Source organism: Phyllostomus hastatus, unplaced genomic scaffold (assembly GCF_019186645.2).
Source record: "Phyllostomus hastatus isolate PE091 unplaced genomic scaffold, TTU_PhHast_1.1 phas_scaffold_60, whole genome shotgun sequence".
Taxonomy (NCBI): Eukaryota; Metazoa; Chordata; class Mammalia; order Chiroptera; family Phyllostomidae; genus Phyllostomus; species Phyllostomus hastatus.
In genome coordinates this window covers 363080-435168 of record NW_025334038.1, presented here as the reverse complement: position 1 = coordinate 435168, position 72089 = coordinate 363080, and the positions used below count along the sequence as shown (strand labels likewise).

Sequence of the window (72089 nt, the reverse complement as noted above, 5' to 3'; positions counted from 1 at the left end):
TTTTTTCTTTCACTGCTTGTTGCTTCTTGTCTATTTTCCTTTCTTTTTGTATACAATGTTGGAAGAAATCCAACTATGATGTTGAATACTGCTAGTTCTAGGTAGTTTAAGATAAATGAGGAGGATCATGGGTGGATACTCTCCACCCATCCTGAAGCCACCCAGGCAAAGCTGCAGACCTGAGTTGGTGACAGAGTGAAGGGAGCTAACTGGGGAGGAGGGTATGGAAATTAGATTGCCCCCCACACCCTTTTTGATGCCCATCCCTGCCACACTCATTTTCCTCCCCTCAGTTTATCTTTCTCTTTTCTCCAGCCCTGTTCCTCCCTCTCTGGCTTGCTTTCTCTCTCTGTCTTGTTCTCTCACTTTCTCTTTCCTCCTCCTCTCCATCTCCCTCTCATTATTTTTTCATCTCACACTTTGTCTCTCTGGGTTGCTTTCAATCTCTTCTCTCCCTCTCTCTACTTCTCTTGAAGTCTACTCTGCCTCCCATGGTACAACCCTTCAACAGCGCGCACGCGCGTGCACACGCACACACACACACACACACACACATATGCATGCACCAACTTTATCTTTTATGTTTAGATACACGAATACTTATTGTTTTACAACTTTATACAGTAACATGCTGCAGTACTGGCTTATATCCTCAGAACAATAGGCTACACCACATAACTTGCATATATAACAGACTATACAATCTAGGTTTGTGTAAGTACACCCTGTGATGTTAACACAATGATAAAATCACCTAATGACACATTTCCCAGAACATGTCCTCATCAATTAATGGCATATGACTACAATACATTAAGAACTAAAGAAGTATGCTGTGGCTGGCATGGCTCAGTGGATTGATCACAGTCCTGAGAACAAGGGGGTTGCCAATTCGATTCCCAGTCAGGGCATATGCCTGGGTTGTGAGCCAGGTCCCCAGCTGAGGGCATGTGTGAGGTGACCACACATTGATGTTTCTCTCCCTCTCTTTCTCTCTCCTTTCCCCTTTCTCTAAAAATAAATAAATAAAATATTTAAAAAACAGAACTAAAGAAGTATAACTATGTGTACTAGCAGGTAAAACATCACTCCTTCTTACTTCATTGACCAATTTATTAGTGTTCCTGCTGAGGCTGAGTTACTGTTATGTTTCCCTTATCAGTTTGATCTTCAAAAAGAATAAGATGGAGATATGACCAGATTTTATTAAAAAAAGAAGCAGATAGACAAAAACCAAGTGGAAAAGGATAAATGACTGAAGATGAAAATGAGACACAAATTGTAAAATAATTTTATAATAAATATACACCAATATTTGAACATCCACAAAAATAAATAAATTTCTGAAAAAAAAGCAAAATTCTAATGATGAAAAAATAAATAGAAAATTATAATAGACCCATAAACACTAAATATATTGAAGTCACAATTAAACACTTCTAAAAAAGCACAGGCCCAGACAAATTTACAGGTGAATTACACCAAATTTTCAAGTGATACATAATCTAATTATATACTGTTTGTTTCAGAAGATGGAAAGTGAGCAAAAGTTGCCAAGTTTATTTTATGAGACTAGTGTGACTGTGAATCCAAAAACTGGTTAAGGATATTATTTTTAATGAGTCATGTAGGCCAATGTCACATGTGAACATATATTTAAATATCCTATATAAAAATTAGCTGCCCAAATCCAACAGTGAATTTAAAAAATAATTACTCAATGGAAAAACTCTAGAAACATTCCCTTTCGTTTAAGGAGAATGAGAATTGTCTACTACTATGGCTACCCTTTAAAATTACAGCAGAGATGCTGGAAAATGCTATTAGAAAAGGAAAAGAAATAAGCATTGGAAGTAAAGGATGGGGAATACAAAGATACCCTGTTGTTTTATGAAACATGGTCAAAACTGAAAAATCAACAATGATCAAAAAAGCAGTATGATTACTGATGAATTAATGCAACTGGGTGGAAGTACCTTATTTTGTCAGTCAGTTCCGTACAAATGGGCATTAGAAAAGGGCTTTTGATATTACAAATCATGCCATAATAAATAACCCTGTTCACATGTTGTTATGTATTTGTGGAGGTAAGTCTTCAGGGTAAATTCCTAGAAGTGGTATTGCTAAACAAAGGGTAAATGTATAAGTTATTTTGTTAGCCAAGTCACTCCGAATGGTTGTACCATTTTATATGCCCATTAACAATATGAAAGGGTGCCTGTTTCTTCACAGTCTCATTACCAAAGTGTGTTGTCAAACACTCAGGTGTGTATCAATCTGATAGATAAGAAGTGGTATCAGTATCTTCTTGTAGTTTTCAGTTCCATTTCCCTAATGAGTGAGGTTGAAGATCTTTTTGTATTTATAGACCAGTTTGTGTTTTTAAAAAAGATTTTATTTATTTATTTTAGAGAGGGGAAGGAAAGGAGAACCAGGAGAGAAACATCAGTGTGTGGTTGCCACTCATGTGCCACCTGCTGGAGACCTGGCCAGCAACACCCAGGTATGTGCCCTAGACTGGCAATCAAAGAGGTGACCCTTTAGTTCACAGGCCAGGGCTCAATCCACTGAGCCACACCAGCCAGGGCTAGCAGTTTGTCTTTTTGTGTGTGTGCTCTATTTATTTACCTGTTTTTCTATTGAACTTTTGCTTCTCTCTGTTTTTAAAAACTAGCTTCGTCTCTTACATTTAGGGGAAAAAAGAAACAACCCAAATATCCACAGACTTGGGAATGAGTTAATTAAATTTTTCTATACAATGGAACATTCTATAAAGTATAGCTATAAAGTTCAAGGTTGGCTATTAGTGCATTTCTGAAAAGATCTCATACCTATACTATTAAATTTAAAAAATGGTACAGTCCCTAAATGGCAGGGTAATAAGTGGAAAGTACACTAAACTCCTCCCAGGACCAAACTGTAATTACAACAAAATCATAGAAAAACCTTCCTGAACAACCAGCTGAACACTAGCTGGAGAGAAGCCTTAGAACCATGGATAGACAAAAAGAACCACATCACCATAAGACTGGTAGGGAGTGCAGAGGAGGTGCAAGAGGGCTGGCTGAGCTCCCACAAGTAGCTGCTGATGTTCCAGAGGGATATTGAGGTGGCCAGTGGTTTCCCCTGAAAAGTGTGGGGTCTAAACCCCAAGCTGGGCTCCCTAGCCTATAGCACCAGAGCCAGAAGGGAACCTAGTTAACATCCAGCTGTGAAAAGCAGCAGGGTTTCTGTCCACCAGGGAGAGATGGCTGGAGATGCAGAGAGTCTCATAAAGGGCCAATGCACAAAATTTTATTTGCAGCCGCTTACCATGCACTCTGGCAGAGAGAGGACAAAGTGGACTAGGGATGCTTTAGGAGAGTGCGGTTGGTGGCTCTGAGGGGAGATAACTGAAGCAACAGCCACCAGGGTCCCTGTGCTGAGTCATCCCCCACACTGCAGAAGCCATCTTTCTCAAGCAGAGCTCTCCCTTTCAAGTGTCAATAGCCTGAGGGGAAGCAACAACCTCACCCACAGGAATTACTCAACGACACAATGGAGATAAATCCAGGCTGCTGATTATAGTCTGACGCTGTGTCATTGATTAGTTTAACAACTAAGGCAAATTTCAGCTGACCATCCCCAGGACCTGGTGTTGTTAAAAACTTACCTCACTACACAGTTTGGTTCTCTCTGCACACAAACAGGCCCGGAAGAGGGAGCCACATGCTATGGATTGCAGATAGATCCAAACAGGTTAACAAAGGCCAGTCATAAGCAACATCTGACAAAAGTGTACACCAGAGTCTCTGAAGATCTACCTAATACATAGAAGCAAATACAAAGAAGCTGCCAAAATGGGAAGTGAAAAGAAACAGACCCCTTATGAAAGAACAAGAGAATTCTCTAGAGGAAGAGCAAGAAGAAAGGGAGAAAACAACTTATCAGACAGTTTAGAGTAATGATTATAAGGATACTCAACAGCATGAAAGAAACAAAGGAACCACAAAAAAGGATGAGTCAGAAATAAAGAATGCAGTGTCTGAAATAAATAATACACTGGACAGAATAAACAGTCGGTTAGATGAAGTAGAGAATTAAATCAGTGACTTGGAAGACAAGGTAGAAAAAGTACCCAGATGAAGCAGCAAAAAGAAAAGAGAATTTTAAAAAATGAGCAGAGCTTGAGAAACATTTTGAATAACATGATGTGGAACAACATATGCATAATGGGAATACCAGAGGGGAAGGAGAGTGAGCAAAGTATTCAGAAACTATTTGAAGAAATAATGACTGAAAACTTCCTTAATCTGGTGATGGAAAAAGATACACAAGTCCAGGAAGCTCAGGGTCCCAAACAAGTTGGACCCAAAGAGGTCTACACTGAGACACATTACAGTTAAAATATCAAGGCTTAAAGGCAAGGAGAGAATCCTAAAAGCCATAAGAGAAAAGCAGGTAGTTACATAAAAGGGAACATCAATGAGACTGTCATCTGATTACTCAACAGAACATTTCAGGTCAGAAGGGAGTGGTGTGAAATATTCAAGGTGATGAAAAGCAAGGACCTACAACCAAAGTTACTTTACCCAGTGAGGATATTATTTAAAATGGAAAGAGAAATAAGGAGATTCCCAGACAAAAAAAAAAAAAGCTAAAGGGGTTTCTTAACACCAAACCAGTAATGCATCAAATATTAAAGGGTTTGCTTTAAGAAGAAGAAGAAAAAAAGAAAGAAAAAAAATAGAGGAAAACAGTCTAACAATAAAATGACACTATGTATGTATCTACTGTATCTATCAATAATCACCTTAAATGTAAATGGCTTTAATGCTCCAACCAAAAGACATAGGATAGCTGAATGGATAAGAAAATAAAACCCATATATATGCTGCATCTAAGAGACCCATCTCAGATCAAAAGAGACACACAGACTACAAGTAAAAGGTTGGAAAAAGATATTTCATGTAAATAGAAAAGAAAATGGGAAGGAACAAGTCAAGGAACCTGTATAAAGAACCCATGGAAAAAGACAATGGGAGAAAGGACTGAATATGGAAACTGGGGCATGGGTAGGTCAGGAGAGAGTAATGGGAGAAAAATGGGGACAACTATAATTGAACAACAATGAAAAAAAGCTGAGGTAGCAGATAATCAACAAGGAGACAGTGGCCTTAAATGACACACTAGATCAAACATTTAAATGAGATCTTCAGAGAATTTCCCCCCCAAAGCAGCAGAATATACACACTCTTCAAGTGCAAATGGAACATTTTCTAGGATACATCACATATTAGGACACAAAACAAGTCTCAATAAATTTAAAAAGATTGAAACTATATCAAGCATCTTCTCTGACCACAATACTATGAAACTAGAAATCAATCACAAGAACATTGAAAAACACACAAAGACATGGAAGCTAAATAACATGTTATTAAACAATAACTGGGTCAACAATGAGATTAAGGAAACAATAAAAAGATACTTTGAAACAAATGAAAATGGGGACACAACACTGCAAAATTGGTGGGGCATGGGGTAAGCAGTCCTAAGAGGGAAATTCATAGCATTATGGGCCTATCTCAAAAAAACAAAAACAAATACAAGAAAAAGCTCAAAATAAGAATCTAACTTGACACTTAAAGGAACTTGAAAAAGAACAACAAACAAAGCCCAAAGGGAGTAGAAGGAAGGAAATAATAAAGATCAGAGCAGAAATAAATAAAATAAGAGCCTAAAAAAAAAGATGCAAAACATCAATTGAATCCAAGAGCTGGTTCTTTGAAAAGATAAATAAGACTGACAAAATTTTAACCAAACTAATCAAGAAAATAAAGAAGGACAAAAATAAATAAAATCAGATATGAAAGAGGAGAAATAACAACTGACACTAAATAAATAAAGAGGGTTGTAAGAAAATATTACGAACAACGATATGCCAATACGCCAAATAACAATGGATAAATTTCTTTTTTTTAATTTTATTTTAATCATTGTTCAAGTACAGTTTTCTGCCTTTTACTCCCATTCCAGCCCACCCACCCATCCCTCCCCACTTCCCTCCTGCTACCACCACCCCCCAGCTTTTGTCAATGTGTCCTTTAAATTTGTTCCTGCAAACCCTTCCCATTCTCCCCTGAAATTTCCTATTCTCTCCCCTCTGGTCACTGTCATCCTGTCCTCTATTTCAGTGTCTTTGACTATATTTTGCTTCTTTGTTTGGTTGTTTAGGTTCCCATTAAAGGTGAGATCATATGATATTTGTCTTTCACTGCCGGACTTATTTCGCTTAGCATAATGCTTTCCAGTTCCATCCATGCTGTTGCAAAGGGTAGGAGCTCCTTCTTTCTTTCTTTCTGCTACATAGAATTTCATTGAGTAAATGTACCATAGTTTTTTGATCCATTCATTTACTGATGGGCATCTAGGTTGCTTCCAACACTTGGCTATTGTAAATTGTGCTGCTGTGAACATTGGGGTACATAGATTCTTTTGGATTGGTGTTTCAGGGTTCTTAGGATATAGTCCCAGCAGTGGAATTGCTGGGTCAAAAGGCAGATCCATTTTTAGTTTTCTGAGGAAGTTCCATACTGTTTTCCATAGTGGTTGTATCAGCCTGCAGTCCCACCAAGAGTGTATTAGTGTTGCTTTTTCTCCACAACCTCATAAACACTTGTTGTTTGTTGCTTTGTTTATGATGGCCATTCCGACTGGTGTGAAGTGGTATCTCACTGTGGTTTTAATTTGCATCTCTCTGATAGCTAGTGATATTGAACATTGTTTCATGTGTCTTTGGATCCTCTGTATGTCCTTGGAGAAGTGCCTGTTCAAGTCCTTTGTCCATTTTTAATTGTGTTGCTTGTCTTCTTAGAGTGGAGTCATATAAGTCTTCATATATTTTGGAGATTAAACCCTTGTCTGAGGTATTATTGGAAAATATGTTTTCCCATACAGTTGGTTCTCTTTTAATTTTGATACTGTTTTCTTTAGCTGTGCAGAACCTTTTAATTTTGATGAGGTCCCATTTGTTTATTCTTTCCTTTATGTCCCTTGCTCTAGGGGACAAATCAGTAAAAAAGTTTCTGCATGAAATATCTGAGATTTTCCTACCTACGTTCTCCTTTAGGACTTTAATGGTGTCATGGTTTATATTTAAGTCTTTTATCCACCTTTAATTTATTTTTGTGTAAGGTGTAAGTCGGTGCTTGAGTTCCATTTTTTTTTTTTTGCATGTAGCTGTCCAGTTCTCTCAACACCATTTGTTGAAGAGGCTATTTTTACTCCTTTTTATGTTGCTGCCTCCTTTGTCAAATATTAATTGACCATAGAGACTTGGGTTTATTTCTGGGTTCTTTATTCTGTTCCATTGGTCCATGTGCCTGTTTTTATGCCAGTACCAGGCTGTTTTGAGTACAGTGGCCTTGTAGTACAGTTTAGTGTCAGGTATTGTGATCCCTCCTACTTTACTCTTCTTTCCCAAAATTGCAGCAGCTATTCAAAGTTGTTTATGGTTCCATGCAAATTTTTGAAGTGTTTGTTCTATGTCTGTGAAATAAGCCATTGGTGCTTTAATAGGTATTGCATTGAATGTGTAAATTGCTTAGGGTAGTATGGATATTTTGATGATATTAAATCTTCCAGTCCATGAACACGGTATATGTTTCCATTTGTTTGTGTCTTCTTTGATTTCCTTCCTCAGTGTTATGTAGTTTTCTGAATACAGGTCTTTTACCTCTTTGGTTAGGTTTAGTCCTAGATATTTTATTTTTCTTTTTGCTATTTCAAATGGGATTTTTTTCTTCATTTCCGCTTCTGCTCTTTTATTGGTGGTGTACAGAAATGCCTTTGATTTCTGGATATTGACTTTGTATCCCGCTGTTTTGCCAAATTCATTTATTAGGTCAATCAGCTTTTTGCCTGAGTCTATAGGGTTTTCTATGTACATTATCATATCATCTGCAAACAGTGACAGTTTGTTTCCTCCTTTACTATTTGGATGCTTTTTATTTTTTTTTTCTTGTCTGATTGCTGTGGCTAAAACTTCCAATACTATATTGAATAGAAGTGGGGAAAGTGGACAGCCTTGTCTTGTTCCTGATCGTAGTGGAAAATATTTTAGTTTTTGCCCATTGAGAATGATGTTGGCTGTAGGTCTCTCATATGGACTTTATTATGATGAGGAATGCTCCCTCTATTCCCACTTTGATGAGTGTTTTCATCATAAATGGGTGCTGAACCTTATTAAATGCTTTTTTCTACATCTAATGATATGATCACATGATTTTTGCCTTTGCTTTCATTTATGTGATGTATTACATTATTGATTTGCAAATATTGTACCATCCTTGCATCCCTGGAATGAATTCCACTTGGTCATGGTGTATGATCTTTTTAATTTATTGTTGGATGCAGTTTGCCCGTATTTTGTTGAGGATTTTAGTGTCTATGTTCATCAGTGATATTGGCCTGAAGTTTTCTTTCTTTGTTGTGTCTTTTTTCTGGTTTTGGAATTAGGATGATGTTAGCCTCATAAAAAGAGTTTGGGAGCCTTCCATCATTTGGGATGCTTTGGAATAGTCTTTGAAGAATAGGGGTTAGCTCTTCCTTAAATGCTTTGTAGAATTCTCCTGTGAAACCATGTGGTCCAGGGCTTTTGTGTGTTGGGAGTTTTTTGATTACTGCTTCAATTTCTTTTGCTGTTATTGGTCTGTTCAGGCTTTCTGCTTCTTTTTTATTGAGTTTTGATACATTGTATTTTTCTAGCAATTTGTCCATTTCACCTAGGGTTTCAAATTTCTTGGCATACACTTCTTCGTAGTGATTTCTTACAATCCTTTGTATTTCTGTGGTGTCAGTGGTAATCTCCCCTTTTTCCATTTGATTGTGTTTATTTGGGTCTTCTCTCTTTGATGACTCTACTTAAAGGATTGTCGATTTTGTTTATCTTTTCAAAGAACCAGCTCCTGGATTCACTGATCCTTAGAATTGTGCTTTTAGTCTCTATGTCATTTAATTCTGCTCTGATCTTGGTTATTTCCTTTCTTCTATTTGCTCTGGGCTGTCTTTGTTGTTGTTCCTCAAGTTCTTATAGGTGTAGGGTTAGGTTGTTTGTTTGAAATATTTGTATCTTTTTTAGGTAGGCCTGTATCGCTGCTTCCCTCTCAGGACTTCCTTCACTGTGTCCCATAAGTTTTGGGTTGTTGTGAGTTCATTTTCATTTGTTTCCAGAAACCTTTTGATTTCTTCCCTAATTTCATTCTCAACCCATGTGTTGTTTAATAGGATGTTATTCAATCACCATGATTTTGAGTGTTTTGGGTTTTTTTCCATGGGGTTGGTTTCTAGTTTCAGTCTTTTGTGGTTGGAGATGATGCTTGTTGTGATTTCAATTTTCTTGAATTTGTTGAGGCTTGCTTTGTGTCCTGTCATGTGGTCTATCTTTGAAAATGTTCTGTGTACATTTGAAAAGAATGTGTTTTTAGCTTCTTTGGGATGAAGGGGTCTGTATATATCAGTTAAGCTCATTTCATCTAGGGCATTGTTCAGTGCCACAATATCTTTGTTGATCTTTTGTTTGGAAGATCTGTCCATTTTTGACAGTGGGGTAATAAAATCTCCTACTATAATTGTGTTGCTGTCAATATCTTTCTTGAAGCCCTCTAAGATTTTCTTTATGTATTTGGGTGCTCCTATGTTGGGTGCATATATATTTACAATGTTTATGTCTTCTTGGTGGATTCTTCCCTTGAGTATTATGAAGTGACCTTCTGGGTCTCTCTTTATAGCCCTTTTTTGGAAGTCTATTTTGTCTGATATGAGTATTGCTATCCTGGCTTTTTTCCCCTGTCCATTTGCTTGGAAAATTTGTTTCCAGCCCTTCACTTTCAGGCTCTGTAGGTCTTTTGTTCTGAGGTGGGACTCTTTAAGGCAGCATATGTGTGGTTCATGCTTTCTTATCCACTCAGGTATTTTATGTCTTTTGATTGGAGCATTTAACCCATTTACGTTTAAGGTTATTATTGATAGGTACTTATTCATTGCCATTTTCGTACCTGTGTTCCTCTCCTTCTCTCTCTCTCTCTTTTCCTTCCTTTCCTTAAAGCGGTCCCTTTAACATCACTTGCAGAGCTGGTTTACTAGAGGTGTATTCTTTTAGGCTTGGGTCTGGGAAGCTCCTTATTAACCTTCTATTTTGATTGAGAGCCTTGCTGGGCAAAGTAGCCTTGGTTGCAGACCTCTGGTTCTTATTACTTGGAATATTTCTTGCCAGTCTCTTCTGGCTTGGAGTGTTTCCATTGAGAAGTCAGCTGTTAGCCTTATTGGGGCTCCCTTGTATGTTACTTCCTGTTTCTCCCTTGGTGCTTTTAAGATTCTCTCTTTGTCTTGGAATTTTGCCGTTTTAATTATGATGTGTTTCGAACTGGGCCTCTTTGGATTCCTCTTGATTGGGACTCTCTGTGTTTCTGAATTTGTGTGACTTTTTCTCTCATCAAATTAGGGAACTTTTCCATCACTACTTTTTCAAACACGTCTTCTATCCCTTGTTCTTCTTCTTCTCCTTCTGGTATCCCTATTATACGAATATTATTACGTTTCATATTGTCTTGTATTTCTCTGAATCCCTCTTCATTCTTTTTGAGTCTCTTTTCCTTTTCTTGCTCTTTCTGGGTGTTTCCTTCTACTTTGCCCTCCAATTCGCTGATCCGATCTTCTGCTTCATTGATCTTGCTTTTCATTCCTTCTACTGTGTTCTTCAGTTCAGAAATTGTATTCTTCATTTCCTCTTGGCCCTTGTTGATAGTTTCCATTTCCTTTTTCATGTTGATACAGTTTGCAGTGAGTTCATTCAAGCTTCCCTGTAGTTTCTGGTAGCTCATTGTGAGCTCATTGAGCTTCCTGATAATCATTGCTTTGAACTCAATATCTGATAGTTGAGTTGCCTCTATTTCATTTAGCATTCTTTCTGAGGCTTCCTCCTTTCCTTTCATGTGGGGATTGTTTCTTTGTCTTCCCATTGTTTGTGAGACTCTTCTTGTTAGCCTCAGCTTCTTAAATTGATCTGTTCTGGATCCCTGGGTTTATGGTGTGAACTTCTGTGGTAGAATACCTGTGAGATTCAGTGGTGCAGTCTCCTTGATCTCCTGAGCTCACTTTTCTTGGGCTGTCATTTAAGTTGGCTCTGTGTTTGTTTTTGAGTTTTTATTGTTTTTGGGTCCTCGTTTGGTAGGTCCTTCCCACCAGTTGGTTAAATGAGGGTCTTTCTGTCCACCACCTCTTGTATTTTGTTGTGCTGGTGAGGGCAGTTTTTGTTGAAGCTGGTTCTTCTGTGCGTATAAGGTTTTGAGGACTCTCTCTTGCTTTGTACAGTTGTTTGTACTGGGTAGTGTCTCCACTGTTCAGTTGTATTTCCGAATAGGTCCTGGATTGAGTCTTGTGTAGTTTCCACACGCTCCTTCACATTCTTCTGTTTTTATCTGTTAGTGGTTCCTTTATTGTTGGGTTTCCTCATCCAGTGTGTATCCTGGTGTTTACCGCTTCCACCTACTCTTTTTTTGTGATCAGTTGGAGGGGGAAGGCAAAATGGTTTAAGACAGCAAGAGTGTATTCTATGATATTTACAGTAACAGCCAGTAGAGAAGAGATAGGAGATCCTTTGGCTATGTATAGTGTTAACCGTGATCTTCCACCCAACTAGCTGATTTTTAGAAAGGATGGAAAGATAATACTCATGTTGTGGAAGGAAGGATTGTTAGTTGGATCTAGAAAGCAGTGAGGTTGTGGGAGGTCAGATTCTGAAGTAAGGTGAGAGTAAAGGATAGTAAATGGGTGTAGTGTGTGAGAGAATAGAGTTAACCACTACAGTAGTAGATTTCAGGAAACCATGAATTGGGCTAAGATCTGGGAGGGGTGTTGTGAAGTGTTTACAATTGTATGGAACAGGTATTATTTACAATAATATTAGAGCAACAATTGTATGACAGAATCTATGTGATCTAGATAACAAGAATAGGGAGTATTGGACTTTAAGTAGTGTGCTAATAGAACACAAGTGAAGTGAAGGACAGTAAATTAGCAATACACTATGAAAGAGATATCATAGCTCAGTGGATTGAACACAGGCTGCGAACCAAAGTGTCGCAGTTTCAATTCCCAGTCAGGGTACATGCCTGGGTTGCAGGCCATGATCCCCAGCAACCACACATTGATGTTTCTCTCTCTCTCTCTTTCTATCTCCCTCCCTTCTCTCTCTAAAAATAAATAAATAAAATCTTAAAAAAAAAGAAAGAAAAAGATATCAGGGGAATCCTGTCAAATGATATAATATAACCAGCCTAGCAAAGCAGACTATACAGAAAGAAGAGAAATACAAAAATACTATTAAAATAAAAGATGGAAAAATAATGGAAAAATAATAATAATACAAATATGCAATAACTTGCAGGTTGTCTGTAATAGCAGAGTGAAATTTGCCTCACCGTCGTAACTGTTGTGATGCCCCTTCTTTGGGTCCACCTCTGGTCCTTTCACAGTTCCAGGGTTTTTGTTTGTTTGTTTGTTTTTTAGTCTCACTTGTAGATATTTAAAAAAAACAAAAAGCAAAATGAAGGAAGGAAAAAGAAATAAAATTGGAGGAAAGAAAGGAAGAAGGAATAAAACAAGAAAGAAGGAAAGAGAGGAAAAAGGAATTGAAAGAGAAAAAATACTGAAAATTAAAAAATTAAAAATTATTAAAAAAATAAAAATAGAATAAAATTTAAAAGCCTTTTGGTTTCAAAGTGGCCAAACCGGTTTTTCTGGTCTTGCTGGCTGCAGCAGGCTGAGGGGCGATTGGTATGGCTTTTCTTCCTTCCAGATCTGCACTCTGTCAGCCATGTGTCCTGTCTGCAGAGCTATCCTGGCACCTCTCCCCTGCCTGTGCCTTGGGTGTGGGATCCAGGCCTTTCCCCAGGGTTACCACTGTGGGTTGGGGTGTGGGGGTGCACACACATGCTCAGCCAGTCTGCCTCACCCTTCCCTTTGCTATGGGGGTGTGCAGGGTCTTCCGCACAAGCACAATCTTCCACGCAACCTCGGGATCACTGCCCTGCTGTGTGGCAGGGAGGCCGGAGTGATTACTGTAGGAGAATTCCCCAAACAGTGTCTGTCTTTTCACTTTTTCTTTTTGAGAAATTCCTCTTACTCAAGCCTGCCACTCCATACAATGGCCTGGCCTCTCCCACAGCCCAATTCTCCAGCCAGACCGGTGACTGTGGGGTTCAGGGCCCATCATGCAACTCTCAACTCTGCTGGTGTCCATAGAATCCGAGGGTGCTCACTGCCCCTGTATGTTTGCTAGCAACTAGGTTTCTCCCAATGCTGCTCTGACCTTGTTTGGATAGAGAGGGAGAAGTTTCCCCAGCTCTCTCCCAAGGACTCTGTGGCAAACCCAGCAGCAGGCGCAGAGACTAGGGCTGCAGACACCCTGGACCCTGTGCTGGTCCCTGGGACCTTATTGTCCTGAAGCACTCTCCTTATCGTCTGGTTTTTGGGTTCCGCTAAAATTTTTGGTCTCTTATTTTCATATGTTGAGGTACTGTGGGTTGTTTGCTCTTTTACTCCATAGATCAGCTAGGATTTTCTCCTGTGTGTAGGGGCAAGTGGAATCTGTTCCCTCCTACCCTGATGCCATTGTCCTCCCACGTATGATCTTTTTAATGTATTGTTGGATGCAGTTTGCCAATATTTAGTTGAGGATTTTAGCATCAATGTTCATCAGTGATACTGGCCTGTAGTTTTCTTTCTTTGTTATGTCTTTACCTGGTTTTGGGATTAAGATGATGCTGGCTTCATAAAAAGCATTTGGGAGTCTTCCATCTTCTTGGATTTTTTGGAATAGTCTGTGAAAGATAGTGGTTAGCTCTGTCTTAAATGCTTTGTAAAATTCTCCTGTGAGACTGTCTGGTCCAGGGCTTTTCTGTGTCAGGAGTTTTTTTTTTTATTACTGCTTCAATTTCATCAGCTGTTATTGGTCTATTCAGGCCTTTTGCTTCTTCTTAATTCAGTTTTGGAAGATTATATTTTTCTAGAAATTTGTCCATTTCACCTAGGTTTTCAAATTTCTTGGCATAGAGTTCTTTGTAGTAATTTCTTACAATCGTTTGTAGTTCAGTGGTATCAATTGTAATCTCTCCTCTTTCATTTCTGATTATGTTTATTTGGACCCTTTCTATTTTTTCTTGATGAGCCTGCTTAAAGGCTTGTTGATTTTGTTTATCTTTTCAAAGAACCAGCTCCTGGATTTATTGATCCTTACAATTGTGTTTTTAGTGTCTGTGTCATTTAATTCTGCTCTGATCTTGGTTATTTCCTTCCTTCTACTTGCTCTAGGCTAACTTGCTGTTGTCTCTCCAGTTCTTCTGGTGTAGGGTTAGGTTGTTTATTTAAAATGTTTCTATCTTTTTTAGGTAGGGCTGTATCACTATGAACTTCCCTCTTGAGACTGTCTTTCCTGTTTCCCATAAGTTTTGGGTTGTTGTCAGTTTATTTTCATTTGTTTCCAGAAACTTTTTTATTTCTTCCCTAATCTCATTCTTGACCCATGCATTGTTCAATAGCATGCTATTTAATCTCCCTGAGTTTTAGTGTTTTGGGTTTATTTCCTTGAGGTTGATTTCTGGTTTCAGTTCCTTGTGGTCAGAGGAAATGCTTGATATTATTTCAATTTTCTTAAATTTGTTGAGGCTTGTTTTGTGTCCTATCACATGGTCTAGCTTTGAAAATGTTCCATGTGCATTTGAAAAGAATGTGTATTATTCTTCTTTGGGATGAAAGGCTCTGTATACATCACTGAAGTCCATTTGTATTAGGGCATTGTTCAATGCCACAATATCTTTCTTGATGTTTTATTTGGAAGATCTGTCCATTTTTGACAGTGGGATGTTAAAAACTCCTATTATAATTGTGTTGCTGTCAATATCTTTCTTGAAGTCTTCCAACATTTTCCTTATGTTTTTACCTGTTCCTATGTTGGATACATATATATTTCCAATGCTTATGTTTTCTTAATGGATTCTTCTTTTGTGTATTATGAAGTGTACTTCAGGGTCACTTTTAAGACCCTATTTTGAAGTCTATTTTGTCTGATATGAGTATTGCTACCCAGGCTTTTTTTTTTCCTGTCCATTTACTTGGGCTATTTTTTCCAGCCCTTCACTTTCATGCTCTGTAGCTGTTTTGTTCTGAGGTGGGTCTGTTGTAGGCAGCATATGTGTGGATCATGATTTCTTATCGATTCCACTATTCTATGTCTTTTGATTGGAGTATTTAATCCATTGATGTTTAAGGTTATTATTGAAATGTACTTATTCAATGCCATTTTTTTGTACCTGTGATCCTCTCGCTCTCTCTTTCTACCTTTTCTTAAAGCAGACAATTTACAGGGCATCTCTTAAAGCACTGGTTTGGAAGAGGTGTATTCTTTGAGCCTTCTTTTTTTCTGGGAAACTCCTCATTTCACATTCTATTTAAATTGAGAGTCTTGAGTGGCCAAGATGGAGGCATAGTTAGACACACTGTACTTCTTTCCACAACCAAAAGGACAACAGTAAACTTAAAAATGAAAAACAACCAGAACTGGCAGAAAATTGAGCAGTATGGAAGTCCAACAACCAAGGAGTTAAAGAAGAAACATTCACCCAGATCAGTAGTAGGGATGGAGACAGGCAGCTGGGTGGAGTGGACTCAAGGCAAGTTGGCAGCTGGAGAACTAGGATAGGTAAGGCAGTGGCTGGCAGACAGGGCGGTCCCATATTTGTGTGCAGATAAACTTGTAGGAGTAACTGGGGAGCAAGACAGACCACACAGCCTAAGGTTCCAGCTCAAGGAAATGAAACCTCAAAGCCTCTGACTGAAAAAACCTGTGGGGATTGAAGTAGCAGCAGGAAAAACTCCCAGCCTCACAGGAGAGTTCACTGGAGAGACCCACAGTGTTCTAGAATGTACACAAACTCACTCACCTGGGAATTAGCACCAGAAGAGCCCAATTTGCTTGTGTGTAGTTGGGGAAGTGACTGAAAACCAGCAGAGAGTGGAGCAAGTGGCACTGTTCCCTCTTGGACACCCTCACACACACTTACAGTGTCACAACACAGCAGTGTGGGTTGCCTTGCACTGGTGAAGACTTAAGGCTCCACCCCGTATAGGTAACAGGCACACTGAGACAAAAAAAAATGGCCCAAATAAAAGAACAGATCAAATCTTCAGAAAAAAATACAACTAAGTAACAAAGAGATAGCCAACCTACCAGATGCAGCATTCAAAACACTGGTTATCAGGATGCTCCAGGAACTTACTTGGTACTTGAACAGCATAAAAAAGACCCAGGCAGCAATGAGGGTTGCATTATGTGAAATAAAGAAAAATCTACAGGGAAACAACAGTAATGGGAAGGAAAGCAGGACTCAAGGGTTTGGAGCAGAAGGAAGAAAGGAACATTCAATCAGAACAGAATGAAAAAAGAAGAATTAAAAAAAAATGAGTAGAGGTTTAGGAATTTCTAGGACATCTTTAAACATTCCAACATCTGAATCACAGGGGTGCCAGAAGCAGAAGAGGGTGACCAAGAAATTGAAAACTTATTTGAAAAAATAATGAAGGAGAACTTTCCCAATTTGGCAAAGGACTTTTGCCAATAGACTTTTGGGGAGTCCTGGAAGCTCAGAGAGTCCCAAAGAAGTTGGACCCAAGGAGGAACACACCAAGGCACATCAGAATTACATTACATAAGATGAAAAAGAAGGAAAGAATCTTAAAAGCAGCAAGAGAAAAGGAGGCAGTTACCTACAAAGTGGTTCCCATTATCAGCTGATTTCTCAAAAGAAAACTTGTACACAAGAAGGGGCTGGAAAGAAGTATTTGAAGTCATGAAACACAATGACCTACACCAAGATTACTCTATCCAGCAAAGCTTTCATTTAGAATAGAAGGGCAGATAAGGTGCTTCCCAGATAAAGTCAAGTTAAAGGAGTTCATCATCACCAAGCCCTTATTTTATGAAATGTTAAAGGGGCTTATCTAAGAAAAAGAAGATAAAAAAATATGAACAAGTGAAATGATAACAAACTCACAGCCATTAACAACCGAAGCTAAAAACAAACACTAAGCAAACAACTAGAACAGGAACAGAATCACAGAAATGGAGATCAAATGGAGGGTTATCAGTGGGAGACTGGAAGGGAAAGAGAGTGGGAAAAGGTACAGAGAATAAGTAGCATAGAAAGTACATAGAAAATAGACAGGCGGATGTTAAGAATAGTATAGGAAATGTAGAAGCCAAAGAACTTATATGTACAACCCATGGACATGAACTATAAGGGGGGAATGTATTTGGGAGGGGGTATGCAGGACAGAGTGGAATAAAGGAAGGGGGGAAATGGGACAACTGTAATAGCATAATCAATAAAATATATATTTAAAAAAAGAAATATATTGAGAACCTTGCTAGATAGAATCGTCTTGGTTCAGGCCTGTGTTTTTCATTACTTGGAATATTTCTTGCCAATCTCTTCTGGCTTGGAGCATTTCCATTGATATGTCTGCTGTTAGTCTTATCTGGGCTCCCTTATGTTACTTCCTTTTTCTCCATTGCTGTCTTCAGGATTCTCTCTTTGTCTTGGAATTTTGCTATTTTAATTATGACGTGTCTTTAAGTGGGCCTCTTTGGGTCCCTCTTCATTGGGACTCTCTGTGTTTCCTGGATTTGTGTGATGTTTTCTCTCATCAGATTAGGGAAGTTTTCCATCATTACTTTTTCAAACAAGTTTTTTATCCCTTGCTCTTCTTCTTCTCTTTCTGGTATCCCTATTATATGGCTATTTATGTTTAATGTTGTCCTGTAGTTCCCTTAACACCTCTTCATTCTTTCTGAGTGCCTTTTCCTTTTCTTGCTCTTTCTGAGTGTTTTTTTTTCCTTGTCCTCCAACTCACTGATTCGATCCTCTGCTTCATCTAGCCTTCTTTTGATACCAATGCCTTCTACTGTGTTCTTCAATTCAGAAATGATATTCTTTATTTTCTTTGGGCCCTTGTTGAGAGTTTCTATTTCCTTTTTCATGTTCATATAGTTTGCAGTGAGTTCATCATAGTTTCCCAGTAGTTTTTGGTAATTCTCAGTGAGCTTATTGAGCTTCCCTATAACCACGGTTTTGAACTCAATATGTGATAATTGACTTGCCTCTATTTCATTTAGCATTCTTTCTGAGGCTTCCTCCTTTCCTTTCACTTGGGGTTGGTTTCTTTGTCTTTCCATTCTTTGTGAGACTCTTCTTGTTAGCCTCAGCTTCTTAAATTGATCTGTTTTGACTCCCTGGGTTTGTGATGTGAACTTCTATGGTAGAATCTAGTGGTACAGTTTCCTTGGTCTCCAGAACTTGCTGCTCTCAGGTTGTAATTTATGTTGGCCATCAGGGTGTATTTGGGTTTTGATTGTTGTTGGGTCTTTCTTTGGTGGGTCCTTCCCTCCAGCTGGTTAACTAAGGGACGCTCTGCCCACCATGTCTTCTATGCTGTTGTGCAGGTGCAGACAGATTGTGTTGAAGCTGGTTCTTCTGTCTATCCAAGGTTATGAGGCTTCTCACTCACTATTGTTCAGTTGTTTTTTCCTGGATAATTCCTTCACTGTTACGTTGTAACTCCAGATTGGTCCTGGGTGGAGGTTAGTGTAGCTTTCACTCAGTCCTCTGTCATCTTCCTTTATTACCTGTTGCAGTTCCTTTGTTGGTAGTTTCTCTCCTCCAGCTGCTATATTGGTGTTCACAGCCCCCACCTACTCTTTTATTTGATCAGTTGGAGGGAGAAGGCAAAATAGATTAAGACTCCAGGAGTGTATTCCATGGGATTTACAGTACCAACCCATAGAGAAAAGATATGAGATCCTTTGGATAAATATAGCAGTAACCATGATATTCTACCAAACTAGCCACTTTTTAGAAAGAATGTAGAAAAGGTAAGACTCTTGTTAGGGCAGGAAGGATTGTGAGTTTAATTCAGAAAACAGAGTACTCGTGGGAGGTTGGACTATGAGATATAATGAGAATAAAGATAGAAAATAAGTAATGTGTCAGATAATACAGTTAACCACAACAGTAATAAAGTTCTGGGAGACAGTGAAATGTGCTAAGATCTGGGAATGATGATAACTGTGTAGTATTTACAATTGTATAGAACAATTATTTATAATAATACTGGGACAACAGTGATATGATAGAAACTATATGATCTGAATAACAAGAATAAGAAGTACATGACCTAGAGTAGTGTGCTATTGGAACACAGGTGAAGTGAAGAAGGATAATTAAAAATACACTATAAAAGAGAGAACAAGGAAAACCGGTCAAACAATGCAATTAAACAAACAAATAAAATGAAGAAAATTAAACAGAAAGAAGAGAAATTTTAAAAATACTGGTGAAATAAAAGAAGGAAAAATAATGAAAAAATAATACAAATTAACAATAACATGCAAATTCTCTGGAATAGCAAAGTGAAATTTGTCTCATTTTTTCACTTGTTGGGATTAGCCTTGCGATCCCCCTTTGGGTCTGAGTCTGGTCCTTCACAGCTCCAGGTCTTATTGTCTCACTTGGTGAAAAAAAAAGAAAAGAAAAGAAAAGTTTCTTGCTGATTTTAAACCAGCCAAGCAAGTTCTGCTGGTCTTCCTGGCTGTAGCAGGCTGAGGGGGTTTGGGATTCGCTTTTCTTTTTTCCTGTGGTTTTTCAGGGATGGGGGCCAGGTCTGGACTGCAATATTCACAGTTGTCCAGCCTCCAGCCCAGTTCCTCCATTTTCTGCTGGGCCTCACTGTCCGTCTGCACCAGGATGGTGCCTTCAATCCACCAATTGTGCCGTCTTTGAGGTGCACTAATTAGGGGCAACTCATGTATCACCTTCTCGTTCTTTGCTGTCCTGGGTGCTAAGCACGCTCAAAGTCTCTTCAGGGTAGTTCAGCTCCTCCACTGAGTTAAGTCTTTCTGGGGACTCCTCAGTCCCTGAGCCCTGCTGATCTCCTCTGCAGTGGACACCTCCTCCTTCCTCTTTGTGAGCCAGCCCTGTCAGCTGGGCCATGCAGTGGCGGTGGGCATGGGCTACTTCCATGGCAGGGTTGGGGGTGAGTGTGTAGCTGAGTCTGTGGCAACAGTGGGGGCATGGACTCCACCACTGCAGAAGTGAGGATGGGGGTGCTACCGGAGAGGCAGGGCCGGACACTGTGGGAAGGTTCCATAAACAGCCAGCAAGAGCCTTATTTTGAACAAAATCCTCCTGTTCAAGCCTGCTGCTCCTAACAAGTGTCCAGCCTCTCATACAGCCCAACTTTCCAACCAGACCATGACTATCCAGGTCAGGGTCCATCACAGCCCAACTCTTCTCCCTTCTCCAGGTGTCACCTGGCTCTCCAATTTCTCTGGTAAAGACCCAGCCAACATCCACAGTCTCAGCAGGTGAACACCGCCTCTGTGTGTCTCCCACTTCATCTTTATTCTCCCTAGAGACCTCAAGCATCCTGGTCCATCCTGGTGCCACTCTATCCTCTCTGTTTGGCAGGGGAGGGAGCTATTGATTTGTCTCTCTTCCAAGGATTCTGTGGCAGGTGCTGGCAGGCACTGGGCCGGGGGCTATAGCAGCCCTGGTCCCTGCACTTGTCCCCACACTGCTCCCAGGGACTTTACCATCCCACAGCAATCTCCCCACTGTCTGTATTTCAATGTCCTCTACAATTTTGGCCTCCAACCTTCACATATGCTGGAATACCATTGGCTGTTAACTCTATTCCTCAGAGGATTGGCTAGGTGTCCCATCTGTGTGCAGAGGGAAATAAGCTCCTCTCCCACTTACCATGCTGCCATCTTCTCTTTTACTGATATTCTTGCTTATACATCAACATATTTTTTCTTTGGAAAATATAAATCAAAATGCAAAAATAATGTAATACTTACTTTTTTATATTTATGGGATTAACTAAAAATTAAATTTATAGTTTCAAGTATAATTGCCATTGAATATTGAATATTATATACCTATGTTTAAACACATAATATGGTATGACAATACTAATAAGAAAAACACTTAGCTATAATAGAAAAAAAGACACTGATAGCTAGGGAAAAACTGTGACTTGGACTACATGGTCTGCTCTGTACAGGAGTAAATAAAGAATTATTCTTGGCCTACTGCATACACTGAGAAGATAAGAACTTTACTTTGCTTCATTGAGATATAAACTTTCAACTCTCAAGTGTCTATTGTTTTGCTTTTATGCCACATTTTACAATGCTTCTAGGTTATTCTAAGAGGAACAAGGATTCTTCACTTCAAGAATAACCAATAAACTTAATAATTATTATTTTAACTTCTCTTTATTTTAAACATTTTATTGTTACTCTGATTAGTGACACAGCCATAGAACAACAAATTATTCCTCGCTTTTGTGAACAATCTATTCTGATGACTCTTTTTGACAGTGCCTTTTCTCAAAGCCAGAAAGCAAATTCATGAATCATGAAAGAGTTAAGATGTCTTTTGTTTAATCTTCACCCTGGGATATGTTTATTAATTTTAGAGAGGGGGGGAAGGGAGGCGGGAGAGAGAGGGAGAGAAAGAAAACAACGACGTGAGAAAGACATATTGATTGTTTGCCTTCCAAATGCACACCATCTGTGGGCTGAACCTGCAACTGAGGTGTTCATCAAGTTAAGCAGGATAGGTAGTAAACCAAGGCAGGGAGGAGAAACGAGACATGTCTCACCCATTAATTGAGCAGTCTTGAGCCTGGTCTGATAAGACTGCTGGGTGTTCCAAAAAACACAAGAAAAAACGAATAGCAGAGGAGGAGGGGAGCCCTTGAAATTCTATATGTATCATTTCCACTAGCTAGGAAAGAAAAAGCCTTTGAAACTGTGTATTAATCCCAAGGTCTGTAAAGGGAGGATGAGAGGGAAACTTAGAAGCTGTCTACAAGCATTAAACCCCTAAAATCCCAATAGTCAGTGCACTCAGACTAGTTAGGTGCCCACTTGCAGGTTTGTGTTCAATAAACTTACTATCTCATTTCCACTACATGTGTTGTCTCTTGCTTGAATTATTCTCTTGTGACCAAAGAAGAACAGAGGAGGGGGAGCCCATAACTCAGGCCTCCCCAATAACACCCTGACCGAGAATCAAACCTGCAACCTTTTGGTGTATGGGACAATGCTCCAACCAACTGAGCCACCAGGCCAAAGAATAATGTCTTTTATAGCAAAAATATCTTTGGAGTTTCCCAGACCATGGAGAGACACAAGGTTTAGTCCTGTTCCTTATAAAGAAGAGAAAATCAATATAACTAGGTTTGTTTGGTATTTTTTAGGTCAGCACTGTCCAACAGAGCTTCCTAAGACAATGCAAATGTTCTAGATGTGCTCAGTACAATACTCTAGCCACTGGCCACATGTGGCTACTGACCTCTTGAAATTTGGCTACTGTGTCTGAGGAACTAATTTTTTAACCTTATGTAATTTTATTAATTTTTCTATTTTTATTGTCTTTTTTACATTACCATCTAAGCCCCATGTACTGCCCTCCCCACTGCAATCATTACACTGTTGTCCATGTCTGAGTCATTTTTCTTTTTATTCAATCCCTCCACACCCTAACCTTCCCCACCCACTAGCTGTTATCCTGCTCTCTAACTACTAATCTGTCTCTATTTTGCTTGTTAGTTCAGTTTGTTCATTAGATTCCACATGTAAGTAAAATCATATGGTATTTTTTTCTTTGACTGGAATCTTATCTGATTTTAAATAATTTCAAGGTAAATAACTACCGGCTATTGGCTATCACAAGTTTTAAAAACTGAAACCCACATGATAACTGTTTTGTTTACCAAATTCAAAATATTAAAACTTGAAAATTTAAAAGAAGATTTAGTCTTTAATAGTTGCATTATATATGTAACACTATATAAATTTATTTCAGTGGTTATACACTTTTCAGGTTGAAAAGAAATATGATCTGAGACCCTCTTACATTGAATAAATTGACAAGTATTATATCATAATAGAATATTCTACTTCCTTTTATTCTGTATTGATGATCATGATAAATTAGCCAGAGACACGTAGTCTTATTAATCACAGTTTGGTTTCTTTTTTTCCCACTTACATTTGCCTAAAGGCCCTTTCTTCAAGCTATATATCAGAGATTGGATTTCCTGGAAGAAACATCAAAAAGTCTCAAAGAACACACCCAGCACTCTTGACTGTGGATGCTACTGGGAATAAAATTATAGGTTCAGAATTAGAAGTATCAGCATCAACACAGACATGTAAATGTCATATGGTATTAAATAGCTGAGTCAGGATTCTCAGCACATTTCTCATCCAGAGCAGAGGACTTCAGGAATAAACTGCTTAACCCAAGCTCTTTGGATCAAGTTCCATACCTATAATTAGTACTTTCTATTTACATTTTAATTTGTTAACTACTTTAATTGTAAACCATTTATTTTAAATGACCATATTAATCCTAATTCTGGGGTGAACTCTATATAGATACCATATTTGTTGGATTCAGAAAGGCCATAGCTACTTCAGGAAATTTAACTTAGTTTGTCACCCATCCCCTGGGATACCAGGAGGTCTTTACTATTGAGAGTTTCTGCTAAAAATGCCACCAGGTCCAATCATAATAAGACACCTATGGAAATTAAAATTTGTTTCTGCTTGGCTCACAATTAATAATTTCATCTGTAAAAATTATACCATCCAGGATAATAGGTTTTTAAAAAAATATGTCTATTGATTTTAAAGAAAGAGGCAGGGAGAGAGAGAAAGATAAATATCAACCTGAGAGAGAGAAAAATGGATCAGTTGTCTTTCATACACTTCCTCACCCTGACCAGGGCCAAACCTGTAACCTAGGTATATGTCCTGACTGGAAATCAAACCCACAAACATTTAGTGTATGGGATGATGTTCCAACCAACTGAGCCACACTGGCCAGGGCCAGGATAATATTACATGGCTTCACAGAGCCATGTAATATAAAATCTTGCTGATGGTATGACAACATAGGAAATAAATGTTAATATTCTTTCTCTCAACTAATCAATGAAGGAAAATCTCTATGTTCTTTTCTGTTGTGATTTAAAACACATTTGCTTATCATACTCAGACATACAAGAAATATTCTTATATAATTACCAAAATTAGAAATTGTACCCTTCATAGCTTTGTGTATTTATGCCACAGTACTATCACCATAAAAAACTGGGGCTTGGGGGGGAAGGGTTCTACCATCTGGAAAAGATCCATATACCATTAAGGAATTTTAATACCTCTACCATGGCGGTGACTCAATGCCTTATTTCTTTCACCCATGTGCCTTGAGATTACTGGATTTCATTACATTGTGTCTGGGTTTCTTCCTTTAGCTTAGTATCTCTGATTTAAAATGTGGTGTCTGAAACTGTCCTGAACAGTGGCAATGATTATAGGGAATCGTTTCATGTGGTGTGGTGAATGTAGCCCAGTACCCACTCAGAAAGGCCAGTGGGGAACGAGGTCCACTGCATAGGACCCACGCCCGTGGATAGGTTTTCCTGTGGGGAATCAAGCCTGCATTGTACCTAAGCTGCTGTGAGACTTGCTTTTGCTAAAACTCCCTCACGCTGAGTTGAAACTGCAGATGTTGAATGTATATCTCTGGAGCAACTCCCTAAAGTCTGTCCCCAGGATGGAATGTAACCAGATCAATTACTTTTATCATTCCCTTGCATTTGGGAGATATTTTTCTTTGTTATCTGTAAAAAGAAATCACTTAAAAGTAAACCTAAGTATAATGAATGAGAACCTTCTTTGATATAATGCTACTGGAAAGCAATAAAAGCCTGCCCAGGCAAGGGTCTAGGTGCTCTCCCCTTGAGAGAGTGGCCAAGGCACTTTCTTTCTCAGAGAGTGGCCATGCCATCCCTTTTTCTCCACAGGACTTCTGCAGTGTGTGTGAATTTGTTTACTGCATCCACAACACACAGACTCTATGGGTCGGAGTCTGCATCAAATGATAGCACGTGAAGTAGTGCAGACTGTGTATTCTGCTTGCTGCAATTACACTCAAACAGGCTCACTTTAGTTAATACTGACAAAATAAGATGACATTTGAGCACTGGCTAACACCTCCTCTTACATTTGAGTAGATGCTTCCATATAAAAGTAGTTTCTTCATAAAAGTAAGAACAAGTCAAGTGGTTGTCCAAGGTGAAAAAATCAACCACTGGTAAGTTTACTTCAGACAACCTAATAAGAGACTGGTTAAGGGACATTCTACAACATTGGTTATGTTCCTAATTGCTGCTATTGCCAAGTGCATTTTTAGCATGGTTTTAAATGATGTTGCACAGACACTGTTGTGTTGGTTCACAGATCAGAAGGGTCCTACAACTGCAAAGACCAAAATGACTCAAACACAAAGAAATCATGTGAGCCTGTCAAGTGAAATGAAGATAGTGGTTTAGACTTCAAATCTGGTAAATTGCCTATGTTCTACATGATCATCTTGATGTTTTGGGATAAGGGAGGCCAAAAACAAAGGACTATAAAAGATCATTTTCCATGTATAGCAGCATTTTCTTGAAAGATATAAAAACTGAATGTTATATTTCATCACAATTGGTCCTAATCACTTAAAGCTGATGAAGGACCATGAAATTTGAATAATCCTAGCACACCAGACTCTTGTGCAGGACCTAACTGACCAACAAAAGATCAGACTTGCTTTAGCCACTGAATACAGGTCTGTGGACTTAATTCAGTTCTCTCCAGAGTGCTGGTATCCAATGCTTAGCATAACCACCTTCTTAGTTCTCTTTAAACACACACACACACACATTGTTTTCTCCTCAGGGAACTACTCAGTGAGTTTCTTCACTGGTTCCCTTACCTGGTAGGTTAATAGACTCAGATATGTATTTTCTCCACCTTTGGTGGTCTTTATCCATTGAAAAATATTTTGATACTGTGTTGGTCTGCAGACCTTTGTTCTATGGAAGAAAGGAATAGTGCCAATAACACCTGAAGTTGAATTTCCATTGACAAAGGGCTAGGGGCTTAAAGCCTGAAAAAAGTTTCTCACAATTTGTATACACTATGTATTCAGGTTTTGGATTGAGATTTTGGTGTTCAAACTTACTGTATAGTATTGAAGCCTGTAAAATGAAACAACATTATATTCATCCTCACCATCCAACAAACTTCCCAGTAGAAAATATAACAGTTTCTCATGTATGGCCTTATGTATGACCATATTTTTTTCGTAAAGGGGGTCATAGTATTCAAATTATTTTAAACACTGCTTTATTTATTCATTTGTAATTGTTTATTGTATTTTTCCATTACCATTTAGTTCCCTTATACACCCTCCTGCGATCAGCACACAGTTGTCAATATCAATGAGTCCTTTCTTCTTTTTGCTCAATTCCTATATCCCCTAGCATCTCCCTCTTAGCTGTCATCTGTTGCCTATCTATGAATCTGTATTTATTTTGCTTGTTAGTTCAGTTTGTTCATTAAATTCCACATATGAGTGAAATCACATGGTATTTTTCCTTCTGTGACTGGCTTATTTCACTTAGATCATGTTCTCCAGGTCTACTCATAGTGTCACAATGGGTAAAATTTTCTTCTTTTTTATAGCCAAGTAGCATTCCATTGTGTAAATGACCCATAGTTGTTTTATCCACTCACCTACTGATGGACACTTGGGCTGCTTCCATGTCTTGGTGATTATAAATAATGCTGCAATGAACATAAAGATGCTTATGTTCTTTTAAATATATGCCAGGAAGTGGGATTACTGGGTAAAAAGACAGATAGATTTGCAATTTTTTGAGGTATCTCCACACTACTTTCCACAATAGCTATACCAATCTGCATTCCCACCAACAGTGCAAGGGATACCCCTTTCTCCAATTCCTTGCTATCACTTGTTTGTTGATTTATTGATGATAGCTTTTCTGACAGGTATGAAATGATATCTCATTGTGGTTTTAATTAGCATTTCTCTAATGATCAGTGATGTTGAGCATTTTTTCATATATCTATTGGCCATCTCTACATCCTCTTTTTTTTAAAGATTTTATTTATTTATTTTTAGAGAGAGAAGGGAGGGAGGGGGGGTGAGAGAGAGAGAGAGAGAGAGAGAGAGAGAGAGAGAGAGAGAAACATCAATGTGCGGTTGCTGGGGGTTATGGCCTGCAACCCAGGAATGTACCCTGGCTGGGAATCGAACCTGGGACACTTTGGTTCCCAGCCCATGCTCAATTACATCCTCTTTGAAGAAGTGTTTATTCAGGTCCTCTGTCCATTTTTTAACTCAGATATTTGGGGGGTTTTGGTGTTGAATTTATAAGCTCATTATACATTTTTGTATTAATCCCGTAAAAGATTTATTGGTGATTCCTGGCTGGTGTGGCTCCATGGATAGGGTGCCGACCTGTGAACCAAAATGTCGCTCATTCAATTTCCAAAATGTCAGGGAACATGCTTTGGTTGCTGACCAGGTACCCAGTATGGGGTGTGCAAGAGGCAACCACACAGTGATGTTTCTATCCCTCTCTTTCTCCCTCCCTTCCTCTCTCTCTAAAACTAAATAAATAAAATCTTTTTAAAAAAGATTTATCTATGAATATATTCTTCCATTCTGTGGGTTGTCTTTATTTATTTTTTTGGTGTTCTTCTTTGCTATTCAAAACTTTTTAATATAATGTAGTCCCTTTGTTTATTATTATTATTATTATTATTATTATTATTATTATTATTATTATTATTTTGCTTTTCTAGCCTGGGGAAACACAAAGTCTGCCAAGAAATGATCTAGCCATGTAATATGAGACATAGAGACATTCAGTGAACAAGATACAAGATACAAGGAACATTGTACATAGGACAGTGATGTCTCAGTCCCCTTCAAATTAGGTACCTTGGGACCTTACACAGTTTTCCCAATTGCCATCAGCTGCTCCATCATATTTTCCTGAATCTCACTGGTAGTCTGAAACCTCTTCCCTTTCAAAGGTGATACTAGTTTTGGGAAAAGCCAAAATTCACAGGGTGCCAAATCTGGGCTTTAGGGGCTGGTGATTTGATGTTTCACCAAAAACCTCTGCATGAGATGTGACATATAAGTCAGTGCATTGTCGTGATGAAAGATGCCAATCACTACTTGCCTATAGCTGTAGCCTTCTGAATTATCTAAATAGTTTCTGCAGAGGAATGTTTAAGCTTATCACAAAATTTGATGCAGATTTGTTTCTCAACTTGCTCAGTTATTTTGAATGCAGTGGCCATACAGTACACACATGCTCACTCAACACCATCTACCACCCCCACTGACTACTACAGTGAAGTCATCATTGTTCAACATACAGATTCCAGCCCACTCTTCTTGGCTTCCAGGTTACATTGAAGGCATGCAAACCATTCTTGTTATATTAACAAAGGTTGGACTTTTTCAGGACAAACCTCATATATCTGATAAAATATTGCTAAAAGCCATGCCCAGGATTTTGCTGCCTATGTTTTCTTCTAGGATTTTATGGGTTTTGGTCTAACTAACATTTAAGTCTTTTATGCATTTTGAATTTATTCTTGTGTGTAGTGTAAAAGTTGGCCTAGTTTCATTATTCTGCATGTATTTGTCCAATTTTCCTAACACCATTTATTGAATAAACTATCTTTAGATCATTGTATGTGCTTTTTTCCTGTGGTGAATACTAATTGACTATAAAGCTATGAGTTTATTTCTGGACTCTCTGTTCTGTTCCATTGATCTATTTGTCTTTTTTTATGACAGTATCATGCTGTTTTATTTACTATGGCCAACAGTATAGTTTGATATGAGATAGCATGATTCCTCCAACTTTGTCCTTCCTCCTCAGGAATGCTGTTAATATGTGAGGCCTTTTGTGGTTCCATATAAATTTGTGAAATATTGTTCTAGTTCTTTGAAATATGTCAGAATCTTGATAGAAATTGCATTGAATCTATAGATTGCTTTGGGTAGTATGGATATTTTAACAATGTTACTTCTTGGAATTCATGAGCACAGTATGTGTTTCCACTTATATGTATCTTCTTCAATTTCTTTCTTTCATGTCTTATAATTTTCTGAATAAAGGTTTTTTACATCCTTCATTAGGTTTATTCCTAGGTACTTTTTTCCTTTTGAAGCAATTGTAAATGGGGTTGTTTTCTTAATTTTACTTTCTATTAGTTTATTCTTGGCATATTAAAAATGCAACTGATATCTGGATATTAAGTTTGTATCCTACTACTTTGCTGAATTGATTTATCAGTTCTAGTAGTGTCTTAGTGGAATCTTTGGGATTCTCTATGTACAGTATCATGTCATCTGCAAATAAAGACAGTTTTATTTCTTCCTTTCCAATTTGAAAACCTTTTATTTTTTCTTCTTGTTTGATTGCTGTGACTAGGACTTCCAGTACTATGTTGAATAAGAGAGGAGAAAGTGGACATCCCTGTCTTGTTCCAGATCTTAAAGTGAATGCTTGTAATTATTCCCATTGAGAATGATGCTGACAGTGGATTTGTCATATATGGCCTTTATTATGTTTAGGTATGTTCACTCTATTCCCACTTTGCTGAGAGTTTTTATCATAAATGGCTGCTGGTTTTTATAAGATGCTTTTTCTGCATCTATTGATATGATCATGAGATTTTTATTCTTCACATTTTTTATATGGTGGGTCACATTTATTGATTTGTGAGTGGTGTACCAAACTTTCATTCTCAGAATAAATCCCAGTTGATTATGCTTTATGATCTTTTTGATGCATGGATCTATTTGGTACACTAATATTTTGTTGAAAATTTTAGCATCTATGCTCATCAGAGGTATTGGCCTATAATTTTTTTTGGTAGTGTCATTACCTGGCTTTAGAATTAGGAAAATGTTGGCATCATAAATGAGTTTTGGAGCCCTTCCTTCTCTTGAATTTTGTAAAATAGTTTGAGAAGGAATGGTGTTGGTTCTATTCTGAACGTTTGGTAAAATTTACCTGTGAAGCCATCTGGTCCAGGGCTTTTGTTTGTTGGGAGTGTTTTGATTACTGCTTCAATTTCACTAGGAGTAATCTTTCTATTCAGACTCTCTGTTTCTTCCTGATTTAGTTTTTGAAGATTGTGTGTTTCTAGAAATTTATCCATTGTGGATGTTCGGGAAGATGGCAGCATGGTAGCAGGGGGCATATTCCCCTTCCCCTATGCATGTGAGAGAAACGATTTGCAGAGGAACAGAGCAAGGGGCCAACAATATCGCAACATTTATGAAAATAGGACATCAAAAATTATAGCAGACATTGAAAAACCAGATGGTAAGGAGACTGCTTCAGGATAATAAGGGCCCAAGGATCAGCTCGGGGACCAGGGAGGTTGCAGCCCCCAGGCCTGTGCTCCTGGGTCTGCCTCAGAGCACCTGGGAGAGCGAAGTCACAGCTGCCTCCCTGGACAAGGATTTAGCAGCACCAGGGGAGGCCTTGTTGCTTGAAAGCACAGAGAGGGGAGTGAGACTGAGAGACAATCACACAGGGGCTGCGACCACCCACGCATAGCCCTGGGAAGAGTGAGTGCCCCAGCCTGCGTGACCAAGGGTGGCCTGGCCATGTACCCATGCCCCCAACCTGGTGAGAGTGTGGTTTTGTGGAAGACCCAAACCCCACAACCCTGAATAAGGAAAGGGCACAGGCATTCTTGGGATTCTGGAGCCCATGGCAGTGAACTCGGGGAAGGCACCACTTTGGGATTCCCGAATCTCACACAATGAACCTGGAAAAGACGCAGGCACTCTGTGGACCCCGGAGCCCAGGAGACCTCTGTAGTGAGCTCCGGAGAGCATGCTTGGGAGCACCCATTACCCATATACAGGGTCCTACAGAGAGCCATCAGATAGACTCTGGGGAGACCATGTGGCTAGCCCTGGGGATGATACATGAGAGACTGACTGAGTTCTGACTGGGAAGAGTGAAAAGCATTACAATCATCCCTCAGCCTGCTGAAGCCAGCAAGACCAGAAAGGCTGGCTTGGCCAGTTAGAAACAGACAAGAAGGTTGTTTGGTTGTTTGTTTGTTTGTTTGTTTGTTTGTTGGCTGTGGTATTAGGATTGCTTGACTTCATCTTGTTTTTTAAGTAACTTTTTATTTTTTAATTCTTATTATTTCTATATCTCTCAGTTACTTATGTTCCACTTCCTTTCATCCTAGTGTTATTCCTTCCACTCCAAATTTATCTCTCCTGCATTCCATCTTCTGCTTTTTTTTTCCGAGCCTGCAAGTTACTGCAAATTTCTATTATCTTTTTCTCATTTTTTCTGTCATTTTTTAATTTTAATAGTATTTTGGTATTCTTTTTCTTTCTGTATAATCTTCTTTGCTTAGGTGGTTATACTGTCATTTGATAGGTTCCCTCTGTTATCTCATTCATAGTGCGTTGCTAATTTACTGTCCTTCATTTGTGTTCCATTAGTACATCACCAAGGTTCTATACTCCTTATTCTTGTTATATAGATCTCATATATTCTGCCACATGATTGTTGCTTTAATATTACTGTAAATAAGACCTATTTCATACAATTGTAAATACTACACAACACCTCTACCAGATCGCAACCCACTTCACAATTTCCTGAGCTCTATTATTGTAGGGGTTATCTCTATTCTTTTACACACTACTCCTATTTACTATTTTTTATTCCCACCCTAACTCAGAATCTGGACTCCCACAGCCTCACAGATTTCTGGATCCAACTAATAATCCTTTCCTCCACAATAAGAGTCTTATCTTCTTTCCATCCTTTCTAAAACGTGGCTAGTGGGGTGGAAGATCATGGTTAACACTATATGTAGCCAAAATATCTCCCATCTCTTCTCTACTGGCTACTACTGTAAAGATCATAGAATACTGTCTTGCTGTCTTAAACCATTTTGCCTTACTCCTCCAACTGATCACTAAAAAGAGTAGGGGGAAGCTGTGAACACCAGGATACCCCAAGGAGACTGCACCACTGAATCTCACAGGTATTCTACCACAGAAGTTCACACCATAAACCCAGGGATCCAGAACAGATCAATTTAAGAAGCTGAGGCTAACAAGAAGAGTCTCACAAACAATGGGAAGACAAAGAAACAATCCCCACATGAAAGGAAAGGAGGAAGCCTCAGAAAGAATGCTAAATGAAATAGAGGCAACTCAACTATCAGATATTGAGTTCAAAGCAATGATTATCAGGAAGCTCAATGAGCTCACAATGAGCTACCAGAAACTACAGGGAAGCTTGAATGAACTCACTGCAAACTGTATCAACATGAAAAAGGAAATGGAAACTATCAACAAGGGCCAAGAGGAAATGAAGAATACAATTTCTGAACTGAAGAACACAGTAGAAGGAATGAAAAGCAAGATCAATGAAGCAGAAGATCGGATCAGCGAATTGGAGGGCAAAGTAGAAGGAAACACCCAGAAAGAGCAAGAAAAGGAAAAGAGACTCAAAAAGAATGAAGAGGGATTCAGAGAAATACAAGACAATATGAAACGTAATAATATTCGTATAATAGGGATACCAGAAGGAGAAGAAGAAGAGCAAGGGATAGAAGACGTGTTTGAAAAAAGTAGTGATGGAAAAGTTCCCTAATTTGATGAGAGAAAAAGTCACACAAATTCAGAAACACAGAGAGTCCCAATCAAGAGGAATCCAAAGAGGCCCAGTTCGAAACACATCATAATTAAAACGGCAAAATTCCAAGACAGAGAGAGAATCTTAAAAGCACCAAGGGAGAAACAGGAAGTAACATACAAGGGAGCCCCAATAAGGCTAACAGCTGACTTCTCAATGGAAACACTCCAAGCCAGAAGAGACTGGCAAGAAATATTCCAAGTAATAAGAACCAGAGGTCTGCAACCAAGGCTACTTTGCCCAGCAAGGCTCTCAATCAAAATAGAAGGTTAATAAGGAGCTTCCCAGACCAAAAGCCTAAAAGAATACACCTCTAGTAAACCAGCTCTGCAAGTGATGTTAAAGGGACCGCTTTAAGGAAAGGAAGGAAAAGAGAGAGAGAGAGAAGGAGAGGAACACAGGTACGAAAATGGCAATGAATAAGTACCTATCAATAATAACCTTAAACGTAAATGGGTTAAATGCTCCAATCAAAAGACATAAAATACCTGAGTGGATAAGAAAGCATGAACCACACATATGCTGCCTTAAAGAGTCCCACCTCAGAACAAAAGACCTACAGAGCCTGAAAGTGAAGGGCTGGAAACAAATTTTCCAAGCAAATGGACAGGGGAAAAAAGCCAGGATAGCAATACTCATATCAGACAAAATAGACTTCCAAAAAAGGGGCTATAAAGAGAGACCCAGAAGGTCACTTCATAATACTCAAGGGAAGAATCCACCAAGAAGACATAAACATTGTAAATATATATGCACCCAACATAGGAGCACCCAAATACATAAAGAAAATCTTAGAGGGCTTCAAGAAAGATATTGACAGCAACACAATTATAGTAGGAGATTTTATTACCCCACTGTCAAAAATGGACAGATCTTCCAAACAAAAGATCAACAAAGATATTGTGGCACTGAACAATGCCCTAGATGAAATGAGCTTAACTGATATATACAGACCCCTTCATCCCAAAGAAGCTAAAAACACATTCTTTTCAAATGTACACAGAACATTTTCAAAGATAGACCACATGACAGGACACAAAGCAAGCCTCAACAAATTCAAGAAAATTGAAATCACAACAAGCATCATCTCCAACCACAAAAGACTGAAACTAGAAACCAACCCCATGGAAAAAAACCCAAAACACTCAAAATCATGGTGATTGAATAACATCCTATTAAACAACACATGGGTTGAGAATGAAATTAGGGAAGAAATCAAAAGGTTTCTGGAAACAAATGAAAATGAACTCACAACAACCCAAAACTTATGGGACACAGTGAAGGAAGTCCTGAGAGGGAAGCAGCGATACAGGCCTACCTAAAAAAGATACAAATATTTCAAACAAACAACCTAACCCTACACCTATAAGAACTTGAGGAACAACAACAAAGACAGCCCAGAGCAAATAGAAGAAAGGAAATAACCAAGATCAGAGCAGAATTAAATGACATAGAGACTAAAAGCACAATTCTAAGGATCAGTGAATCCAGGAGCTGGTTCTTTGAAAAGATAAACAAAATCGACAATCCTTTAAGTAGAGTCATCAAAAAAAAAAAAAAAGAGAGAAGACCCAAATAAACACAATCAAATGAAAAAGGGGAGATTACCACTGACACCACAGAAATACAAAGGATTGTAAGAAATCACTACGAAGAAGTGTATGCCAAGAAATTTGAAACCCTAGGTGAAATGGACAAATTGCTAGAAAAATACAATGTATCAAAACTCAATAAAAAAAGAAGCAGAAAGCCTGAACAGACCAATAACAGCAAAAGAAATTGAAGCAGTAATCAAAAAACTCCCAACACACAAAAGCCCTGGACCACATGGTTTCACAGGAGAATTCTACAAAGCATTTAAGGAAGAGCTAACCCCTATTCTTCAAAGACTATTCCAAAGCATCCCAAATGATGGAAGGCTCCCAAACTCTTTTTATGAGGCTAACATCATCCTAATTCCAAAACCAGAAAAAGACACAACAAAGAAAGAAAACTTCAGGCCAATATCACTGATGAACATAGACACTAAAATCCTCAACAAAATACGGGCAAACTGCATCCAACAATAAATTAAAAAGATCATACACCATGACCAAGTGGAATTCATTCCAGGGATGCAAGGATGGTACAATATTTGCAAATCAATAATGTAATACATCACATAAATGAAAGCAAAGGCAAAAAATCATGTGATCATATCATTAGATGTAGAAAAAAGCATTTAATAAGGTTCAGCACCCATTTATGATGAAAACACTCATCAAAGTGGGAATAGAGGGAGCATTCCTCATCATAATAAAGTCCATATGAGAGACCTACAGCCAACATCATTCTCAATGGGCAAAAACTAAAATATTTTCCACTACGATCAGGAACAAGACAAGGCTGTCCACTTTCCCCACTTCTATTCAATATAGTATTGGAAGTTTTAGCCACAGCAATCAGACAAGAAAAAAAAAAATAAAAAGCATCCAAATAGTAAAGGAGGAAACAAAACTGTCACTGTTTGCAGATGATATGATAATGTACATAGAAAACCCTATAGACTCAGGCAAAAAGCTGATTGACCTAATAAATGAATTTGGCAAAACAGCGGGATACAAAGTCAATATCCAGAAATCAAAGGCATTTCTGTACACCACCAATAAAAAGAGCAGAAGCGGAAATGAAGAAAAAAATCCCATTTGAAATAGCAAAAAGAAAAATAAAATATCTAGGACTAAACCTAACCAAAGAGGTAAAAGACCTGCATTCAGAAAACTACATAACACTGAGGAAGGAAATCAAAGAAGACACAAACAAATGGAAACATATACCGTGTTCATGGACTGGAAGATTTAATATCATCAAAATATCCATACTACCCTAAGCAATTTACACATTCAATGCAATACCTATTAAAGCACCAATGGCTTATTTCACAGACATAGAACAAACACTTCAAAAATTTGCATGGAACCATAAACAACTTTGAATAGCTGCTGCAATTTTGGGAAAGAAGAGTAAAGTAGGAGGGATCACAATACCTGACACTAAACTGTACTACAAGGCCACTGTACTCAAAACACCCTGGTACTGTCATAAAAACCCGCTCATGGACCAATGGAACAGAAAGAGAGCCCAGAAATAAATCCAAGTCTCTACAGTCAATTAATATTTCACAAAGGGGGACATACGGCCAAGATGGAGGCATAGGTGGAAACACTGTGTCTCCTCGCACAACCAAGATAGGGACAACAATAATTTAGAAACAGAATAACAACCAGAACTGACAGAAAATTGAACTGTATGGAAGTTGAACAACCAAGAAGTTAAAATAAACACGTTCATCCAGACCAGTAGGAGGGGCAGAGTTGAGAAGCCAGGCACAGGTCACAGTGCAGAGGGCAGAGAGCAATGGGACCAGGTGTGTAAGGCATCTGGGGCACACGAAACCGCAGCTGGTGGACCCTGAGCATGCAATCAGCAGCTGGTAGATCCTGGCCAAGGGGTGGCAACAGGCAGACCCAGCAAGGTGGCGATTGTGAAGCAAGGCACTGTGCGCAACCCAGGATCCCAGCACTGGGAAATAGAGCCTTGGGGCACTGATTGAAAACATCTGTGGGGATAGATGCACAGGGAGAGACTCCCAGCCTCACAGGAGAGGTTCTTGTAAAGCCCCACAGTGTGCAAAAACCCACCCACATGGGAATTGGCACCAGAGGGGCCCAGTTTGCTCGGGGGAAGCGGCAGAAGGGACTGAGTTTCAACAGAGAGCAGAGCAAGTGCCATTGTTCCCTCTCGGACCCCGCCCCCACATACAATGTCACAACCCAGCAACTGGGTTGCCCTGCCCTGGTGAACACCTAAGGCTCCGCCCCTCTCACCTAACAGGATCAACCAGACCAAAGGGTGGTTGGGGAAGATGGCTGAAACAAAAGTGAAAGCTTCACAATCACACTACTTTTAAGCAACTGAGAGAGAGCCAACCTACCAGATGCATAGTTCAAAGCACTGGTGATCAGGATGCTCACAGAACTGCTTGATTTTGGTCACAAGTTAAATGAAAAAATGAAGGCTACAATAAGTGAAATGAAGAAAAATGCACAGGGAACCAACAATGATGGAATGAAAGCTGGGTCTCACATCAGTGGAATGGACCAGAAGGAAGAAAAAAATACAGTTGAAAAAGATTGAAGAAACCAGAACTGAAAAAAAATGAGGAGAGGCTTAGGAACCTCCAGGACATTTTTAAATGATCCAACATCCGAATTATAGGGGTACTAGACGAAGAGGAAGAGCAACAAGTGGAAAAGTTATTTGAACAAATAATAAAGGAGAACTTCGCCATTCTGACAAAGGAAATAGACTTTCAGGAAGTCCAGGAAGCTCAGAGAGTCCCAAAGAAGTTGGACCCGAGGAGTAATACACCAAGGCACATCAGAATTACATTAGCCAAGGTAAAAATGAAGGAGAGAAGCAGCAAGAGTTAATTAGCAGTAACCTACAAAAGAGTTCCCACCAGACTGTTAGCTGATTTCTCAAAAGAGACCTTACAGGCAAGAAGTGGCTGAAAAGAAGTACTCCAATACAAAAGAAACTTTGCATCCTAGTGTTCATAGCAGCACAATTTACAATATCAAGTGTTGGAAGCAACCTAGATGCCCATCAGTAAATGAATGGATCAAAAAACTATGGTACACTTACACAATGGAATTCTATGCAGCAGAAAGAAAGAAGGAGCTCCTACCCTTTGCAACAGCATGGATGGAACTGGAAAGCATTATGCTAAGCGAAATAAGCCAGGTAGTGAAAGACAAATACCATATGATCTCACCTTTAACAGGAACCTAAACTACAAAAAAAAGAAACAAGCAAAATATAGTCAAAGTCACTGAAATAGAGAACAGGCTGACAGTGACCAGAGGGGAGAGAAGAGGGAATTTCAGGGGAGAATGGGAAGGGTTTATAGGAACAAATTTAAAGGACACATGGACAAAAACTGGGGGGGGGGGGTAAATGGGAAGGAAGTGGGGAGAGATGGGTGGGTGGGCTGGAATGGGAGTAAAAGGCAGAAAGCTACTTGAACAATGATTAAAATACATTTTTTTAAAAAAAGATAAGTATTCCAAGTCATGAAAGGCAAGGACCTACATCCCAGATCGCTCTATCCAGCAAAGCTTTCATTTAGAATGGAAGGGCAGATAAAGTGCTTCTCAGATAAGGTCAAGTTAAAGGAGTTCATCATCACCAAGCCCTTATTATATGAAGTGTTAAAGGGACTTACCTAAGAAAAAGAAGATAAAAAACATGTACAGTAAAATGACAGCAAACTTACAATTATTAACAACCACAACTAAAACAAAAACCAAAAGAAACTAAGCAAACAACTAGAACAGGAACAGAACCACAGAAATGGAGATCAAATGGAGGGTTAGAAACAGAGAAGTGGGAGGGAGACAGAGGGGGGAAAGGTATGGAGAATAAGTAGCATAAGTGGTAAGTAGAAAATGGAGAGTGGGAGGGCAAGAATAGTATGGAAAATGTAGAAGCCTACGAACTTGTGACACATGGACATGAACTAAACGTGGGGAATGTGGGTGGGAGAGGGTGTGCAGGGTGGAGGGGAATGAAGGGAAGTAATGGGAGAACTGTAATAGCATAATCAATAAAATATATTAAAAAATATTTGACAGAGGGGGCACCAACATAAAATGGGGCAAAAAATACCCTCTTCTACAAATGGTGTTGGGAGAACTGGACAGCTACATGCAAAAAAAAAGAAAAAAAGAGAGAGAGAGAGAAAGAAAGAAAAGAAACTCGAGCACCAACTTACACCTTACAAAAAATTTATTCAAGGTGGATAAAAGACTTAAATATAAACCGTGACACCATTAAAGTCCTAGAGGAGAAAGTAGGCAAAAAAATTTCCGATATTTCACACAGAAACATTTTTACTGATATGTTCCCCAGACCAAAGGACATAAAGGAAAGAATAAGCAAATGGGATCTCATCAAAATAAAAAGCTTCTGCACAGCTAAAGAAAACAGTATTAAAATAAAAAGAGAACCAACTGTATAGGAAAACATATTTGCCAATAATACCTCAGACAAGGGTTTAATCTCCAAAATATATGAAGACTTATATGACTCCACTCTAAGAAGACAAGCAACACAATTAAAAATGGACAAAGGACTTGAATAGGCACTTCTCCAAGGAGGACATACAGAGGATCCAAAGACACATGAAACAATGTTCAATATCACTAGCTATCAGAGAGACGCAAATTAAAACCACAGTGAGATACCACTTCACACCAGTCGGAATGGCCATCATAAACAAAGCAACAAACAACAAGTGTTTATGAGGTTGTGGAGAAAAAGCAACACTAATACACTCTTGGTGGGACTGCAGGCTGATACAACCACTATGGAAAACAGTATGGAACTTCCTCAGAAAACTAAAAATGGATCTGCCTTTTGACCCAGCAATTCCACTGCTGGGACTATATCCTAAGAACCCTGAAACACCAATCCAAAAGAATCTATGTACCCCAATGTTCACAGCAGCACAATTTACAATAGCCAAGTGTTGGAAGCAACCTAGATGCCCGTCAGTAAATGAATGGATCAAAAAACTATGTTACATTTACACAATGGAATTCTATGTAGCAGAAAGAAAGAAAGAAGGAGCTCCTACTCTTTGCAACAGCATGGATGGAACTGGAAAGCATTATGCTAAGTGAAATAAGTCCGGCAGTGAAAGACAAATATCATATGATCTCACCTTTAACAGGAACCTAATCAACAAAACAAAGAAACAAGCAAAATAAAACCAAAGACACTGAAATAGAGGACAGGCTGACAGTGTTCAGAGGGGAGGGGGGAGGGCATTTCAGGGGAAAAGGGGAAGGGTTTACAGGAACAAGTATAAAGGACACATGGACAAAAACTAGGGGTGTGTGGAAATGGGAAGGAAGTGTGGAGGTTTCAGTGGGTGGGCTGGGATGGGTGTAAAACACAGAAAATTGTACTTGAACAATGATTAAAATAAAATTTAAAAAAAAGATGATACGCCATGATCAAATGGCATTCACCCCAGGATGCAAGAATGGTACAATATTCACAAATCAATAAATGTAATACATCACATAAACAAAAGCAAAGACAAAAATCACATGATTGTATCAATAGATGCAGGAAAAGCATTTGATAAGGTACAGCAACCATTTATGATAAAAACACTCAGCAAAGTGGGAAGTGAAGGAGCATTCCTTAACATCATAAAGGCCATATATGAGAGACCTACAGCCAACATTATACTCAATGGGCAAAAACTAAAAGCTTTCCAACTAAAATCAGGAACAAGACAAGGTTGTCCACTTTCACCACTTCTATTCAACATAGTATTGGAAAATTTAGCCACAGCGATCAGACAAGACAAGGAAACAGAAGGCATCCAAATTGGAAAGGAGGAAGCAAAACTATCATTGTTTGCAGATGGCATGATAGTGTACATAGAATATCCTGTATACTCCACCAAAAAAGTGCTCAACCTGGTACAGGCAGCCAAGAGGGGGGACCGTGGATGGGCATTTGGGATGGGGTCCAGAACTTAAGGTGTCCAGGAGATTTTAAGATGTTCTAATTCCACCCCCACGGTGTGGGTTGGGGGAAGGGACAAATGGAGCAGGGCCATTGAGAGCGGTTTTGCATAGCAACAGCCTTGCAGCTAAGCTCTGGGGTGGTCAATTAACATATCTATAGCCTTTGGCTGGTCGCTTAGATATGTTAAATAGCTGTGGCCGTGCTCTGAGCCAGAGGAATGGAAGTAGCTTCCCCACCAAGACGTAAGTAAATGGGGGGGCAGGTCCCCCGAGTTACAGTGCCTGCGTGGGAGCTTGGAGATGATTGGCTCCATGACATGGGGCCACACCTGCCCAGACTCATGATGGCAGTCCAGTAAAGCTGGAAGGATATGAGTTCTGGTATGTGAAGCTGAGTGTGGGAGGAGTCGGAAATGGGGCTGCAGAGGAAGGCGGGCACGGGGATTTAAAACCCAGAGGCGGCAGCCATTGAGGAGGAGAACCATGTGCAGCCCTGAAGAAGGGAAACCATGCACAGCCCTGAGAGAGAGAACCATGCGGCCTGGACAGAGTGGGGACTCTCCCCGCAGCCCTGAGAGAGGGAGAACCACATGGTCTTGACTGAGTGGAGACTCCCGCAGCCCTGAGAGGGAGAACCACGCAGCCTGGACAGAGTGGAGACTCCCGTGGCCCTGGGAGAGAGGACCACATGCCTTTGCTCCAGTGGGGACCCCCGCAGCTTTAGAAGGGGGAACCACCACCTGGTTTTAGCAGAGATCCTGGTGACTCAGCGGAGGATGCTGGGAACCCAGGGAGGTCTCCCAGTCGAGATGGAGTACTAACTAGGAAGAACCAGAGGACTGCCTGAGCCATGGATTTCTATTTCCTTTCCTGAGATAAGGTACTCTGGACTGGGCAAAGGGGGAAGGAAGGACTGTGTCTGTTTGTGGGGGTCTTTTAAGGGACTTTAGGATTTTTTTTGATAAAGACATTAGGTCACTACTTTAAGTTTGTACAGCATGAAATAAACATTTCCTTTACTTTTCACTAATCTCTGGCATTGAGAGACATCTTTCCTTGGGTGGCGGACATGACGGACCTGGGGGCTTTTTTTTTTTTTAATAACAGTGTATCGTCCCAGGCCTCCATTGTTTGTTCTGTAACAAACCTAATAAGTGAATTTGACAAAACAGCAGGATACAAAGTCAATATTCAGAAATCAAAGGTATTTTTGTACACCAACAAGGAAACATCAGAAACAGATTTCAGGGAAAAGATTCCATTTGCTATAGCAACAAGAAAATTATACCTAGGAATAACCTAGCCAAGGAGGTTAAAGGCCTGTACTCAGAAAACTACACAACACTGAACAAAGAAATTAAGGAACACACAAGCAAATGGAAGCATGTACTGTGTTCATGGATTGGAAGAATTAACATCATCTAAATGGTTATTCTACCAAAAGAAACTTACAGATTCAAAACAATCCATATTGAAGTACCAATGACATATTTCACAGATATAGAACAAACATTTCAAAAATTTATATGGAGCCATAAATGACCCTGAATAGCTGCAGCAATTTTGAGAAAGAAGAACAAAGTAGGAGGGATCACAATACCTGATATCAAATGGTATTACAAGGCCACTGTAATCAAAACAGCCTGGTACTGGCATAAGAACAGACACATAGACCAATGGAACAGAATACACAGCCCAGAAATAAACCTAAGTCTCTGTGGTCAATTAATATTTGACAAAGGGGACAGAAGCATAAAACGGAGTAAAAATAACCTCTTCAACAAATGGTGTTGGGATGGCTGCACAGCTACATGCAAAAAAAGTGAAACTCAATTACCAACTTATACCATACACAAAAATAAATTCAAAACCTAAAATATAAGTTGTGGGTAAAAAACGTAAATATAAGTTGTGACACCATGAAAGTCCTAGAGAAAAACATAGGCAGGAAAATCTAAGATATCCCACACAGCAATATTTTCACTAATATGTCCCCTAGAGCAAGGGACATAGAAGAAAGAATAAACAAATAGGACCTCATCAAATTAAAAAGCTTTTGCATGGCTAAAGAAAACAGTATTAAAGTGAAAAGAGAACCAAATACATGGGAAAACATATTTTCCAATGATACCTCTGAGAAAGGTTTGATCTCCAAAATATATAAAGAACTCACACAACTCCACTCCAGGAAAACAAACAACCCAGTTACAAAATTGGCAAAAGACCTGAACAGACACTTCTCCAACGAGGACATAAAGAGGGTTCAGAGACATATGAAAAGATGGTTAGCATCACTAGCCATCAGAGAGATGTAAATTAAAACCACAATGCAATACCACTTCACATCAGTGAGAATGGCCATCATAAACAAAGCAACAAACAACCAGTGTTGGAGAGGCTGTGGAGAAAATGGGACCCTAGTGCTCTTTTGGTGGGTATGCAGACTGATTCAGCTATGATGGAAAACAGTATGGAATTTTCTCAGAAAACTAAAAATGATACTCCCTTTTGACCCAGCAATTCCACCACTAGGATTATTCCCTAAGAACCCTGAAACACCAGTCCACAAGAACTCATGTACCCCAATGTTAATAGAAGCACAATTTACAATAGCCAAGAGCTGGGAGGAACCTAAGTGCCCAATGAGTAAACGAATGGATCAAAAAACTGAACTTCTGGCCAAGATGGAGGCATAGGTAGAAACACTGTGCCTCCTTGCAAAAACAAAATAAGGACAACAAAAATTTAGAAGCAAAAAAACAACCAGTAATGACAGAGAATTGAACTGTATGGAGATGTGACAACCAAGGAGTTAAAGTAGACACATTCATCCAGACCAGTAGGAGGGGCAGAGTTGGAACAGCCTGGTGGACTCAGGGCAAGAAGGTGGCTGACGGACCCTGGGCGCACAAGACAACAGTGAGTGGACCCAGCAAGGTGGCAGATTGTGGAATGGGAGCAGCATGCAAGGCGGCTGGCAAACAGGTTGGTCCCACATTCACACACAGATAAACCAGGGGAAGCTGGGGAGCAAGACAGACCACACAACCCAGGGTCCCAGCACAGAGAAATAAAGTCTCAAAACACTACTTGGAAACACCTTTGGGAGTTGAGGTGCCAGGAGAGACTCCCAGCTTCACAGGAGAGTTTGTTGGAGAGACCCACAGGGTCCTAGAATGTACATAAACCCACCCACATGGGAATCAGCACCAGAAGGGCCCAGTTTGCTTGGGGGAAGAGGGGGAAGTGACTGAAATCCAGTAGAGAGCAGAGGAAGCGCCATTGTTTCCTTTTGGACCCCTGCTCCACATACAGTGTCACAGCACAGCAACTGGGTTGACCCACCTGAGTGAAAACCTAAGGCTCCACCCCTTACTACATAACAGGCACATCAAGACAAAAAAAAAATGGCCCAAACGAAAGAACAGATCAAAGCTTCAGAAAAAATACAACTAAGGAACAAAGAAATAGCCAACCTATCAGATGCACAGTTCAAATGATGCACTGGTGATCAGGATGCTCACAGATTTGGTTGAATTTGGTTGCAAATTAGATGAAAAAATGAAGGCTACCCTAGGTGAAATAAAGGAAAATGTACAGGGAACTAATAGTAATGGGAACAAAACTGGGACTCAAATCAGTGGAGTGGACCAGAAGAAAGAAAGAAACAACCAAACAGAAAAGAAGGAAGAAACCAGAATTCAAAAAAAATGAGGAGAGTCTTAGGAACCTCTGGGACATCGTTAAACTTTTCAACATCCAAATTATAGGGGTACCAGAAGGAGAAGTGGAAGAGCAACAAGTGCAAAACTTACTTGAACAAATAATAAAGGAGAACTTCGCCATTCTGGCAAAGGAAATAGACTTCCAGGAAGTCCAGGAAGCTTAGAGCATCCCAAAGAAGTTGGACCCAAGGAGGAACACACCAAGGCACATCAGAATTACATTAGCCAAGGTAAAAATGAAGGAGAGAATCCTAGAAGCAGCAACAGATAAGGAGGCAGTCATCTACAAAGGAGTTCCCATCAGGCTGTCAGCTGATTTCTCAAGAGACCTTACAGGCAAGAAGGGGCTGTAAAGAAGTATTCCAAGTCATGCAAGGCAAGGACCTACATCCCAGATTGCTCTATCCAGCAAAGCTTTCATTTAGAATGGAAGGGCAGATAAAGTGCTTCTCAGATAAGGTCAAGTTAAAGGAGTTCATCATTACCAAGCCCTTATTATATGAAATGTTAAAGGGACTTACCTAAGAAAAAGAAGATAAAAAAATATGTATAGTAAAATGACAGCAAACTCACAATTATTAACAACCACACCTAAAACAAAAACAGAAGCAAACCAAGCAAACAACTAGAACAGGAACAGAACCACAGAAATGGAGATCACATGGAGGGTTAGCAACAGGGAAGTGGGAGTGGGGGAGAGGAGGGAAAAGTACAGAGAAGAAGTAGCATAGATGGTAGGTAGAAAATAGAGAGTGGGAGGGTAAGAATAGTATGGAAAATGTAGAAGCTAAAGAACTTATAAGTATGACATGGATATGAACTAAAGGGGGGGAATGTGGGTGGGAGAGGGTGTGCAGGGAGTAGGGGAGTGAAGGGGGAAAATAGGACAACTGTAATAGCATAATCAATAAAATATATTTTTAAAAAGACACAATTAATGAGGATGGTATATTAGTTATAAACCTGTATGCACTAAACAACTTAGGTACAGAATACATAAAAAAAACACTATTAACCCTGACTGGTGTGGCTTGGTTGGGCATCATCCTGCCAAGCAAAATGTCACTGGTTCGATTGCTGGTCAGAGCACATGCTTAGTTTGTGGGTTTAGTCTCTGATTGAGGGATGTACAAGAGGCAACTGATTGATGTTTCCTTCTAGCATTGATGTTTCTCTTTCTTTTTTTTCCCTCTCTTCCCCTCTCTCTAAAACTAAATAAATAAATAAATAAACAGATAAATATGTTTAAAAGAAAAAATATTAAATATACTGCTAGTAGATAAAAATAAGTTAATAATGTACTGAGAGTAAATAATGTAATTTATTTACAACTTAATAGACATATAGAGGGATGTCTCTCATATATAAATTTTTTACGTCCACGGATTATTTACCAAAATTCATGAAATCTTTGGCAAACAAAGTAATACTGAACAAACTTTAAAAAGTGGTAGCCTTATTTTTCTGATCATATTTCAATATATTAAAAATAATTTAGCCCTGGCTGGAATAGCTCAGTGGATTGAGCACGGGCTACGAACCAAAGTGTCACAGGTTTGATTCCCAGTCAGGGTACATGCCTGGGTTGCAGTCCATGATCCCCAGCAACCGCACATTGATGTTTCTCTCTCTCTCTCTTTCTCCCTCCCTTCCCTCTCTAAAATAAATAAATAACATCTTTAAAAATATAAAATAATTTTACAAAAGTAAACAGAGAGGTGTTAACTACTTAGAAATTAAGAAATGCTCTCCTCATGCTGACCATTGTGACTCAGTTGGTTGGACATCATCTCCAAAAGTGAAAGAAAGGGCACTGGTTCAATTCCCAGTCCAGCATGTGCCTAAATTGCAGGTTTGGTCTCCAAATGGGGCAGAAGGTAACCAATCAAGGTTTCTCTTTCACATCGGTGTTTCTCTCTCTCTCTCTTTCTTCCTCCCTTCCCCTCTCTCTAAAAATAAATAAATAAAATCTTAAGAAAATGAATACACTCCTCAATAATTATAAGCATATGAAGGGGATCAGTGTAGTGGTTCCAAAATACGCCACTTGGGCCTAAGAACTTTTTTGAGCTGAAAGCAAATAGCTCTCTGCCCTCCACTTTTTGTGTTTAAAACTAGGTATAAATTTCCTTTTGTAAATAAATTTTAATGTAAGTAATATAACGTAATATGTTTATTAAAATGTAAGTAAATGTAATGTAAATGAATTACAAATTTCTGGCTGTAAAGGTGTTTCCTGTCTTGCAGTAGGAAGAGAACTACTCCTGAGACAAGCAGCAACTCTCCTCATCTGAGATGGCTCTTATTTGCATAACAAACATTACTAACCAACCCTATTTACTATATATTTTCTTGTCTCCTTCTATAATTTACCCCCCCAAATTCCCAGACCCCTAGCCTCTTCTAGCCTCTTCTCCATACTTTGTCTAGCCTCTTCTCCACACTTTATCACCCTTCATTAAGATGGTATATAAGCCCTGAATTCTAACTGCCTTTCTGGGTCACATTTGTTTGTGAACAGGCATGGAACACAAAGCATGGAACTCTCCTGGACTCAGCCTATTTTCTTCCTCTGGCTGATTTTAATCTGCAGCCTTTTTTTGTGCATAGATGGGTAATTAGATCTTTTTTTAAAGATTTTATTTATTTATTTTTAGAGAGGGAAGGGAGGGAGATAGAGAGATAGAGAGAAACATCAGTGTGTGGTTGCTGGGGGTCATGGCCTGCAACCCAGGCATGTACCCTGAATGGGAATCGAACCTGTGACACTTTGGTTCACAGCCAGCGCTCAATCCACTGAGCTACACCAGCCAGGGCTGATCTGCTTTTTAAAAAATCCTGTTAATGTCTTTTATCAATTTGATTTGCTGGCCTTAGGCACTAAACCTAAGAGGTTAGAGGGAGAGTTTTTTTCCCCCTACTGTACAAAATATCAACTATGAAATTGCAAATTATCTTTTAAGTGATAAAAAAATATGTGGTAACAAAACCTGTAGGAAACACATCAAAAGCAGAGCAGAGCAAAGCAAAACATGTCAGTTACAGTTAGTTCATTACTGAATACGAGATCAAAGAAGAAAGATGAAGTATAAAATAATTTAATTATCACATTAAGAAACTAAAAAAAGAGCAACAACATAGACCAAAATAAATAAGGAGGAAAGAATTAGTAAATTTTGAGGCTAATGGAGTGGAAAATAAACCAGAGTAGGAAGAGAAGGATAAAAAAAGCAGCAATCAATAAATCCAAACTAGTCCTCTCTCTTCCTCGGCGCTGCCTACGGAGGTGGCAGCCATCTCTTACTCGGCACCATGGCAGCCCTCAGACCCCTCGTGAAACCCAATATTGTCAAAAAGAGGACCAAGAAGTTCATTCGGCACCAGTCAGACTGTTATGTCAAAATTAAGCAGAACTGGCGGAAACCCAGAGGTATTGACAATAGGGTGCGCAGAAGATTCAAGGGCCAGATATTGATGCCCAACATTGGTTATGGGAGCAACAAGAAAACAAAGCACATGCTGCCCAGTGGTTTTCGAAAGTTCCTGGTCCATAACATCAAGGAGCTTGAAGTGCTGCTGATGTGCAACAAATCTTACTGTGCTGAGATTGCTCACAACGTCTCCTCAAAGAACCGCAAAGCCATTGTGGAAAGAGCAGCCCAGCTTGGCCATCAGAGTCACCAATCCCAATGCCAGGCTGCGCAGTGAAGAAAATGAATAGACAGATTGTGTGCACATTGTATTTGTGTTAATAAAACCTTAAAATTCTGCCAAAAAAAAATCCAAACTAGTACTTTGAAAAGACAAATAACAGAGATTAATTTACTATAAACCTTATTATGGGGAAAAAAGAGCAAATATAAATATATACAAAAAATGAGACTGAAGAATGAGGTATAAATACAGAGATTATGTAGCTGATAGAGGGCTCAAGACTTGGAAAATTTTAGCTTAAGGTAAAAAGTTATAAATGTAGCAAGTAATGTGTATGTTAAGCTTTTGTTTCAGAAACTACAGATAAAGCCCATCCTGGCTCCTGGGAAAAGCAGCCGACCTCCTCGGGCACTGGCTAGAGATCACCACCTGGGGACAAGTTGGAGGCATCCAGGGGCTTTTGTGTGATCCCCCCACCTTGGGAACAGTTAACTGCCAAGAACAGGAATGTTGCATCTTCGCTCACCTAATCCTTCCTAAATATCAAAGCCCTCACCGCACCTTGTTTGTCCTCCCCCAACCCCTTATGAAAGATCTGGCCAGGAAAAAGAAGGCAAGATGGTTTGTTAGGGTATGAACTTGCCATTTTCTCGGATCGCTGGCCATCTGAATAAAGTGCCCATAAAGGATTCAATCGCTGTCATTGCTTATTGGATTTGGTAGTGACAGGCAGCCTGAACACTGGTGTCTTTTCTGGTTACATAGCTAGACTGGGGTGGATGAGAAAAAAATTAGCAGGAGATGGGGTCAGAGAGGGAGGCAGAGGTCAGACCATCCATCTGAGGCTTTATAAACCATAGGAAAGTCTTTGCCTTTTACTCTGAATGAAATGGGAAGCCATTGGAAGGTTTTGACCTGACAAACATTTTAATAGGATCACTCTGTTTTCTGTGTGGAGAATGACTGTAGTAGGCATAAGGGCAGAGCTGGAGGTAGTTACAAGGATTCAGATGAAAGATATCTATTGAGGCAATGGTCAGAGTGAGAAATAATCCATTTAAAAAATGTATTTTGCAGAGAGAGCCAATAGGATTTGCTGATAAATTGGGTGTGTTGTGGGAGAAAGGCAGGAGTAAAAGATAGCTCCTGGTATTTTGCCAGAGCAACTAGTAGAAGAAGGTTAAGCATTATCTGAGAAGAGGAAGTTGAAGGGAGACCCAATTTGGTGAAAGATCATGTGCTTAGTTTTACGCATTGACTTTGAGATGTCTAGTAGTTATCCAAGCAAAGATGTCAAATAGTCATTTTAACTTGTGAGACTGAATTAAATGAGAAGTCTGAGTCTGAAATATAAATTTGGAAAATAATGTACAAATGGCATTTGTCTTAGTCAGCTCAGGCTACCATAAGAAAATACTACAGACTGGTGGCTTAAACAGCAGACATTTATTGTCTCACTGTTTTGGAGACTAGGAGTCCAAGATTAGTGTGCCTGCATGATAAGACTCTGGTGAGAGCTCTCTCCCTGGCTTGCAGATGGCCACCTTCTTTCTGTGCCAGCTTAGCCTTTTTTTAGGGCCTTGCATGTGGAGAGAAGACCACCAATGATACCAAGTCAGGATGCAAACCTATGAGCTCAATTAACTTTAGTTGTTTCTTAAAACCCCAGTCTCCAAATACAGTCACAATTGGGAGTTAGGGCTTCACCATGTGAATTGGGGGCCAGGGGCGTGATTTAGTCCATAGCAGTATTTAAAGCCATAAGACTAGACAAAACCACCAAGAAAGTGAGTATAGATGGAAGAGAGACATGGTTCAAGAACTGAGCTCTGCACACACAACACTTAGAATTGTGAAGATGAGAACAAACAGCAAAAGCAACTGAGAAAGAGAAACCGGGAAGGGAGGAGAAAATATGCCCACTTTGGAAAACTGGCAGTATCTATTAAAGCTGAATATAAGTTTATCTGTGATTCAGCAAATCTACTCTGCAATATTTGTCCAGCAGAAGTAAGTGTTTTTATCTGCCACGTATCAATGAGAATGTTCATAGCATTCTCATTTAAGATAGTTTTAAACTGGAAACAATCTATATTATCAATAATAAAATGTTTTATCAGGATTAGAAATACATCATGTATTCATGTAATAGAATACTATACATGATTTGAAAGGGACAAATCTCACAGACATCATGTAAAGCAAAAGAAGCCAGACAAAAAGAATAATTATTGCATGATTCCATTTAGAAGTTCAAAAATAGGCAAAACCAATCTATGGAAACAGGTGTCAGAATAGTTGTTTCTTTTGGGAAGGTAATGTGTAGTAAAGATCTAACCTAATCCAAACGCAGGTCTGAACTTTGCCCTTGCTCCTGGGAGATCTCTCCACTCTTGGAATGTCCTTTCTACTCAGAGTGACCTTGTTTACCTGGAGGCCTTTGGTTAAGCTACACTGAATAGTCTTAACATGTGATAGCCTGGGGCTTTGGTACACAATATCAGTTGACCTTCAGTGGGACTGAGGGCTAAGGGCAGCCATGCAGGTGGTTAATCATAGTTACATGACCAGTCCCCTATAGAAATTCTCTGGACACCAAGGTTCAGGTGAGCTTCTCCAGTTTGCAAAACTTGGTGCCTGTTGTTACACAATGTTGCTGGGAGAAGTTAGCAGTGTTCACTACAATACTGGGAGAAGACAACTGGAAGCGCAAAGCATGGAACTCTCCTGGACTCTGCCTATGAGCTTCTTCCTCTGGCTGATTTTAATCTGTAGCCTTTTGCTGTAATAAGCCATAACCATGAGTATAACAACTTTCAGTGATTTCTCAGCATCCTAGTCAATTATCATAATGGTTGTGTTAGGGAACTGCAAACTTGCAGCTTGTGTCAGAAATGAGAATGGTCTTGATGATTCCAAAACACTGCAGTTAATGACAGAGATGGAACTCAACAGAACCTTCTGAAGTGCTAGAAATGTTTTATAATTTAATCTAGGGAATGGTTTCAGGTATGCATACATATATAAGAAATAATTGAACTATACACTTAGTAGTTGTGTATTTTAGTATATGTATTTAATAAAGCATTTTTATGTTAATCAACAACCCAGAATGGTTTGCAGTCCTTGAGGCTAAGTCTTATGCCTTGAATTGTGTCCCCCCAAAAGATATGTTGAAATCTTAATCCCTGGCACCTACCTATAAATGTAACCTTATTTGGAAATAGGATTTTTCAGATATAATCAAGCTAAAATGAGGATATACTGTATTAGGGTAGGCCCTAATCCAATGATGAATGTCCTTCTAGAAGAGGGAAATTTGGACACAGACACCTGGAAAGAACAGGACATGAAGATGAGTCAAAGATAGAAGTTATGCTGCCACAGCCAAGAAATGTCTGGGGCTATCAGAAACTGGAAGAGGCAAGGAAGGATCCTCTCCTATGTCCTGCAGAGAGACAGTATGGCCCTGCTGGCACCTTGATCTTGAATTTCTAGCTGCCAGAATTGTGAAAGAATAAATTTCTTTTGTTTAAGTCACCCAGCCTGTAGAACTTCTTTACAACAGCCCTAGCAAACATATGAAGATGTGCATACATGCATAACAGTAGGAGGAAGAGGGTAACATCCAGGAAGTTACTGAGGATTACCTCAGAGAGTGGTTACCTCCAGGGAAGCTTGGTTGGGGATAGTTTTTTTTTTTGTATTTGGGTGTAGTTTTTCAGTTGTATTTTTGATATTTAGGTTTAAGGATTCCTTAAAGGTTCCTTCCTGTTCATTTGTCTTAAAATTTTGATACTTTAAAGATCATAATAGCAATACATTCTTATGTTTTAAATTTTTAATAAGAATATATAAATTCAGATAGTCAATGAATAATTTTTAGTGTGTGTCTCATGCAGTATTTGGGACATCCTTATTTTTAAAATACCAAAACAAGTATTTTAGTGTTCCTCTCAAGTTCAGAGTTTCCTAGGTGTCTTGTATTGTATCTAAAATGCTCTACCAGATTACTTCATAGCTTGCTCTGTTACATCATACAGGTGTTTGCTCAACTGTCATCTTCTCATGAAGACCTTTCCCAATCATTCTCTTTAAAAACTGTACCCCACCTCCACTTCTTCCCCAACACTTCTGGCTCTACCAACCGTTAACAGCATAGTCTTCTGTCTCCCTAAATATAGAATATAATCTGAAAGCAAGGATTTTGATGTTATGGTCACTGACTATATGAATTTTCAGTGCCTGGAATAGTACATGACACATTCTTAATAAACATCTATTGGAAGAACGAAAGCATCAATAAATAAGGGACAGTTCATTTGCTTTTTCTAGTACCATGGGAGAGAATGGTTTTTGGCAGTCCCAGGGAGAAGACAGGGAAAGGAGCCCACAGCCCTTGCCCTCTGGTCCTGCTGGCAGAATCAATAACTTTCATTTATTCATTGAATGTGATTGAACACTCAGTGTCTGCCAGTCTGGTTTGTATCAGAAATGCTGAGTAAATGATTCCCCAAGGCCCTGGGGTCTGGAGGAGAAAACAAACATTTGCACACAGTAGGTAGCTGGTTATTTAGTTACAGTAGTTACCCCTCCATAGGGGAAAAGAACAAAGAATGTATAATCTGGTCTAGGGGTCAGGGGACACTTCCTGGAGGAAGGGAGCTGCAGCTATCCAAAGGCTAAGCATGAGTTAATTGGCTGCAGATCTCTGTGAACAGAGAGGACAGCATTCCAAGCAGGAAGTCCAGTAAATGCAAGGACGCTGAGATGGGACAGAGGAGTGGAAGATAGGTTGCAATGAAGAAAGAGGGCAAGCGCACAGGCAGTTATTAAGGACTACGTGGCCTGAGATGTGCCTTGGAAGGAGAAGGACCAGCTCAGAAGAAAGGCCTCCACATAGACATGACACTAAGCATTTCCCAACTCCCGTTTCCCCATCCACAGGAATGTGGAATGTCCATCACTTCCTGGAAGCAGCCACCTTAATCTTAGATCTCTTTAACTCACCGAGATGTTAAAAACTGACTAGTAGGTGCCACACTGTGATTACTCATTCTCTGACGTTGTGTGGATGGGAGAACAGACAAGGGGCAGGGACACAGGGTTGGGGTGAAGACAATTCCCTCTTTAAATGCAGTTTCCTCATCTGTAAAATGGAAAAGAATTGCACAAGATAAACTCAGGTTAATTCTACTGCTAAAAGAGACCTGTGGTCTGAAACTTCTGATTAATATAAAGTACTCTGGTGTATTTTCTTCCTTAAAAATTAGATTTGTTATTATTATTCAATTATAAAAGTATACTAGATAATAGGTAATTTGTAAAATATAGAAAAGTAGAAGAAAAAAATTCTGTTTTTTTATCCAAAGATTAGTATTAAAATGAGTGTATTTTCTTCCTTTCTCAGCATATTCATGACTTTTGTCTTGAGAGCTATCAGCAAACTGTATAGTAAATATTGGGTGTAGCTGTTTTCACTTATTTCAACAACCATCATTTGGTCATATTGTGATAAACTTTTCAGAAATACAATTTATGGATTTGTATTTGTTAAGCATTTAGATTGTTATTTTTTGACATTACTAATATGATGACAATTGATATTTTGGTTCTGAAAGCTATTATTACATTTAGAATTCTTTCTTTAAGCTAGAGCCTCAGAAATAAAATTACTACATCAAAAATATAAGCATTTTAAGGTTCTTAATGCTATTGAAAAATTGCTTTCTAAAAACACATTGCCAGTGTACACACATCTCTACCAGCAACATCTCACTTGTAATTAATTCTCTTTTTGAAAATGTCTGCAATTTATTGCAAAGGGTGGGAGGATGCTTATCATTGTTTTCTGTTTTGCATTTTTTGATCTTTTGAGCCCATTTCCCCCATTGGGCTCAAGTTCTGATGCAGAATCTCAGTGAAGACTCTATCAGTGGGTCATTTGGTGGGAGGGCCTGGTAGTTAGGGGAGTGCCAGTGCCCAGACTCAAGAAAAGGAGATGACAGGCAAGGGAGACGATTGGATGGGACTGAGGCCTGGAGTGCTTGTGAAACTGTATAAAAGCAAATTATACCTCATAGAAGAGTCTGACACTTTGTAGGTGTTTTATAAATATTATTAATGATGAGTGAATGGGTAAAGGAACAATTTTCCTTTTTGAACTGAGGCCTCTCTGGTTGCCCTGTCAAGGAAGAAAGCACCAAAGAACTTTTCTGTGTAGAGCTGAGGCCATGGTGAACTGAGCTTTATGTCACTGGGGCATTGGGGTGCAGAGGCTAAGTGTGCTGGCACCCCATCCTCTGGCAATGCTTTCCCCCTGCTCAGGCCCCACAGGAAAAGCAGCAGGAGATGGTTGGGAAAGAAGGAGGAGGGAAAAATCAAGGTTGGGGCTTGGTGGACTCAGCTTCTGTATAGACCTAATCATTGACCTTACTCCCAAACTAGATTTGGCAAGGGCCTTCCTCATATATGGAAGCTCACAAGGCAGTACCTGGGACTGGAGACACCAGTGAGATACTCATTCTTCCTCCTTTGTCCCATCTGCAAGAGCCAGCCTCCCTCATTTAAACCCACCCACTTCCCTTCCTTTCGTTTTGTGGAAAGGTGGATATTTATTACTGAACCAGGGTCCATTTGTCCAGGTCAGTGAGTGTGACAGACCCCCGATACCTGGCTCCCATCTAGTCCTGCTCCCATCTAGTAGGACCATATTTATTAAACACCAACTGTGCTTAACTCACACCTGCAGAGTCCTCTCAGTAAGTCTGTAAGGAAAATCCATTACCTCCAGTGCTCTGAGGAAATAGAGGTTTTGAAAAGCTAATAACCTCTCCAAGATAGTCTCCACACCCAGGAATATGAGATGTCCTCCAGCATTATCCTCTTGATTCTATCAACACTGACAGTGTTTCCTCTGTACAGAGCATTGGCTTTCCCTGGGGAATCTTGAAGATAAATCAGCTTTCTTTCCTTCCTTCCAGGAGTTTCTTTATCTTAGTGGAGATTGGAAAGTAAACAAGAGGTCAGAGAGCAGAGTCAGAATAGGAACACTGTTATAAGAGCACAAAGGAGGGAGAGAGAAGTTAAGGTTGGGATGGCGGGAGAAGTTCAGAGACCTTTCTAAGGAAGGAGACACTTGTGCTAACTCTTGTGAAAAAGATCTCTCTGTAATGGGGTACAGAACTGGGGGGTTCTCAGAGTAGCAAAGCATATTCTCACAGCTCATGGCTGGGAGACAGGGGAAGGGAATGATACAGAGGTTAAGATACTTTTCATAACAATAGCAAGTTAATTGCTGGTTGATAGCTGTGTCCTGAGCAAAAGGCATAGTGATTTTCAGAATGCACAGTGATTCCTGGTAGCCGGAGGGGGCGGGGAGGAACTTATACAGCACCTGCAAGAGAGTCAGGAAGGCAGAGGCTTCTGTGTAATAGGATACTCTTGCCCTGACTAAAGATGGCAGTTGAAAGAAGGTAGAAGATAGGGGGGACTGGCAAAAGTAGCACATTGTAGGATGAGCCAGATATAAGGTAACGTGGGAAGCTCTGGGTCAGCATTTAAAGTAAGGGTGGGTGGAGAGAGAGGGAAGAGAGATTCCACCATACTATCTATAGTGAGAAAGGAGCTACGTCTGCTCCTTTGAGCAGGCAGCCATGAGGGATTTGGCCACAAGGTCTGAGAGGGGAAGCAGCTATGCAATTTGTAGTCAAGTTTTCACCATATGGCCTGGTGTAGCAAGGAAGGAAGTATGTGGTCTGTAGTAAGGAAAGAGCTGAGTAGGAAAGAGGAGACCTGCTGGGAAACCTGCTTGAAGAATATGGTGGCAAAGCTGATGGAGCTGGGAATTGCGGAAACCTGCCTAACCAAGGATTCATGGGAGATGCCTGGAATGCAGAACTTTTAATGAGGAATGCTGACTTCTGCTTCTCTGAAGAACATATGGAGAGGCCACTCTCTTGGGACATGTGCCTTCCTGAACTCCACCATAATCCAGTGTAACAGCACAGTTTCCTGGACTACTATATGAAAGTTGAGAACAACGTATCCCAGATCCTGAAGGAAAGACCTGCTGCGAGAGGGTGGTGATTCTGAAACCCATGAATGTGTCTTCCAGAGAGAATGGACAACTGTTTGTGCAACTGGCTTAAAAACAAATAAGGATATGGAGAACTTCAGGGTATGTTTTTAGCTTATGGCCTGGTGGGGAGTAAGGGAAGTGCTGCGTCTCATAGGAGAACAGGGCTCTAAGCAGAAGTGCTTTCAGCCCCTCTGAGATTGGAATCCTGTAAATAGAAACCTATTTTCATCAACACTAATTGTTGGGTCATGCATCAAGGCACCATGTGAATGGCCCCAGTTTGCTCAGTTACAGTTTTGGTGACTCAGATGGGACTAAGGGAATCTGTACTCAGGTTCCAGACACATGGTGCAGACTGACCTCTGGAGCATGGCTGTCTCAGTCTCAGGGAACTGCCTTGAACCCCAGGAAAACAAGCTCAAGGTACTGGCCACCAGGAACACCAAAATGGTATAGGGAAACAGGTTTGGGGAGGAAGGTAACCCTTAGACTCTGTAAGTTGAACCTACATGCATGTTGGGGGTTGGACACTAAGCTGCAAGGGTGCTTTGCCATTTTGGGTAGGTCATGTGAGTGCTGTACCATGAGTCATATGAGCAAGCTGCCATCTTGTGGGTTGCACATGGACTCTCCACCATCTTGGAGGTGTCACATAGTTGCTTTGCCATCTTGTGGGTGGTACGTAATTGCTCTGTCATCTTGGATGGATCAGGTGGGTACTCTGCCATTTTGGATATGGCACATGACCTTTCTGCCATCTCAGACCCAGGCAAGGTGGTGGGCTGGGCATGCTCTTCAGGTTAGGTTCTGCAGGGACACTGCACCAGTCAGGTTCTCTATGCAACTGGGTTCTCATAGGAATGGCTCTGGTCCTGAAGGCCAGGAACTGGGGTCCAAGGGTGACCATCTGAGTTCTGAAGGCCACGAACCAGTATCCAAGGGGGATCATTTGAGTTTGCAACTGTGTCCAAGGGTGACCATCCAAACTCTGTATGCCATGGTCCAGCATCCACTGAGGATTGCTCTAGGAACCATGAACAGGGTTCTGAGCAAGAGCTACCTGAGCTTAAGGGGGTCATTAAGGAAATGCGTCTGGAAAAAGATAGGCTATAAGAGAGTGTGAGGTCCACCCAAGCCTTGGAAGGTGCTGTTTAGCCCTCTGGCCTTGCACGCAGGTCCCTAGAAAGGCCATGAGGTCAGAATTACAAGAATTCTTATAATTCTGATAAGGAGCATCAGAGTTCTGAGAGGTCACAGTTTGAGGACCACAATCCACAGCATGAGTTGGGAGAAGATGAGAACCCAAAGTCTGCTTGTGAGATAAAGTTGTGGATTCAAGTTTTGTTTGTGTGTTCCTAGATTGCCTGGATTTTTCTGTTCATTGTATTGGGCCTGTGGTACTTCTAGTCTGACAAAGGCTATCCTGTGTTGGCTCCTAGGGATCACTTTATGGATAGAATTCTAGTGAACTGGAATAGGTACAGCCATTCTCCAATGAGTAAGGAGGAATTAGATTTTTATTGCAACAGCGTTTTGCCTACCTATGCTTTAAACTATGGGGAAAGATGGCCCATGTATGGCTCCCCAGATTGTAATACCATCCTGGAGTTGGAACTGTATTGCCTATGGTTTGAGAAGTGGGACAAAACTGTGTATGTCTAAGCATTCATGTCATTGCACAATAGGGTGTTTGCAAGATCTAAGCTTCAGAAAGTTGCAGGATGTCCCTGCAAATCTAGGGACTTTTAGTGGAAGATCAATGCCCATGGGAAAAGGAAAGAGGGATCTGCACTCCAGGAGGAGATTCGAAATTCTTCTTCCAGAAAAGGACAGTGAATCCTAACACAGGGTGACAATGTTTCTTTTACTTTTTGTATGTGCTTGTAAAGCTAGGGATTTTAGTTGCTAGATAGTGAGTTTGAGTTTGGTCCTTCCTACCAAAGGAAGCTCTTGTTCTGTGAAGAAGAACAAAGATTAAAAGTGGATTATGGTTAAATCAGAAGGAGTAAAGATGTATAGAAAGTTTGTGAATATTGCAAAAGGTCTGTAAAATGTTGTAAAAGAGGTTGTGAAAGTTTTGAACCTGAAAGAAAGGAAACCTCTTGGGTGTGGTATTTCTTTATTTGCTTGCTTTCTGGTCTTGTGGGAATGTGGCTTGAACTTTGCTGTTTTGGGTACATCAGGAATTCTCTGTCTCTGCATTTTGGCCAACTTAAAGGAGGCCTGTAAATCAGCTGGGGAGAATGCCTTTGCCTTGTGGGACCTAGGAAGTGTCATGTGGTGCTGGTGGAATCTCGTCTAGAGCAAAAGAGCATGTCTCTGTCAAGAGACTGGGTGGTGAGAGGGCATCTCTCTGCCAAGAGACCAATGGATGCACTGGGCAAGAGAGGGCCTCTATCGGTGAGGCTTTGAGGCAAGTAGGACCTTGGAAAGCTCACCTGTATAACTGGTTAGTGGAACCAGTGGGAAATGAGACAAGATCCTAAAGCTAGTTCTAGTCCCCAGTCTTCTTTTGGAACTCTGTCTTTGCTTTGAATTTTGCTTTATTTCTGCTCTGAGAGGACATCGATGTTTCCCAGAGGGATTAAAACTTCACATGTGGAAAAGTACACAAGAAAAAGTATAAGGCTGGGAAATGAAATTTTAGTGAATATTAAAAGGACAAGGACTGAAAGTGAGTTAGGCCCCTGAATGCATAACAAGGCTTGTAAAAGGTGTATAGAAGGTTGTAAAATTTGTAAAAGTTTTGAAAAGAAATGGTATGGTTTTAGTAATAAAATGTATAATGCATGGAGATATAATTTGGAAGGACAAGGGTTTTCCTTCATGCTTTATATTTTTCTCCCTACCTGATCCCTACAGAATTTGGCATTCTAAAGGAGTCAGTGATGACATAAGGTTTCTTTGTATAAAACCAATAAGACCAGTTGCTAATGGTGGTCTTGTCAGCCAGGACTTTGACTGGAATGTCATGCCTAAAGAAGGCATGTCTGAACTCTGGTTGTTACCAGAAAGCCTAGAGGAACTGAAATTGAGCTAGTAAAAGTCCACTGGACAAAAAGCCTGGTACCTTGATTGGTTGTGCGGTCCTTACTGTCTTTCCAGGGAAGGAACGGAGTTTGCTTTCCTGAAAGATGTCTTGAATGAACCTTAAGGCACAATGGAAACATCAAGAAATTGAGAGAAGCATGTGCTACAGGCAAGGCTGGATAGCAGGTGTGTGGCTTGGCTTCTGTGCCCTGACGGGTGGACTAAAAAGTCAACCTAAATGTTCCATGTATAAGTTCTAACAAAGCAGACTTAAAAATCATATGTGATCAATTGCTGCTTTTGTTGTATTTCTGCAAATGGACAAGCAAAATTAAAACTGGACTTAATGAAGTCCCTTTAATGACAATGAGGGTGATCTTACAAAGAAAAATCATGGTTCAAGCAAAGTCGCAATGCTCAGTGGTGGCCATTAGACTAGTGCAGCAAACTGTCTTCAAAATTTGTTTTCATTTGGAAGTTGAAACTGGGTTTGTGACATCACTAGAGATGCTCAAATTATAGGTGAGAAGGATTAGTCAAATTGTAGTTGTTAAATGCCATGCCAGCAAAGACCTTGCAACTGAATGTCTTTCCAACAGTCTCACAGCCTCATAAACTGGTTTGTGGGTTGTGTGGATTAATGTGTGTTATTAATTCTATTTTCATAGGGTGTAATCCTATGATCTCATTACCTGAATAATTGTCTGCACAATATAGGCCTCACTCTTAAGTAAGCTCATCTGAATTACCAACTCCTGAGACTCAACGATTTGGCTGAATTAAGTGGTTGGGTTGGTGAAGTATGGGTTGTTTTCTGGGCTTCACTTTAAAGCTGGTTTCCTTTCTGTCCTAATGGCTTGGATCAGAAAGGGCCCAGAGGTCTAATGGGGAGAATCCTAAAATATTCTGCTCAGCCCAAGCTAAGTATAGTGGGCAGAAGTGATTTGGACAGGTGTACCCCACCTTGCACACTTTCCTCCAGAGAAGCCACTCTTTTCCCTAATATGGGACACTGAAGTATTTGTCCCTGCCATGGTCATTTAGTGGTTATGGCTTTAATTGTGCCTTCTAACCTGCTTGTGAAATGTGTTGCCTCAGAATACGACAAGGATGCTAATTTTTCCGGCAGTGCCAACCTTGGACATTGAGCACGCTGCTCTCCAGGAACAGCCAAATAACCTGGACTATGCCAGGTCCTTCCCTGTGCATGAAGTCCACCCTCTGCTCCACACCCTCCGCTCTTTTAGGGATCTCTGGACCCAGGGGTAGGTAGGACTATGGCCAAGGCCAGCAGGAAGTAGCTCCAGAAAGTTACAAGACTCTTGCCCATTGTCCTTATAAAATTGCAAGTATTCAAAGTCTAAATGGGGGAAATCGTAATGGGGTGGAGACTGGGGGAGATGGCTTGTGAAAGAACAAGGCTCTGAGCAGGAGTACTCTCAGTGTCCCCCTCAAGATTTGGATCCTGTAAATAAAAACCTGTTTCTTTCAACACTAATTATTGGATTATGCATCAAAGCACCAAATGAATGAGTCCTGTTTTGCTCCATTAAATCTCCAGACATTTGGAGAGGAAGACATCCCCATTTGGGGTCCCTATGATGTACTGTGAGGTCAGCCATCACTGACATGGGTAGCCTTGAAGGCCACATACCAGTGAGGGCAGGGCTCCCCAGTTCAGCCCCAGTGGCAGCACTAGTGGGGTGGCTTCCAAAAGGCAGAGTCTGGTCAGAGAAACCAATGAGAACTTGAAGGTTTTGGGGACAGAAACCAGGGCTGGTCAGTGGGCAGAGATGGTGGGGGGAATTGGAGGGTCACAACTGAGGGAAAATCAGGGGACTAGGTACACCATCCTTGGGCCAAGAGTAGACAAGATTTCACTCTACACTCTTTTTTAATTTGTGGGTTAAAACTCTGCTTATTAATTTTCTATCCAAAAATGCTTTTAGAAAATAGACTAATAAACTGATTTTAATTTTTTTAGATTTTATTTATTTTATTTTTAGAGAGAGGGGAAGGGAGGGAGAAAGAGAGAGAGAGAAACAACAATGTGTGGTTGCCTCTCACGTGGCCCCAACTGGGGACCTGGCCCACAACCCAGGCATGTGCCCGGACTGGGAATCAAACTGGTGACCCTTTGGTTCTCAGCCCATGCTCAATCCACTGAGCTACACCAGCCAGAGCTAATAAATTGATTTTTAAAATGTGGTGTTTACATACAATGAAATATTATTCAGCCTTAAAAGGGAAGGAAATTATGGCATGTGCAACAATAATAGATGAACCTTGAAGACTTTATATTCAGTGAAATAAGCAAATTGTACACAGAAAACTGTGTGATGCCACTTGAATGAGTCACCTAGACTAGTCATTCCTAGACCAAAGGTAGAATGGTGGGTGCCATGGGTTGGTGGGAGAGGGGATGGAGAATTAATATTTAAAGAGTTCAGAGTTTCAATTTGAGAAGGTGGGAAAGTTCTGGAGATGAATGGTAGTAGCACAACAATGTGAGTGTATTTAATGCCACTGAATTGTACATTTAAAAATAATTAAAATGGTAAATTTTATTTTATGTATAGTTTACCATTAAAAAACTAATGAAATATGTACAAGAATACTGGTCTGTGGGCAGAAGGAACCAATCCAAGAAAAGAACTACTAGCAGCCAATACTGTTGTGGTGAGATTAAACTCATTTACAAAATACGTAAGATTGAAGACTTCCAGATAAGATGGAGGCATAGGTAAACACACTGTGCCTCCTCACACAACCAAGATAGGGACAACAATAATTTAGAAACAGAATAACAACCAGAACTGATAGAAAATTGATCTGAATGGAAGTTGGACAACCAAGAAATTAAAATAGATACATTCATCCAGACCAGTGGGAGGGGCAGAGTCAGGCAACCGGGCAAGGGTCAGAGAGCAGAGAGCATTGGGACTGGGCATGTAAGGCATCCGGGGCACACAAGACTGTAGCTGGTGGACCCTGAGCATGCAATCAGCAGCTGGCAGACCCCAGCTGAGGGGTGGCAACAGGCAGACCCAGCAAGGTGGCGATTGTGAAGCAAGGCACTGTGCGCAACCCAGGATCCCAGCACTGGGAAATAGAGCCTTGGGGCACTGATTGAAAACATCTGAGGGGGTTGAGGCACGGGGAGAGACTCTCAGCCTCACAGGAGAGGTCTTTGGGAGTTTCACGGTGTGCACAAACCCACCCACATGGGAATTGGCACCAGAGGGGCCCAGTTTGCTCGGGGGAAGCGGCAGAAGAGACTGAGTTTCAACAGAGAGCAGAGCAAGTGCCATTGTTCCCTCTCGGACCCCGCCCCCACATACAATGTCACAACCCAGCAACTGGGTTGCCCTGCCCTGGTGAACACCTAAGGCTCCGCCCCTCACACCTAACAGGATCAACCAGACCAAAGGGTGGTTGGGGAAGATGGCTGAAACAAAAGTGAAAGCTTCACAATCACACTACTTTTAAGCAACTGAGAGAGAGCCAACCTACCGGATGCATAGTTCAAAGCACTGGTGATCAGGATGCTTACAGAACTGCTTGATTTTGGTCACAAGTTAAATGAAAAAATGAAGGCTACAATAAGTGAAATGAAGAAAAATGCACAGGGAACCAACAATGATGGAATGAAAGCTGGGTCTCACATCAGTGGAATGGACCAGAAGGAAGAAAAAAATACAGTTGAAAAAGATTGAAGAAACCAGAACTGAAAAAAATGAGGAGAGGCTTAGGAACCTCCAGGACATTTTTAAATGATCCAACATCCGAATTATAGGGGTACTAGACGAAGAGGAAGAGCAACAAGTGGAAAAGTTATTTGAACAAATAATAAAGGAGAACTTCGCCATTCTGACAAAGGAAATAGACTTTCAGGAAGTCCAGGAAGCTCAGAGAGTCCCAAAGAAGTTGGACTTGAGGAGTAACACACCAAGGCACATCACAATTACATTAGCCAAGGTAAAAATGAAGGAGAGAATCCTAGAAGCAGCAAGAGGTAAGGAGACAGTAGCCTACAAAGGAGTTCCCATCAGACTGTCAGCTGATTTCTCAAAAGAGACCTTACAGGCAAGAAGGGGCTGGAAAGAAGTATTTCAAGTCATGAAAGACAAGGACCTATATCCCAGATTACTATCCAGCAAAGCTTTCCTTTAGAATGGAAGGGCAGATAAAGTGCTTCTCAGATAAGGCCAAGTTAAAGGAGTTCATCATCACCAAGCCCTTATTTTATGAAATGTTAAAGGGACTTATCTAAGAAAAGAAGATAAAGAAAAAACATGTATAGTAAAATGACAGCAAACTCACAATTATTAACAACTACACCTAAAGCAAAACCAAAAGAAACTAAGCAAACAACTAGAACAGGAACACAACCACAGAAATGGAGATCACATGGAGGGTTAGCAACAGAGGAGTGGGAGGAGGAGAGAGGGGAAAAAGGCATGGAGAATAAGTAGCATAGATGGTAGGTAGAAAATAGACAGGGGGAGGGCAAGAATAGTATTGGAAATGTAGAAGCTAAAGAACTTATGACACATGGATATGAACTAAAGGGGGGGAATGTGGGTGGGAGAGGGTGTGCAGGGTGGAGGGGAATGAAGGGGGAGAAATGGGACAACTGTAATAGCATAATCAGTAAAATATATTTTAAAAAGTAAAACAAACAAACAGATAAAAAATAAGATTGAGGAAACACATTCTCAACCCAGAGTCACTTCACTGAAGCTCTAGTTAACCTTCATATGGATCATAGACCTTCATTTGTTTTTCTGATTAAGAAGATAGACCATAGGCAAGAAGCCAGATTGAAGTTATAGCATGTGATTTTCTTTTTACATCACTGTCACAGCCAAGTTTCCTCAAAGAAAAAAAAATAATGCTTTGTCATTTAGTCTGAGTGACTAAGAATGGTAACTCCATTAACAGAGACAGAAAGTACAGGAATATGAGCAGGTTTAGGGAATGATGAAGTCAGTGCTTGGTAGTCACTTAGTGTGCACCTATTGGGTGCTGGTGTGGGAGGTTCTTTGCTCCCACTATTACTGATCCTCACAAGGCAGGTGCCCTCATTTTAGCTTCTTTACAGTTGAGTTAACAGGCTTGGGCCAGGGAGGTGACCCGAGGCCTGTCCACCCCAGTGTGTCAAGCTGGGTTTAGGTGCCAGTATTCCATCTCTGATGATATGGCTACAGGCAGGTGAGTGTCCTGGACCTTGGAGGGTGAGAGTCAGAGGAGCAGAGTTTCCTGAATTGAGAGCCTGGCTACACCCCTAGAAGGGATGAAAGAAGAAGAGGAGGAGAGCTGAGGGCAAGCTCTGGAGGAAGACATAATTATGACACTCTCCCTGCCTATGGAGCTGCTGTGATCTGAGCTCCTCTTGGAGAAGTATCCACCCAATGTCTCCAAATTAATATAATGGCCCTAATTAGCACCTGCCCAGCAGCTGACTCTGGGGCCTCCACAGCCACAAGTGGTGAGGAGTCCACAAGGAGAGGAGTCAGCTCAGAGTGATCTCATTCTAAATCAGGCAGGCTCCACAGATCCCTGTCAACACCTGGGACTGCACTTGGCAGTGAGGAGCCAGCTGGAAGAAGTACACACTGCACTCCACTGGAGATAGCAGAAGCATCTTGACAGAAACAAAGATGCCAGCCAAGCTGAGCCTGCTCAGGAAGGTATAACAGTGGGCAAGGCCTCCTGGCAGGTTCAGTTTGTTGGGTTGGGGTTTGGCAGGGTGTGCTATAGAATTCCCAAACTGGTTGAAAAACTGTATATGTTCAACAAGAAGGCCACTTCCCAACTCTAAATGGTAAAAGCATCCAGAAAGAAGTAAAAAGAGGCTTCTGCCAATTGATCTGGAGACTTGCAAAAAGTCCTACAGTTATTAATAACCCCTGTGTTCTGGGGACTGATTTCATGCACTAAAGGGATTAACAAAATGTCCATTGAAGACAAAGTGGTTTCAGCCAAAGTTCCTCTTTCTGTTCTCTCAATAAATGAGCACCTTTCTCCAAGGGAAACTTTCAGTTGATTGGCCTCCTGACAAATCTAGTGAGCCAGGAGCTGTGTCGTTGATTGGCATACTTTTTATAACCACTCAGTCTTCATCACATACTCTCTGTGGTGACTTCCATTTCAGTCCACTCTGAGAGTGGGGTTGAAACAGGTGCTGTGTGGCTTTGGGGAAACAGAACTGAGGATGGAGCCACTCAGGGTCAAGTCCTTAACATAACCTCCTACTGGAATCCTGGAAGATAACAAATATTCTAATTAATCCTTGCAAAGGTAGTGCAATGAACTTCACCTTGTCCAAGAGTTGCAGTGATGTTGATTTTATGGCTGCTCTTTCTATTGTCTAGGCTTGCTCAGGAAGAGGCTACAAATAAATAGAGACATGAGAGTTTCAGAAAAACAGTTTCCTTCAGAAACGTTAAAAAAATATGGTCAGTTCCCTTCACCCATTCACTAAACTGTGAATAACTTGAGGGGAGTGTCTGTTCAGTCAAGATGAAGTACTTTGTAAATCAATATTGAATTGATTGAGGGCTGTTGTGATGCACAAGTAGTATTATTTCAAAAGATAACTAAACCACTGCCTATAACTCCCTATAAGGATTTACTTTATTGTTCCAGCCAAGGAGATAGGTACTATCTCTTTGCCTTACTCACTCCTCCTTCACTGGTGGGGTCCCCACTCCCCAAAGCAAGGTCACGATCAGGTCTTTGGTGGGTCGGGAGTTTCCTTTGACTTTATCACTGTCCAACTCTAGTCAAGAGTACATTTCCTCTGTGTACGCAGTGCACTCAGCCCATTCAAAGGCAAATTTTCTTTATCTCTTTCCTTAGCCCCTACTGATCTATAAGTAGTCCAGAGGTTTTCTAACTGCTCCTCAAAGCCACCCACCTAGACTACTATAAAAGCCACCTAACCAGTTTTTCTCCCTTTCAACATATTTTCTTTTCTGCAAAAATAATAATTTTATTAAAATGCAATCTGAGACAGTTAACATTAAAAAGTCTGACATACCATTGTTGGTGTGGATGTGGAGAAACCAGAACTCTCATACACTTTGGTGGGAATGCAAAATGGTTCAGCCACTTTGAAAAACAGTTTGGAAGTTTCTTAAAAGTTAGACATGCACTTGCCATATAACCCACCAATCCCACTTCTTACCCAGAAGAAATAAAACATGTCCACACAAAGACCAAACACTGGAAACAACTCAAATGCCCATTAACTGGTGAACAAATTGTAGTAATCTACACAAAGGAATACCAATTAGTAATTAAATGAAATGAATCACTGTTACACACAGCATAAATGAAACTCAAAAGCTTGTGCTAAATGAGGAGCTAGACACAGAAGACTCATACTGTATGATTTCATTTATATGAAGTTATATGTTTCAGAATGCTGATCAGAGGTTGCTCAGGTCCATGAGTTGGGGAAGGGAGTTGATTGTAAATGTACTTCAGAGAACTTTTGGGAGTGATAGTGGTTTTATAACTATATATTTGTTGAAACTCATTGATTTTTAAGCCCAAAATTGGAAAAATTTGCTGTATAAAAATACCTGAATGAAGTTGATTTTAAAAATAAATAATGGGTAGAGCAGTTGGTTAGAGCATTGTCCCAATACATCAAGGTTGAGGGTTCTATCCCTGGTCAGGGCACATACAAGAAAAACGAATGAATGCATAAGTAAGGGGAACGAGTCTCTCTCTCTCTCTCTCTCTCTCTCTCTCTCTCTCTCCCAGTCTTCCTCTCTCACTCTAGAATCAATAAGTTAAAAAATAAAATAAAGACACATAATAAAAAATCCACAAAATCTGGGAAAAGATTAAAGAAATGATAGAAGATTGCACAAAATAGAGATTTAGACCAGGAGATCTATTAAGAGTTGATCTCCTAGCCCTGATCAGTGTGGCTCAGTTGGTTGGACATTGTCCCTCAAAGTGAAAGGTCACCAGTTTGATTTCCTGTCAGGGCACATGCCTGGGTTTCCAGTTTGATCCCAGTCAGGATGCCCATGAGAGGCAACCAACTGATGATTCTCTCTCACATTGATGTTTCTTGTTCCCCAACCCTCTCTCTAAAAATAAATAAGTAAAGTCTTTAAAAAAAGAGTTGAGCTCTACCCAGTGTGAGGCTGTGGTTGGCATGGTGTGGGAGAGTTGGTCCAGCACATTATTATTCTAAGGCTGTGGTTCTTAAATTTGGTGGTCAACAGGATGGCAAGAACTTGGCAAAAATACAAAAGCCCAAGCCCTATCCTGCAATGAGCTTGGGCCTCTGTTTTTTTTTACTAGGCTCTGGCCATATTGTCTCAAAAAACTCACCCTGCCTGATTCTCCTCAAAGATTTGAACAATTTCGTTTCTCTCCGGAATGTTTGAGCACATATCTGATCCCCAGTATTGGGGTACGTCAATCTATTATGAACCATGGATTACTGTACTTGCTTTTCATAGCACGCATTACTTGCATAATTGCTTTTTTGGCATCTGTCTTCTCCACTGGATGGTACACCCTGTGAGGGCTGGTCACCAATGCTTGGGATGGTGCCTGACACGCTGTTAATATATCTATTCTTTAATTAGGTTCTGAATAGATGTCGAGGGGATTCAGGGGAGTTGAGGTCAAGACTATGGCCCAGTGAATGGAACTAAGTCAGTTCTCTTCTTTTAAAACCAGAGCAGCTGCACATTTAGACTTGGTAACATTAGTCTTGGTAACACTTCAGGTAAGTAATGGGTTTCCTAGTAAACTATACTTTGAAACAAATCTAAGTGTGAAGTTTGTCCTCCTGAGGGCAGGTTTTTCTCCTCCTGTTTTGACTTGGACCCATGGGAGTTCCCTACAGCTCTGGCTTTCAAAGAAGACCATGAATGAATCATTTTAAGCTGTGACTGTCCTCAGCCTAAAATTCTCTGTGAAAACATGAGGCAGAAATTAAAACACAATGAGATATCTTTAAACACCCATCAGAATGGCTAAAATTACGAAGATCGACTGTACCAAGTATTGGCAAAGATGTGCTGTTGGAAAGATAAAACAGTTTGGTAGGTTCCTATAAAATTAAAATACACTTATCATTTAACCCAGAAATCCCATTACTAAGGATTTACCCAAGAGAAATGAAAACATATGTTCAGTCAAAGCCTTGTACATGAATTTTTAGAGCATTATTAATGATAGTGTAAAACTGGAATCAATCCAAATGCACATCAGATGGCTGAGGAGGGATAAACTGCTTCACACACGCAGCAGGACACTGCACAGCAATAAAAAGGACAAACTATGGGTACATGAATGATCTGGAGTGCATTATGTTCTGTGAAAGAAACAGACAAAAATGAATGCATGCTGTATGATTTCATTCATATGACATTATAGCACAGGTGAATCCTGCAGTTAGAAATCAATGGTTACAGGGAGCTAGGGAATGAGGGACTACTTTTGGCATAGTAGAAATAGTCTGCATTTTGATCGTGGTGCTGGTGCTACAAAAGTAGGCATTTTTTCAATCTCATTCAACTGTGCACTTAAAAGTAAAAAACCAAATAAATATAATTTTATTGTATGTAAATTACATATCAATAAAGCTGATTTTTAATTTAATTTTATTGTTTTCACTACCACTACTTTATAATGATCTATCTTTATTTATTTTGTCCCTATTTTTAAATATATTTTATTGATTATACTATTACAATTGTCCCATTTTTCTACCCTTTATTCCCCTCCACCCTGCACCACCCCTCCCACCTGCATGGCCCCCTCCCTTTAGTTCATGTCCATGAGCTATACACATAAGTTCTTCAGCTTCCCCATTTCCTATACTATTCTTAACCTTCCTCTGTCTATTTTGTACCTACCATTTATGCTCCTTGTTCCCTGTACATTTTCCTCCATTCACTCCTTCCCCTGCTGGTTCGATGTGATCTCAATATTTGGATTCTGTTCCTGTTCTTGTTTGCTTAGTTTGTTTTTTGTTTGTTTCTTTCTATCTTTTAGGTTCAGTCATTGGTAGTTGTGAGTTTATTGTCATTTTACTGTTCATATTTTTGATCATCTTCTTTTTCTTAGATAAGTCCCTTTAACATTTTATATAATAAGGGCTGGGTGATGATGAACTTTAACTTGAACTTATCTGAGAAGCACTTTATCTGCCCTTCCTTTCTAAGTGAAAGCTTTGCTGGATAGAGTAGTCTTGGATGGAGATCCTTGCCTTTCCTGACTTTGAATACTTCTTTCCAACCCCTTCTTGCCTGTAAGTTTTCTTCTGAGAAATCAGCTTATAGTCTTATGGGAACTCCTTTGTAGGTAACTGTCTTCTTTCCACTTTCTGCTTTTAAGATTCTCTCCTTATCTTTAATCTTTGTTAATGTACTTATGATGTGTTTTGGTGTGTGTTTCCTTGGGTCCAAATTCACTGGGACTCTCTGAGCTTCCTGGACTTCCTGGGAGTCTATTTCTTTCATCAGATTGGGAAGTTTTCCTTCATTATTTTTCCAAATAAGTTTTCGATTTCTTGGTCTTCATCTTGTCTTTCTGGCACCCCTGTGATTTGGATGTTGGAACATTTAAAGTTGTCCCACAGGTTCCTTAGCCTCTCCTCATTTAATTCTTGTTTCTTCATTCTGATCTGGTTGAATGTTTATTTCTTCCTTCTGATCCAAACCATTGATTTGAATCCTGGTTTCCATGCCTTCACTGTTGGTTCCCTGTGCATTTTTCTTGATTTCACTTTTCATAGCCTTTACTTTTTCCTCTATTTTGCAACCATACTCAACCATTTCTGTGAGCATCCTGATTACCAGTGTTTTGAACTGTGTATCTGATAGGTTGGCTATCTCTTCATCACTTAGTTGTATTTTTTCTGGAGCTTTGATCTGTTCTTTCATTTGGACCATATTTTTTGTCTCAGTGTGCCTGTTATGTAGTAAGAAGCAGAGCCTTGGATATTTTCCAGGGCAGAGCAACCCACAGTCACTGCTTTGTGGTGCTGTATGTGGGAGAGACATCTGAGAAGGAACAATGCCACTTGCTTGGATCTTGGCCAGCTTTCAGTCACTTCTTTCACTACCCACAAACAAATTGGGACCTTCTGGTGCTGATTCCTAGGTGGGTGGGTTTGTGTACATTCTAGGACCCTGTGGGTCTCCCCAGTGAACTGTCCTGTGAGGCTGGGAGTTTCTCCCACCGCTGCAACCCCCACAGATTTTTTCAGTCTGAGGTTTTGAGGTTTTATTTCCCCATGCTGGAACCCTGGATGGCATGATCTGTCTTTTTCCCCAGTTTTTCCTTCCAGTTTGTTTGCACACAAATGTGGACCACCCGCAAATGTGGCTCCACCAGTCACTGCCTTACCTGGTCTGCCGCCAGCCACCTTGCCCACCACAGTCCTCCAGCCACTGCCTTGCCAGACCTCTCCATTCTGGCTGCCCATATCCACCCCTCTTACCCATCTGAATGAATGTTTCTTCTTTAGCTCCTTGGTTGTCAGACTTCCATACAGATCAATTTTCTGGCAGTTCTGATGGGCAATGGACCTGAATATACACCTCTCCAAGGAAGACATACAATGCTTTCTCAGCATTGTTTTTTGTTTTTAAATTTGTTGTTGCCCTTTTTTTGGTTGTGCAAGGAGGCACAGCGTATCTACCTATGCCTCCATCTAGGCCTGAAGTCCCTATTTTTGTTTTTTTATTTAATGTTTGTTGTATTTTTTCCATTTACCATTTAGCCCCTTATACCACCCCTCCCCCCAGCAATCACACACTATTGTCCATGAGTCCTTTTACCTTTTAGCTCAATTCCTTCACCCCCAACCTTCCCACCTGCTATTAACTATCATCCTGCTCTCTATCTATGAGTCTGTCCCCATATTCCTTTTCAGTTCAGTTTGTTCATTAGATTCCACATATCAGTGAAATCATATGGTGTTTGCTTTTCTCTGACTGTATTATTTCACTTACCATCATCTTCTCCAAGTCCATCCAGACTGTTGCAATGGGTAAAATTTTCTTCTTTTTTACGGCTGAGTAGTATTCTATTGTGTAAATGTTCCATAATTGTTTTATCCATTCATCTATTGATGGACACTTGGGCTACTTCCATGTCTTGGCAATTGTAAATAATGCTACAATGAACATAGGGATGCTTATATTCTTTCAAATTAGTGTTTTAGGTTCCTTTGGATATAGTCCCAGAAGTGGGATCAGAGGGTCAAAAGGTAGATCTATCTTTAATTTTTGAGGTATCCCTATACATTGTCCACAGCAGCTGCACCAGTCTGTATTCCTACCAAGAGTGTAAAAGGGTTACCCTTTCTTTCCATCCTCGCTAGCACTTGTTGTCTGTTGATTTATTGATGATAGTCATTCTGAGAGGTGTGAGAGGGTATGTCATTATGGTTTTAATTTGTGTTTCTCTGATGATTAATGACATTGAGCATCTTTTCCTATGTTTATCAGCCATCTGTATGTCTTCCTTGGAGAGGTGTATATTCAGGTCCTTTGCCCATTTTTTAGCTTTTTTTTTTTGTGATGAGCATTGTAAAGACTTTATAAATTTTGGATATTAACCCTTTATCAGATGTATTGGTGAATATGTTCTTTCATTCCATGGGTTTTCTTTCTATGTATTTTTTTATGGTTTTCTTTGCTGTGCAAAAATATTTTTAGTTTGATGTAGTCCCATTTGTTTAGTTTCCTTTGCCTGGGAAGATAGATCTGATACAATATTGCTATGAGCTATATCTGAGATTTTGCTGCCTATGTTTTCTTCTAGGATTTTTATGATTTTGTAGCTAACACTGAAGTCTTTGATCCACTTTGAAATTCTTGTGTGTGGTGTAAGAAGGTGGCCTAGTTTCATTTTTCTACATGTATATATCCAATTTACCCAACACCATTTATTGAGTAAACTGTCATTAGGTTATTGTATGTGCTTGTTTGCTTTGAATACTAATGGACTGTAAAGTTGTGGATTTATTTCTGTGTATGCTGTTGTCTTCTTTGTTCAATATTAAGTGACCTTAAAGTGTGGGCTTATATCTGACATCTCCATTCTATTCCATTGATCTATGTGTCTGATTTTATATCAGTACCACGCTGTTTTGATTGTATGGTCTTACAGTATAATTTGATATTAGGTAGCATGATCCTTCCAACTCTGTTCTTCCTTAAGATTGCTGAGGTTATTAACGGTCTTTTGTGGTTTCATATAAATATAACTTTTCCATATGAAATTTGG

At 40.0% G+C, this 72089-nt stretch overlaps 1 protein-coding gene across 1 annotated transcript; it reads left to right on the top strand.

Moving 5' to 3' along the window:
* The first annotated feature begins 47322 nt into the window (after window positions 1-47322).
* LOC123810434 (60S ribosomal protein L32-like) lies at window positions 47323-47828 on the top strand. The gene has a single exon (XM_045826182.1). The coding sequence runs from the start codon at window positions 47360-47362 to the stop codon at window positions 47753-47755; it is 396 nt and encodes a 131-aa protein (XP_045682138.1). The 5' UTR covers window positions 47323-47359; the 3' UTR covers window positions 47756-47828.
* Window positions 47829-72089: the final 24261 nt, after the last annotated feature.

Coding starts and splice junctions, on each gene's coding strand:
- LOC123810434 (XM_045826182.1), top strand. CDS start 47,360: ATGGCAGCCCTCAGACCCCTCGTGAAACCCAATATTGTCAAAAAGAGG.